General features: G+C 35.9%; 3 protein-coding genes across 3 annotated transcripts; 1 reads left to right on the forward strand and 2 right to left on the reverse strand.

The window, feature by feature from the left end:
- Positions 1-4,181: 4,181 nt before the first annotated feature.
- LOC112057788 (zinc finger protein 260-like) lies at positions 4,182-12,979 on the reverse strand. Its single transcript, XM_024098334.2, has 8 exons — positions 12,615-12,979; positions 12,185-12,359; positions 11,618-11,710; positions 10,771-10,905; positions 9,925-10,323; positions 5,992-6,089; positions 5,858-5,919; positions 4,182-5,400 (listed from the first exon to the last, which is right to left on the reverse strand). Exons 1-8 carry the CDS (start codon positions 12,704-12,706, stop codon positions 4,559-4,561), a joined length of 1,896 nt encoding a protein of 631 aa, XP_023954102.1. The 5' UTR covers positions 12,707-12,979; the 3' UTR covers positions 4,182-4,558.
- A 974-nt stretch (positions 12,980-13,953) lies between these two features.
- LOC112057789 (protein wings apart-like) lies at positions 13,954-41,507 on the forward strand. Its single transcript, XM_024098335.2, has 14 exons — positions 13,954-14,560; positions 15,051-16,951; positions 17,863-18,051; positions 18,487-18,591; positions 19,593-19,736; positions 22,628-22,749; positions 23,356-23,482; positions 24,468-24,683; positions 25,870-26,065; positions 27,291-27,412; positions 27,769-27,932; positions 28,577-28,680; positions 30,390-30,574; positions 31,833-41,507. Exons 1-14 carry the CDS (start codon positions 14,401-14,403, stop codon positions 32,091-32,093), a joined length of 3,996 nt encoding a protein of 1,331 aa, XP_023954103.2. The 5' UTR covers positions 13,954-14,400; the 3' UTR covers positions 32,094-41,507.
- Positions 41,508-46,830: 5,323 nt separating this feature from the next.
- LOC112049966 (IQ and ubiquitin-like domain-containing protein) lies at positions 46,831-50,207 on the reverse strand. The gene is made up of 5 exons (XM_024088041.2): positions 49,289-50,207; positions 49,009-49,121; positions 48,702-48,910; positions 48,194-48,323; positions 46,831-48,106 (listed from the first exon to the last, which is right to left on the reverse strand). Exons 1-5 carry the CDS (start codon positions 50,205-50,207, stop codon positions 46,976-46,978), a joined length of 2,502 nt encoding a protein of 833 aa, XP_023943809.1. The 3' UTR covers positions 46,831-46,975.
- Between the last annotated feature and the right edge of the window lie 21,882 nt (positions 50,208-72,089).

Raw genomic sequence — 72,089 nt, forward strand, 5'->3', positions numbered from 1 at the left:
AGAGCGGTCGAACTCATCACCGAGGGTTGGTGGTTCGGTCCCCGCCCCGTTGGTCTATTGTCGTACCCACTCCTAATAGTCTTTCCCGACTAGTTGAAGGGGAATGGGAATATTGATCATATTTAAAAGATATGACAAATATTCTTTTAAAAAATACCCAGCGGTCTCGTTGCCTTCATGCGGATCATGAGATCTTGTGTTCCACTTGTGGGTCAGGTTGTGAAAAATTCAGTAGGTTTTCTGTCTATCGACGAACTAGCCGGCACTCTGCAATTTTACCCGCATAGTTCCCGTTCCTGTGGGATTACGATGATAAAATATGCCTATTGCCTATGATACTCACAAATAATGCGGCTTTCTAGTGGTAAAAAATCCCAAATCGGTTCTGTAGATCCAGATTTTCCCTTGCAACATCACAAACCATCTATATATCTCTGAATAATATTACTAGCGGACGCGCGCGACTTCGTCCACGTGGAATCCAGTTTTTCATTCTGCGGAAACCATGGATTTTTGAAGAAATTGTAGCCTTTGTGTTAATCCAGAGTAAAATCTATTTCCATTGCAAATTTCAGCCAAATCGCTTCAGTAGCCGCAGCGCAGAGGAACAAACATATAGGTACACACTTACGCACTTATAATGCCTTTATAATATTAATGTCAGGTGATAAAGTATAATGTTGACGGCCTCCGTGGCGCAGTGGTATGCGCGGTGGATTTACAAGACGGAGGTCCTGTGTTCGATCTCCGACTGGGTCCATTGTAGTTTTCTTAATTGGTTCAGGTCTGGCTGGTGGGAGGCTTCGGCCGTGGCTAGTTACCACAAAGACGTACCGCCAAGCGATTTAGCGTTCCGGTACGATGTCGTGTAGAAACCGAAAGAGGTGTGGACTTTCCTCCTCCTAACAAGTTAGTCCGCTTCCATCTGAGATTGCATCATCACTTACCATCAGGTGATTTGTATTGTACTTAGTCAAGGGCTAACTTGTAAAGAATAAAAAAAAAGTGTAGAACAATTCATAGTAGCAGTAGCACTTTGATATTGAGAAGTTAGTGGAGCTAGGCCCGTAGTAAAAGCAATGTATTATAGGTACCATAGATCTGAAGTCCTTGTTATTTACGCCTGCCTTTCGATTCCCTACTTCCCAAATATGTAGGTATACAATACAATACTATGTGACATAAAATTTATGGTTCCACGTCTATAGGCAAGCATTATGCACGGCATGCAATTTTCTTACCGATCTTTATTCGGTTTTTATTGCCGTCTACTTGAGTAATGAAAAACTATTAAAGTGGCCGTGTGGGGATAAACCGTCGGTCGTTGCGACCTTACATTTTTATTATAGCCCGACGAATAGCGCGCCGCAATTTTTATGCCCCCGCCAATTCCATGATATGTGACGAGGGAACCAACTTATTCGAATGTATTCTTGTGTACCTACATATAGTTGATAAGTAAGAATTTAAAGCAGATGTTTAGGTAGGTATACATAATATATAACCTACATAAGTGGCTTTATCATAACAATTTACTCTCATCATTAGTAATAATAATTGCCTAATAGTCTATTTTCAAGATACAAAAAATATATCTATTTCAATTAATTTATATCGTCGGGGCTAAAAAGACCCATTATATACGATTTATTTTAATGCACGAGCTGTAAGGCCAGAGCATTAAGTAGAATGTTAGAACGGGTTTAGCCCCGCGTGTTATATTCAACTTTTCACTACGATTGCGAGTGCGAGAAACTGAAATAATACAGTACAGTCCTACCTATTCAATGTTTTATTTTAATAATACGTTTGGAACCCTAAAATAATATAAAATTAAATGTACAAATGCTACAATTTTGGATGTTAAAAAGATCTTATCTTCTATATACTAAAGGACCTGTTTATATCGGTTACCCATCTTTGCCTTAGTTCATGATTTTTGAGAATCTGAAAAATAATAAAATACAAATTATTTATAACAACTTTAACAATGTATTTTTAACCCTGTTGCTAATCAAAGTTTTTTTTTTCAGATTTATTTTATAGTTTTTGAGATATCCACGGACCAACTTACGAACACTTATGTCCATTGACACATGTTTAGAAGCTAAGATGTATTTGAGTAACTTGATTGGATCCATTGGTTTTAAAATAGTATTAGGTACATGTAAAATTAACGAAATCTTATCCCGACCATCGACTTCCCATCAAAACTTTGAAATTCAAAATCACTACTATAGGTTTAACAAACTTCAACATCGTTAGAATTATCTCAAACCAACATAATTCCCGGAAAATCCATATTAAATTTTAAGAATTGTACATTCAATAATTGTATTTTCAAATAAAAGTTCTGAATTGTACTAGGTACTTGGTTTAATTCCCGTGCATTATTTGAGAAAAGTACTATACAAGCCTTGGCCGCTGGACTTACGTATGACTTACAATTGACAGAATAGATGTCATCATGCAAAATATGTCTAACGTCTTTACGCAATGACTAAAATACCTAGGTATATCTATCTTGCTTAAGGTAGCTTTCTTTATGTTAAAAAGGTTAAGAAATTATTTTTCACTACTCTTGCTCAAAAACACTGTCATATTACCACTCCACAGCGGGGCTAAACAAGCATATTAGCCTCTAGGGGCTAAAGTAATTTTGTTTTTTTAATTCTTGTCTATTACGAGTACTAGCCAAGTACTAGCCTACTATAAAACGGAGGAGGTTTTATTCGAAAGTAGAATCATTATAGGTAAGGCGCCGATCGTTTTGAAAAATAAATAAAAAACTTTAAATTGGAATGAAATGCACCGTTCTTGTCAGTGGAATGCGTTTATTTTTTTATTTAATTTTATTGAGTTGCGAATAGAGCGAGATTTGAAGACATGGGACATCCTTTACGGTGTGATACCTTTGCCTTTTTCTCATATGAAAAAAATAAAATTAAAAAGCGAGAATTTAAAAAAAATTGGCGTGAATAGGTAATACACACTTGATTTTTTTCAGAAATTCATTGTAAATTTGTGACGGTAACTTACATATTTCTCAACAATAATTGTTATTGTTGTCTTCATCTAGTGATATTATTGTTGTCTTCATCTAGTAATATGGTAATCTTAATTTGGAGATGGATAAAATTTTCAATCTGTTACCATCAAAGTCGAGACGCATTTACTTAAATACTTACTTACGATACCTACGAATACCTACGAAAAATTTAATAAGTGGAGAAAACAATAACGAATGGATTTACTTACGAAAGGAGTTATTTAAACTATTATCTCTCACGTCTACCTCACATTCATTATTCATCTTCACAGTAGTCGGAAATTATGTTACCGGGTAAAAACATCTCCCTTAATATCCAAAATTGCAGACTTTGTACATTTAATTTTCAATTAAAATAAATCATTGAACATTGTACCTACTAAACTATTTTATTTTCTCGCAATCGTAGTGAAAAGCAGAGTGTAACACGTGGGACTAAACCCATTATAAACTCGGTTTCTATTTAGGCGGCCCTCGACTTACGTCTCGGGCCCTAAAAATACCTCGTATATAGCTATATATATAGCTACCTCGTATTTTAGCCCCTTGTATAACAATCTACTATTGTTTAGGTATTCTTTCAAAAAATAAATCGTATACCTAATCTGACGTAAAATGCCAGAGGTCCACTACTAATACTATTGTCAAAGATTTACCCCATACCCACAGATTAATCAATAATATACAGATGGAGCGTACGGAATACGACGGCGTCGCATACGTACTAAATTCAAAATTCAAAAACGACATACATTCTCGAGTCAGTAGGTACGACACGAAGCGTCGCATCAGTAATTTTCCGTATTATTAAAAAACTGTTTACAAAAACTAAAGAAATAAGATTATACGTAATTGTTGTTAAGTGTTATATTTTGAAATACAAATTATGAAAAAAGTTAATATAAGCAATTGTCAAGGAGACGCGTGACATTTGTTTTTTTTTAATGGCTTACACCGGCTTCAGTGCGTATGCTTGTGAAGACTCATTCTGGTTACTCTGAATCCATACCTTATTGATTTACCTCTATGATTTTACATACTTACTGTTTACCTGCTAGTTTTAATTGTTCTGTGTGTATTACCATGATCATTTTAATTACGAATTAGGATACACAAATAAAAAACATAAAAATGGGATATATAGTTATTTATTTTTTCTTCGTTTAACTTAATAGAAATGCATCGTTTTGAATAGTTATCTTAGTGCCACTTATTTTATTTGTCGACTTACACGAATTGAAAGAAAAAAAATCTGCACGGAAACGTAGCCGGGGTCAAGACGTACTTATCTTCTTCTTAAAAAACAAAGTCGACGGGAAAAATCATCGTAAAAATACACCATGATAAAAGCATGAGAATAAAAGAAATTGCATTCGTTTAAATCACATAATTATGCACATCACAAAAAAAATTGTTACTCTTGCGTTGTGATGGGACGAAAGAGTGGGAAAAGACAAAGTTATCTCGTTAGGTATCTTAGAACGTAACGAGTAACGAACACACACAGAATTACACATGTGTTGTTGTTGACCCCGCCAGTGTGTGGGTGTGTGTTACAGTGTCGCCAGCGTGCTTGCGCATGTGCAGCTGGAGAGAACGCTTCACTTTGCATTTGTATTCACATTTGTTGCAAGAATAAGGCTTGTCACTGTTGTGAGTTTGCATATGTCTCACTAGGCTACAGTTTGATGCACATTTAAACTCACATAGCGTACAAAAATAAGGCTTCTCACCAGTGTGAGTTCGCATATGATCCGCAAAGTGGTGTTTTTGAGAACTTTTATAATCGCATAAGTTACAAGAATAAGGCTTCTCACCTGTGTGATTTCGCAAATGATTCACTAAATGCTCTTTTCGAGCACATTTGTACTCGCACAAGTTACAAGAATAAGGCTTCTCACCAGTGTGGGATCGCATATGTTTCACTAAGCCACTTTTTCTAGCACTTTTGTATTCGCAAAGATTACAAGAATGAGGCTTCTCGCCAGTGTGAGTTCGCATATGATACACTAAATCAATTTTTTGAACACATTTGCAATCACATATGTTACAAGAATAAGGCTTCTCACCAGTGTGAGATCGCATATGTTTCATTAAGTGCTCTTTTTGGGAACATTTGTACTTGCACACGTCACAAGAATAAGGCTTCTCACCAGTGTGAGATCGCATATGACGCACTAAGTGCTCTTTTTGAGCACCTTCGTACTTGCACAAGTTACAAGAATAAGGCTTTTTTTTCTCACCAGTGTGAGGATTAATGTCTGTCTTCGCTTTGTTGCTGTCATTTATGGTACGTTTTCTTACACCTTTATTAAATGTATCGCCTTCTTTAGGTGCAGCCAAAGGAATACCTGTAATGAGAAGATATTTTCATTATCTTCTTGAAGTTCAATAATAGCAGTCATAAATGCTCATGGACGGCGTGTGCAGCTACTATTCGTACGAGATCCGGTATAAGAAATATATACCCTCATCTGGTTATCATTTATTTGGAATAATAAATAAATGATTGCATCAGATCCCAACAACAGAGACTACAAAAGTGGAGTGTACAACTATACAACGCAACATGGCGACTACTCGTTTACATTAATTTATTCTAGAATATTTACAAAGGTTTGATTAAAATGTATAAAACAATTAAAATTTTTGTTAATTGTCTAGCTAGTACCATACCATAGAATATTATAAAGTACAAGATAGTACACAGTGAATAACGACCTAAGGATACAAATTTTATAGAAGGGTTCAGTTCCTATTATTAAATACATAATTTAAAATGATACTATTAAGTCGCTAGTCACTTACTGTAAGGTTGAGCCAAGTGTGTTGAGGAGTGACAGTCATCAGCCAGGCTCTGATCTGCAGAACTGTAAAGTGCACAAGTGTGAGAATGTATACAGATAGTAGAGTAGTGTTCAACACTACTAGAGTGTACTGACTTGTGCTCAATGAGGTGCGCCGAGTGCCAGCTAGAGCTCACAGCTGTACGAGGCTCACACACTTGTGACGTCACACATTCACTGTCAGCATCGCTGTTCTGTCAGACACAAAGACGAGAAATTGAGTCCCCACAACACGATAACATATTACCTGTACATTGAACAATGAACATATACACCGCGAAGTTTCCTTTGTCTTAAAACGGAATACCACATTATGTACCCAATGTATCATCATCATCATCATCATCATATCAGCCGATGGACGTCCACTGCAGGACATAGGCCTTTTGTAGGGACTTCCAAACATCACGATACTGAGCCGCCTGCATCCAGCGAATCCCTGCGACTCGCTTGATGTCGTCAGTCCACCTGGTGGGGGGTCGGCCAACACTGCGCTTACTAGTGCGGGGTCGCCATTCCAGCACTTTGGGACCCCAACGTCCATCGGCTCTTCGAACTATGTGCCCCGCCCATTGCCACTTCAGCTTCGCAACTCGTTGAGCTATGTCGGTGACTTTGGTTCTTCTGCGGATCTCCTCATTTCTGATTCGATCACGCAGAGATACTCCTAACATAGCTCGTTCCATCGCCCGCTGTGTGACTCTAAGCCTTCTTATGAGGCCCATAGTTAGCGACCAAGTCTCGGAACCATAGGTCATCACTGGCAACACGCACTGTTCGAAGACTTTTGTCTTCAGGCACTGAGGAATTTCGGACGAAAAGATGTCGCGAAGCTTCCCGAATGCAGCCCAGCCGAGTTGGATTCGACGGTTCACCTCTTTCTCGAAATTGGACCTACCTAACTGGATCATATGTCCTAGGTATATGTATTCGTCTACAATTTCGAGTGCAGCGTTCTCAACTATAACTGGGTGGAGCGATACATGAGCATTACACATTATTTTTGTTTTGCCCATGTTCATTTTCAGGCCCACCTGTTGAGAGACGCTGCTGAGGTCATTGAGCATGGTACTAAGGTCATCCAGAGTCTGTGCCATGATGACTACATCATCCGCGAACCGCAGTTGAGTGATGTACTCGCCATTGATGTTGATGCCAAGTCCGCTCCAGTCCAGAAGCTTAAAGACGTCTTCCAGTGCGGCGGTAAATAGCTTCGGAGAGATCACATCTCCCTGACGCACTCCTCGCTGCAACTGGATTGGCCTCGTAGTCTGATCCTGAATACGGACTGACATAGTGGCGTTTTCGTACAAGCACTTCAACGCTTGGATATACCTGTAATCAATTCGGCATCTCTGCAATGACCTTAGCACAGCCCAGGTTTCCACCGAATCGAAGGCTTTCTCATAGTCCACAAACGCTAAGCAAAGTGGCTGGTTATACTCGTGAGTCTTCTGTATAACCTGCCGCAGCGTATGGATGTGGTCTATGGTACTAAAGCCTTTTCGGAAACCGGCTTGTTCGGGAGGCTGGAAGTCGTCAAACCTATTAGCGAGACGATTCGTAATGACTCTCGAGAACAATTTGTAAACATGGCTTAGCAGCGAGATGGGTCTGTAATTCTTCAACAAGGTGTTGTCACCTTTTTTGAAGAACAGAACCACCACGCTCCTATGCCACGCCTCAGGCGTCGTGCCCTCGTGAATGACAGAATTGAACAATCGCTGAAGGACTTTAAGTATCGGTTTTCCACCCGCTTTCAGGAGTTCTGCTGTGATTCCGTCCTCACCTGGCGCCTTATTGTTCTTCAGGTGTTTGAGAGCCACACTAATCTCGTATAGGCTGACGTCCGGGATATCTTCGGTATAGTGTCGGGTCAACTTGGCTCTGGGGTCTTTAGCCAAATTGGCAACAGGCTGCTGAGTAGTCGTGTATAGCTGTCCATAGAACTTCTCGACCTCACTTAGTAACTCGGGCTTGGAAGAAATTAGATTACCGTGTTCGGTCTTCAAACGCGTCAGCTGCCTCTGTCCAATAGACAGATCTCTGGCGAAAACTTTCGAGCCTCGATTATTTTCAATCGCATTTTTGATACGCTCGGTATTGAAATTTCGCAAGTCGCTGGTTTGCGACTTAGAGATCTGTCTACTGATTTGTCGGTATTTTGACGCATCTGCTGAAGACTGTAATCTCATTTCTTGCCTCTCTTCCATGAGTTTAAGTGTTTGGTCCGAGAACTTTTTGGTTCTTTTCGCACGGTGGGTCTTATAGAACTTAGACCCAACGGAATGGACAGTTTCCACGAACCTGTTGTTCAGATCGTCCACAGTTTCGCAATTTGCTAGGCAATCAAAGCGGTTCTGCAGTTCTAGTTGAAAGGACTCGGGGTTTTGAATATGGGCACGAGTAGGTCGGAGCGTAGACTTCACCAGTCGATACCGTTCCAGCTGAATGTTGATATTCAACGTGCCTCTAACCATTCGGTGATCGCTACCGGTTTTCACCCTATGGATCACAGAAACATCGTTGAATATTTGCCGTCTGGTAGACAAGATGAAGTCGATCTCGTTTTTCGTGGAACCATCGGGGCTCATCCAGGTCCATTTCCTGTGTGGTGGCTTCTTGAAGAAGGAGTTCATCATAAAGAGGCCCTCCTTCTCCATGAAGTCAGCCAACATTTGGCCCCTATCGTTCCGTTGCCCATATCCAAATCGTCCCACTTTCAACTCTGAACCGCTACGTTCGCCCAGCTTTGCGTTAAAATCCCCCATCACAACATTGTAATAAGAGTTTGAGGCATGTATGGCTTTAGAAATATCCTCATACAATACCTCTACCTCCTCGTCGGGATGTGTCGAGGTCGGTGCGTAAACCTGTATAACCTTCAACGAATACCGTTTGGTAATTCGGAGGACCAGGAACGCTACCCTGCTCGACACACTCTCGACTTTTACAACATTGTTCACGAGGGACTTGTGAACGATAAATCCGACACCACCCTGGGACTGTTGGTCGCCCTCCCAGTAGTAGAGCATGTTGCCGGATTCAAGGATTATCGAGCCCTCCCCCTCTCTTCGGACTTCAGACAATCCTATGATATCCCAGTGCAACTTGCTCATAACTTCTTCCAGCTCGATGACCTTTTCGTCGGACCTCAAAGTGCGTGCGTTGTATGTTGCCAGGTCTAGTCGTCGGGGTTGGCAGCGGAATCTCTGCCGGAGATTCTTAACACCCCTTGCCCCGCCGTTACCATAACCGCTGCCAGAGCCAGGAATAGCGGGGCTGCCGGGGACTAGGGGCTGTGTTTTGTTTTTGCCGTCCATACAAAGTTTTGCCCAGTACTGACCACGCTGGGCATGCGGGTTGGTCAGCGCAGTGCTAGATTACTCGCGCCGGTGTCGCTGCTGCCCGACACCGGCCTGAGGCATTTCGTAATCTAGCCTGTGGGAATGGATATACCGCCATTCGTCGGTCGCCAGAGCCTCGTCGGTCCATCTGGGGTGTAAGGGGGAGGCTAGTACCAGTCAGTCTCCCCAACTGCCAACCTCACCTGCTTGTGGTGCACCCAATGTATATTACCTATTAAATAATCGTTTTTTGTAACTTTGTTACAATCGTAACTCCTTCAATTTTTTTTTAATAGCACTATTATAAAAAAAAAACAAATTACAATTTCAGGAGTTACGATTGTCACACACACTTTAAAAAATTGATTATTTTAAAACATCCTGTATTTTCAAACACCTACCTATTCGCCGCGATGCCGCTATGCGGCTCGTCGGTCCCTTCGAAGTCATTCACTTTAGCCTAAACTAGGTCATTGTTCAATGACTTCATACTTAGAAAACAAATTTAAACAGGATGTTTAAATTATTCCATAAATTTAATATAGTTTTTCGCTAGTGTGTGAATTAGCTTAAGGTCATTTTTAATTTTGTTAAGGGTTTTCTTGTACTGGACTAATAAATGTCGGCGCGGCTTACAGGCGGTGAAACTAGCACGGTGTATAAACAATAATGGAAATCTCACCTGAAGATGCATATGCATATGAGCAATGTAATCTTCTTCACAGAGAAAATCCTCTACACAAATTGTACATTCATAAGGAATGTTTTCACACTTCAACAAAGTTGGTACTTCAACAAACACTGTGCCTTTGTCAGATACTTGTCCGTGAGGTACTACAACTTCATCATATTCCTTTTTCACTTCCATGTTTGTATCTACCAACATAGAGTCAAGACTTTCAATTTTCACAACAACTGTGTCATCACCACTGTGTCCAGTGTCTACTGATTCTGTCTGTTTGTCTTCTTGCTCTTCTACAATGTGTATGTCACAGTGGTCTGGTCCGAGGGATGTAATCACGAATTTGCTTTTTAAAAGTACTTTGTCTCGCTTTATTATTTCTATATGTTGGTTTGTTATCTGAAACATGTGTCACATTATATGCATATTGAGTACTCAGATATTCCATGGAAGAACTACAAGAATTAAAAAAAGAGGTTAAAAGCAATATTTTAAAATAATCACACTAATATTACAAAGGCGAAAGTTTGTGTGTGTGTGTGTGTGTGTAAATGCGTAAGTAGATTTGTTCCTCTTCTAGGCTACGGCTACTGAAGCAATTTGGCTGAAATTTGGAATGGAAATTGATTTTACGCTGAATTAAGACAAAGGATTATATAGGATAACTATACAATTCCTATAAGACAAGGCAAGAAGAAAGAAATTTTTTAAAAAAGTGTATACTAGCCTATTATATCATCTACTAACCTAAGACTCAACTGCTCATGGTTACTTTTTTGACTGGTTGCATGACACAACATGGATAACAAGACTAAACATGCATAATAATATGTATCAAGCACTCACAACTTCATGTTTCTCAACCAAGTCCTTCATCAGTGAGCGGGTTCTCAAGCTGTCGTCTCTAAATCTGATGATGTTTATCAGTCTGTAAGCACATTGTACACAAAGTGTTTGTTGCAGGTTCCCTTGATCACACAACTGAAACAACTGCACTGTTCAAACATTACTCTGAAGCATCTGACAGTATAATAAGGCTGTTGACTCATATCAAAATTAATATATAAACAATAGTCATTTCATGTAGTACCTATTTGGAAAAAGGGCCCAAAATAAACCACAAATATCTCTGTAATCAATGGATTCACCAAGCAGGTGACCAGTCCATCATATGGCAGAGAGAAAAACCCCGAGCAGAATCCTGGACTTATGACCAATGGATGTAGTGTTAAGGAATTTTTAACATAAAAATTGTGTATTTAATGTATTTTCCAGCCACCAAAAACACTGTCATCCATTTTGTGATGTCATAGTATTATAATAAACAAACATTTGACAAAATATGACAATTTTTTACTTAAGATTTAGGTGGTCAAACTCAATTTACCTTTTGGTGTGAATATAAATAAATTAATTTAATGTGAAATGTAGTAAACAAAAGTTAATTAACTTAATGTCACAGATAATATATTTAGGACAGAGTTTTGCACTGTATGTCACAAGTTAATTTTAAAAATAAAATTTGGGAAAAATTAAGCCTCAAAAATATGATATATTTTCAACAATATGATAAAAGGATAATGAAATTTTTTTTACAAAAAGTGTGAAATAGCCTATTATACTGCCAGGCAGTCAAGAAATAAATGTGTATTATATCTCATACAATTAGTTTAAATCAAAGTGAACAACTTACAGGAAGACCAACAAACTCTTGGTATGCCTCATCCAAGTTGTATTTACTCATTAGCAACTGCTTGCTGCCACTGTCCAGGCACATTGTGCATACCTGCAAATACAGTAGATAGCTGTTAGTTTGAGTCACATACAGACATACACATATACATGTACAGAGACATTATAGTCCAGTGGATATGACATTTGCCTTTGATTTGGAGGATGTAGCTCTAGAATCCAGTTCAGGGCATGCACCTCCAACTTTTCAATTTGTGCATGTTTTTCAAATTGTGTCTACAACTGTGAAGGAAAAACATTGTGAGGAAACCTGCATTCTTGAGAATTTTCATAATTTTCTGGGTGTGTGAAGTCTGTCAATCCACATTTGCCCAGCATGATGGACTAAGGCCTAACCCCTCTAATTCTGAGAGGTGGCTCATGCTTAACAGTGAGCGGAACATAGGTTGCTAATGACAGATATACTATTAGTTAGGTTCTCAATATTTCATGGCCTGTAAACAGAATTTGAACTTATGATCTGAAGCCCACACATAGGCTACCAATGATTTTTTTTTGTAAACATTACCAGCACTGTTGAAGGAATGGCGCCGGGAACAATCTGCCTTGAGCCACTTTCGGTCTCGCTGAAGTCATCACTTAGAAAATGCTGAGAGCAGATCACAGCAGAGTCTGGCAGGTGAGTGTCTTGTTTGCCGAGGGCTCTGAGCCAAGCTGCACGTAGACATGTTTCACTAGGAAAACTGGAAATAAACATTTACTTATACAAACTGCTCAAATTGCTGCAGACAATTAGTTTCTACTCTAACATCGCTTCTCTGAACAAGTTAATGTTTGTTAATGACCTGACGGTCGGCTAGTGACAATTCAGTGTAAGATTAAAGTGTGCCAATTTGTAATGGGTGAATGGCTGACTGGTGATACAGCTTCGCTGGAAGGGCGAGGTATGTAACAAGTGTGATGAGACGCACACTACAAGGCAACTCAAATACACTCACCCGTGAAAAGTAATCCCCTCGTCCTTACCCATGCCCTCTGCTGTGCGAACATTGCCTGCAGCGTTCCTGCAGAAAGGCACACAGCACAGCATGTCCAATATTTATGTTCTTTGGGATTTGCTGACTGCTCGCGCCCAAACTCAAAGATCAGTTCAGATCACGCGACAATGTATTCTATTCTACACAGATTATTAGATACTACTGTAATATGTTTTCATTAATAATTCTCTAATATATATTTTCTATCGAATAAATAATAACTATGCTATGCATCGTGTGACAGTTTCATATTATATTCCATAATACACTGTAATCTTTGTTATATTCTTATTTCATATTCAAAAAATGTCAAACAAAATCAAAACTGTAGGGCTGTTGATAAAATATCGATATTCGAATTAACGAAATAGCGATATTTTCATTTTAAAATATCGATATTTATTACTAATATTTTTATAGACGATACCTCAATAGTTCGATATTGAAACACAGATATCGAAACTCGAAATTTTTTAACAAATTTATTTTTTTTATTATTTGAACTATATAATAACATCATAAAAATTCTCTACCGTATTTTATTTATAATATATATTGTCTTTTAGTTTATTTATTTGCATATTATCGAAAATAACACTAACATCACTAAAATGAAAAGTACTTTTCTATTAAAAAAAATACTATATTCAGATAGCTAGCTATGTACCTTACCTTTAGACAAAACTTTACCCCATAAACGGCAAAAGAGATACTATGGTCCATCAATAAGGTCTGATTAGCAGTGAGCGAAGTTAAAAAGAGAGGTTATGAAAAATTACTGTCTTGTTGTAGTGCAGCGGAAAAGTGGGTTTTATTATATTAATTTACTTATTTGAAATCTAGTTACATAGAAAAATTGTGAATTTTAATAAATACTAAATTGTTTCAATTTTTTTTAGAATTCAATATGTTCAACAAGTTTGTTCAATAATAAACTGAACTGAAATAAACTTTTTAAAACTTAGCCGAAAAATCTAAAAAATATCGATAAATCGAAATATCGATATATCAAAGTGCGAAAAGTATGACACAAAAGCGAAGTTTCTTTACCTTGTATAGTAATTTACTCTTTGGAGTCCATTAGCGATCTATGAATAATAATTTATATAGTTGTAATAATGTAGTTTATTTAAGTTTAAATTGAAGCTAAAACAGAGAGGTGAGAAGGAAGAAAGAAGAAAAAAGAAAATATCTTTAGTTAAGAAAAAAGAAAATTACATCTACATCTCTAGCAAGAGTTGTCTATGAAATTCGCCGCGCTCTCTATTGGCTGTAATTTGCTTCCTTGTTTTGCTTTTGCTTTTTCCAATATGGCGCTGCTGGTGTTATGAGATGACAACATCGCACTTTGTGACTGTGTCCTATTTGTCATTATTAATGTTTGAGTCAACATTAATTAACTACCTCAAAAGTTCAAAGAAAATCTGTAATCGTAATGTAAGTTGTTATAACGTCGGACTCGAGTTATCGGAGGATTGTTATCATACAAATACATTCGAATGCGTCCGTAAAGAAAGTACATAGCTCCTGTAAAAATGGCGGGTGTGTTATCTTTATGGGTTGTGTTTTCATTGCTATTGGAGAAAGTCTAATGAGTGTGAGAGAAGTGTTGATACGTTTTTAAGTTGAAAATAACTTGAAATTGGTGATCCAAGAAGCCATGTGTAACTTGCATCTTTGACATTTCGAGAATTGATTGATTTGGTAAGACGGCGCAGGTGTCATCAAATTTGATGAAATTATCAGCATGTCGCGCTGGGGCAGAGGCCGAAGCGGCAGCGTGGCTGTGCCGCTGGACAGTGCTCTATTTAGAGAAAACAGTAATTGCCCTTCGGCTGCCCGATCGGCGGGAACGGTGGGCAAGTGGGGAATTACAAGCTTCACTTCTATTCGGAGCGCTCCTTACGGTGAGTACCTTACATTCTTGTTTGGCCTTGAAGTTTAGTGTATAAACATAACTTTGTATACAAATAAATACTACAATAATCGTATTATTATAGCATAACATAGTAACGAAACTAGTTCCAATGTCCTAATTTCAATAACCTTTCCTACAATACCACTTATAAACGACAGGCGGACGTCTGTTACTTCGTACGTGTGAAATGCAGTTTTTCACAAATCCCGCGGGAACCATGGAATATCCGGGTTAAATAGTAGGCTTTATGTTGCTCAATGACCTCTATCTTCCAGTGAAAGTTCCAATAAGTGAAAGGTCCAGCTGTCCCCAAGATTAGCCTGGTCAGACAGATGGAAATGTTAAAGAAGTTTCTGTTTTGGTATTGTGATAATAACAATAAGCATTTGAACAAGACAGTTTTTTTTTTAATCACAGACAGACACTTATTTACATATATTGATTTACACACTCTCATCAATTCTCTATCTTTATTCCAGCATATCCTAACAATGTGCATAAAAAACCTGTCCAAGACCAGAACAGTCCTTTAACAGTGCCAGCAGTTGAAACTGAGCAACCACCTCCAAAGCCTAAGAAGTTTTTTAAATCACGAAATGCAGAACTTTACCCACCAGTGCCACAAATTACATATGCTCCCCCTGTACCGGCTGCACCACTTTCGCCTGAGCACCCAGGCTCTGCTAGAGAAAAGAAAACTACTAAAAGAAGTAGGTACAATAGAGACTCTTCATCACCAGAATTACCAAGACGTAACTCTGAAAAGAGTAAAAATAAAAGGAATTTTGCTACCAAAGCATCAAAGAAGGAGGAATCAACTGCTGAAAATTCACAACCTCCGAACAAGCGATATTTGGTTAGAAATCGGGACAAGGTAATAAATTATGCAGAAGATGGAAGCAATAGTCCAATTCCTGAATTTGTACGTTATGAGTCAATGCATCCAAAGGCACTATCTCCTAAGGCCAGTCCTTTGGTTATGAGTCCCTCAAAAAGCCCAGCAGAAACTGAGGTGATGAGTCCGTCTACGTCTACTAGTAAAGATGCTAATGATGACCGCAAACCACCACCTATAGTGCTCAGAATTTCTAAAGGTACATCAAGAATAGTTAGTACAGATTCTAACGAAGGATTTACATCGCCTGGTTCAGATAGACACTCTTCCCTGGACACACACTCTGATATGGGGTCTGATCACAAAAAAAGTCCTACAGTGGAAACTATATGTTCTCCCAAACATGAGGGGCTCAAAATTACTATTAAATGTGCAGGTCTCAGTCAAGAAATTAAAAAAGAGAAGAAAAAAGAAAAGAAAGAACACAAGGCACATAAAAAGCATCACAAACATTCAGAAGATGAATCTGTTAAAAAGTCTACTTCCCCATTACCTGACTCTGATAATTACGATTTATACAAAACTCTAGCGTCACCTACACATGAAAAAGAAAAAGAATCAAAGAAAAATAAACAATTGGATCACACAGAGGCTCGACTGGCTAAATTGGAATTAGATAAGCAGACTAAAAAGCCACAACCGGAACCAAAACCACCAGAAGTTATAGGTGGTAGATCAAGAAGAAATAGACCAAATATAAATTATAGTGAAAATGACGATTATTTAGACAGTGTAGCATCTCGAATAACAAGTAAGCAAGTAATAAAAACTGTTAGTGATTTAAAGAAAGAAAATAAAAAAGGCAAAAGAAGAAATGAAACAGTTGCTGACAATACTGCAGCTGCAACTGTAACCTCGTCTAAAACTCAACAAGTGACTGAAAATGAGTCTGAATCTCAACTGGCTACAGAAGAACTTATCGACATACTATCAGGGAATAGTAATAATGAAAAGGTTACACATAAGAAACCACATAAGAAGCAAAAGCATAAAGGAAAATACAGTAAACATTCAAGTCCTAGTTCATCAGGAGCTGACAATGAGACATTAGCAAGTATAAAAGAACAACTTGCTAGTAATACTGAACAACATGATGAAGATATTGATCATAATTCTGATACAGAAGAAGTAGAACCAAATGAAGCAAATGCTGATGATGCTCCCCAGGACTTGCACATGGGTAGTACAAAGTCACCTAATGAGGCAAGTGAGGCTCAAATTCAAACACAATCTTCAGACTCAGCATATAACAGTTGTCCACATGAGTTTTCAGAGGAAGAATCACAGAAATGTCATCAGGATGATGTATTCAAGTCACCTCAGAGAATGGACGAAGAACATATGGAGGATAAGCCAAGTGTTAAGTTAGTTATCACAAAGAAAAAAGGTTCCATATTCAAAAGTAAATCACTGGTTAACGATAACCCTTCACCTCTACCAGCTAGAAAAAGAAGACATCTTTATAAACATGAATGGGCAAATGATGTAAGTAGTTAGGTATAAGTGTTATTATATACAATTCTTTACCCAAGTAGGATTTCTTGACAAGTTTTTTTTAAATTAAATTGGCATAATTATGATGTGCAGCAACAGATAATGAGATAATTTTGTCATATTGCAATGTCATGTCTCTCTTGTGTAGCAATGGGATGTAATAGGAACGATTTTTTTGTACGGCTAATCTGTGATTAATAAAAAACAAACACTAATCACACCCTTGTTGTGGGACATTGACATGTGGATGTTGATACTCATTAGGATTTGGAGTGGAGTGTTTACTTTTCAGACTCCTTAGTCATTGAACAAGAGTCGGTTTGCAAAGATATTAGTTTGAATTGGAGTAACTTCATCCAAGAAACCACTTTGATCAGCTAGTAGCTGTTTTTCTGAATCATTTATTTCTCTTGAAAATTTTAAATTAAGTTATTGCAGGTGAATGCAGATTCTCATGTATCGTCATCAACCCATATTCGGCTCACTGCTGAGCTCGAGTCTCCTCTCAGAAAGTTCTCATGTATACTAAACAGTAAATACCTTATTTTAATAATGAGATGAAAATTTAAAACTCATTACTGAAGTAAAATTTATTTAGCTCTCCCTTTCAACAAATTTTCGTTTCACTCAATTACTTTTTTTGCAGGGTTAAGGAAAGGAATTCCTTAACCTTACATCTATTGGTCACAAGTCCAGGGCTCTGTTCGGAGGTTTTCTCTCTGCCTTTGCCACACAATGGACCCTGGTACCTGCACAATTCCATGAATATATTTGTGAATATATTTGTCAATGCATTCACTAATTTACTCCCCAAGTCCAAGCAAAGTATAGAAACTTTAAATTACTTCAGCAAAGTCATTCCTGTTTATATCTTTAAACATAAATTAATTTCCATTATTCAGAAAGGAAATGAAACTCCAAGGCCTGAGCAGGCTGGAACACCAGATGTCAGCAATCCAGCTGTGGAGGTACCTGAAGAACTTACAAGAGTCACAAGATATAGAGCAGCCCATCCTATATTGGATGGTCCAACCATGGATGAACCTGTTAAACCTTATACAAGTGTTAGATGTGCTAAGGAAGCTAAAGAGGTAATAGCAATAATAATAGTGTAGTTGACTCACATCAAATTGAATATAAACAATATTAATTTCATATAGTCCAAAATATATCAACATTAATCAATATAAGTCAAGGATTTCTTATAAAACTCAATTTAAAAATTATGTATTTTTCAAACTTTTCAAACATCAAAAAAAATAATAAAGCCTATTATTACATTTTTGGTCTTCCTCCGGGAGGAAGACCAAAACAGAGATGGGCGGACGAAGTAAGACAGGTGGCAGGAGGCAACTGGGCAAAATCTGCAAGGGATAGGGAGTTGTGGAAAAGTTTGGAGGAGGCCTTTGTCCTAGGGGACAAACAGAATTTATATACAAACTCTGAATAAAGGCTTTTATTATTATTATTATTTATTACATTATTTGCTTTGGTTTAAATTATTAAAATAAAATGATTACTTTCAGTACTACACTGTTGTGCGGAATGTTAAAAAAGCACATCAAATACAAGAGATTGGAGAATTCCAAGAATTCAATGATGATGTTGAATATCTCCTAGATGCATTGCAGGTATGAATTATCATTATACTGTTACATTACTTCTGTTTCCTTTTAATATTACATCTTGACTTAACACTGTCTGCAGGTTCCATAAATATTATGTTAATTGTCTATCTTCTATCTATCTTATAAAATTGTTGAGATCATAACAATGCATATACCAACAGCACCATTCAGAAGTTATTTTGTATAGGTTACAGGTAGTCATAATAATGTTTACACCAAGTTGATTAATACCTATAAAAATACAGCTTTTGTTTTAAAAAAAGGTTTAGTTTATTCTGACAAATTATCATAACTTATGATTTTGGCAAAATAGTGTTCAAGTATGTCATAATAAGTCAGACCAAATTTTACCCAATTGGATCAGCCTTTGAACTATAATCTTATTAAATGACTGCATTATTAATGATTCAGCTGGCCTATTCGCTATTTTGGTCTTTATTATCAACCTTTTAAAATAAACATCAAATCAATTGTGAAATGTCATCTACCTACTTTATGATATCCACCAGTAGGCACCAGATGACATTTGTTACATAGAATCTCAATTTCGTATATGTAAAATAGCATACCATCAAAGATAGTGAATTGGCTTGCTATTTCTGTGAATGACATGATGTAATTTCCTTTTTTTATAATAGCAATAGTAATATTTTATGTTACTATTTAGCTTGTTATTCCTCTATAAAATAATCAAGTATATTTGTAACTGGACATTCTGTCTGTCCAGTTACAAATATACTTGATTATTTAGTAAACGATTTTTTTTTTAAGAAATTAAATATCACGTGTCTCAAACGGTGAAGGAAAACATCGCGAGGAAACCTGCATACCAGAGAATTTTCTTAATTCTCTGCGTGTGTGAAGTCTGACAATCCGCATTGGGCCAGAGTGGTGGACGATTGTCCTAACCCCTCTCATTCTGAGAGGAGACTCGAGCTCAGCAGTGAGCCGAATATGGGTTGATAACGAAAGAACGATTTAGTAAAATCATTTGTGTTTTTTAGGACAACAATCCAATGTCTACGCGATGCTTGTCCGCTATAACGCTAGCTAGTAAATGTACGGCGCCCGCGTTTCGTATGCATTTACGTGCGCACGGCACCGTACAGAAGTTCTTTAGCGCCTTACACGATGCCACCAATGATCAGGTAATTATTATTTGTATTATCAAAATGCTATATCTTTAAATTATGACCAATATTCCGATTCCCCTTCAATATAGTTGGGAAAGACTGTATTAGGAGTGGGTACGACTATAGACCAAGGGCAGGGATCAAACCACCATACCTCGGTGATAGGTCCAACTGCTTTTTCCATTGAACTATTGAGGCTATTTATATTTATTGAGCATCTATATAGAATTATTGATTGATCTATTTATATTATTGATTTTAAAATATCATCATTATCATTATCAGCCAATGGACTGCTCTCTGCTGGATATAGGACTTCCAAATACCATGGTCTCAAACCCTGTCTATGTTTTTGGTAGACCTACAGTTTTTTTCTCATGTTTCCTGTAACTTGACAATCTTTGTCATCACAATGAGATATGTTCAGTTGTGTATAGGAGGTATTCTAGAGATTAAAATACATATTATTCTAACTGTGTCCGACACAAAAATCACTTACCTGTAGTAATATTGTAGAGATAAAAAGTAGTCTAGTTGCCATTTCAGGCAAAGAAATATCTCTGTGTCAAATTGTTTTGATATTGGTTTAACCATTCTGCTATTATTGAGTGTCAAACATACAAAAGATTAATATTTATTTTATTTATTATTATACAATATACATATTGAAATTAAGCCTAACCAACAAATTTAACACAAACCACAGTTGGTTTTACTATTATAGTTAATTATACAATATTAGAAGGTATATAGCCTAAATAGCTCAACGGTAAGAGCAGTTAGACTCATAACCGAGGGGTGGTGGTTCAGTCCCCGTCCCGTTGGTCTATTGTCCTACCCACTCCTAGCAGTCTTTCCCGACTAGTTGGAGGGTAATAGGAATATTGGTCATAATTAAAAAAAATATGGCAAATAGTTTTTATTTAAAAAAAAAAAAACAAAAACAGAAAAAAATATCTTTAGTGGGTAGTAAAACAAACCAAACAAACAATGTGTGAGTGTACAGCTGCTGCAACGCTACACAGGCTGTCCCAAAAAGTTTACACAAACAAGCACTGGAGAAAATTCCAGAAAAATATTGGTTTTGCCTGACTAGTAGCCTGTAAAGATACCCTGTGTCCTTTTCTGTACCCTTAATAAAAATAATACATTTTTTTCAATGCTTGGTTAAATAGTTAAGGTGTGAAAGTCTACTTAATCTGTGCAAAAAATTTTTGCTTTTATAATAACAGTTAAGATGATTCTACTTTGCATAAAGTACATTTGCTATAACTATGTAAATGTGAATGACCTGCACCATTACACCATAGATATTATCTCCCCTATCTATACTATGGAGCTACTGAGGTTTTATATTTATACCATTTGTAGGTATATCATGTTTATGGTAGTCTTGACAAATAATAACTGCTGTACTAGTGAATGTTAAAATTGTCATAAAATGATAAATTTCATTTAACTACTCAACATCTATTTATCAATGTTGTGACTATTATTTATCAATGTCACAAACATTATAGATAATAGGGATGATGACAGTTTTTTAAATTGTATATAAATTAAGAGTATACTAATAGTAAAGCAATTTTGTAAAAGGAACAGGGTATCTGAGATCATTACTTTCGGAGCTACAGGGATTTAAAGAGTCAGATTTGCGGCGCTGCCGCGGATCCCTGAAAAACGCCCCATACAAAATGGCTCGAAAAAATGACGTCATAGGCAATGTAATGATCGTTAGATTTGTATGCGCGTTCAAACAAAATTACTAATATCTTTGTTATTTGTGCGTTTATCTTTATAGTTCATGTATTAAAAAATGTCACATTTAATGTAAGGAAGCTAAAACTGTATAAATTTTCTTCTAATTACGATAAAAATAATTTAATAGTTTTTGAAATTTTATAATCTCATTTATTTTGCAAATATCCAGACAATCTTTGCTTTTTATGTATAAATTAGTTAACATTGACCCTATTTACCCGAATGTATCATAAAAATCAATATATTCAAACCTAGTCATCATCCCCATTGAATGGACATATTACATTAATCTTACAATAATCATAGATGATGATTACCTGTAGACCAAGAATAATATTACTCTGAGCTACATTAATCTTTTGTTGTATTACAACCAACAATACATTCCCATCCATACTAATATTATAAAAGTAAGTCTGTCTGTTGTAACCATGAATTTTCCAGGAATAAAAGCATATGTTATGCTCCAAGGTGCATTTTATCTCTATACTGAAATTAATCAATGTCAAGTACAGTTAAAACTAACACAGATAGACAAGCAAACATACTTTTGCATTTATAATAATAGTATACATGACTAGCCTAAGTCCCGCGTGGTTCCCGTTCCCGTGAGAATGCAGGGATAAAATAGCCCATGACACTCACAAATAATGTGCCTTTCTAGTAGTAAAAGAATTTTCAATATTGGTTCAGTAGATCTATAGATTGTCCCCTACAATACTAAAAACTTTGCCTCTTTAAAAAAAATAGTATAGATGAGCAGATTGTGATTTGACCTTTGTGGTGCAGTGGTATGCGCGATGGATTTACTAGACAGAGGTCCTGGGTTCAATCCCCGGCTGGGCCGATTGAGGTTCTCTTCATTGGCCCAGGTCTGGCTGATGGCTTCGGTCGTGGCTAGTAGTAGTACCGAAAAAGATGTACCGCCAAGTGATTTAGCGTTCCGGTACGATGTCGTGTAGAAACCGAAAGGAGTGTGGATTTCTTACTCCAAACAAGTTAGCCTGCCTCTATCTTAGATTGCATCCTGAATTGCCATCAGGTGAGATTGTAGTCAAGGGCTAACTTGTATAGAATAAAAAAAAAGATTTGTTGATTGAGATTTGAGATATAGTTATGAATGTATCCATATTGTTTTATTTCAGAGCTTAGGTCTGTGCACGGCAACAGTGATGTTTGTACTGTCTCAAGATCGTCTAAATATGGATCTGGATAGGGAATCGCTGGAGCTAATGTTGAATCTACTTGAGTCTGATGTATCACACAAGTGAGTTATCTTTGATTTTCTCATTATTGTTACTCTGTAATGGAATCCTATTAGATTCCATTAAGCAAAATGTTTTTTTTTTTTTGGAAGATTTAAAAATCTAATATGAATATTTATGGCAACATATTTTTTACATGAATGTAATACAAAAAGTGGTCTAATTTAATTTAGATGAGTTCATGCAGTATTTCTAAATTAAGGTTAACCACGTTTAATATGTAAAAATGCATTTAAAATTTGATTTGTAAGAAAAGCTGTCCTAATAGTAAATATATGTATGAATTATCAAGAATGTAAATCAAATCTACACATGTGCACTTTCTCATGTATGACCAAGAGCAATGACCTCTGTGATAGGTTAATGACCCTGTTAATGAAATCTGGAAGTGATACTTCTCTCAACTGGGATACTGATTGATCATCTTTATATAGATCTTTGTTTAATAAATGCATATCTTATTTATATTTATTAAATGAGTAAATACAAAAATGAATTTTATCAATAAATGTATTTCATTATTTTTCAATTTTTTTTTTTAATTTTACTACTTTTGTTTTTTAGTATAACAGTATATAATTAAATTAATTAAAATAATTTTATTATAGAAATGCCCTTGATGACTGTGGGTTAACCTCCGCTCAACTTGCAAAAACGCAGGAGAGAGTGCGGGAGCTATGTGCTGAAATCAAAAGTCAAGGCAAAGCTAACCATCTAGATTTAGAGAATATCACAGTAAGTATTCTATAAATTAATTATATGCTCATTTTGCTTTAACCTATGATGGCCTCCGAGGCGCAGTGGTGGTGGTGGTATGTGCGGTGGATATACAAAACTGAGGTCCTGGGTTCGACCCCGGTTTGGCTGATTGAGATTTTCTTAATTGGTCCAGGTCTGGCTAATGGCAGGCTTCGGCCGTGGCTAGTTATCACCCTACCGACGAAAAGTCGTACCGCCAAGCGATTTAGCGTGTAGAAACCGAAAAGTTGTGAAGATTTTTATCCTCCTCCTAACAAGTTAGCCCGCTTCCATCTTAGACTGCATCATCACTTACCATCAGGTGAGATTGTAATCCTGACCTGAGCGAAGTCCCAGACTTGTGATGAATGGATGTAGGGGTGAGGATATTCCTACAGCCCTACTTGACAAGTACTGTTTACCAACAAACAAATTAGAAATGAAGGTAGAAAATTCATATCATTTCATAACTTATTTATTTTAAATTATGTACGTTGTGCTAAGCTTATTAATGGAATTTATTATTTTCAATAATTCGAGAACATGTTAATTAGTTAATTATTAGGTGTGAAATGACTAGCGATTTATTATTTGTGATTATTTGCTTTTCTTGGCTCAAGTTATTCACTGCGCCCAGCCAAACCCAGAGGCAGTTCTAGAAAGCCATTCTAATATAGCACTAATCATCATCATCATCATCATCATCATCATCATCATATCAGCCGATGGATGTCCTCTGCAGGACATAGCCTTCTGTAGGGACTCCCAAACATCACAATACTCAGCCACCTGCATCCAGCGAATCCCTGCGACTCGCTTAATGTCGTCAGTCCACCTGGTGGGGGGTTGACTAACCCTTTAGGACCCCAATGTCCATCGGCTCTTCGAAGTATGTGCCCCGCCCATAGTACTAAGCCATGTTATAAAGCCAAACACGTTTTCTCCGACTACATTCTCCCAAAATTATAATTTTTTGTTCTAGGTGGGTCATTTGGCTATGGAAACACTACTGTCGTTGACGTCGAAGCGTGCAGGGGAATGGTTCAAAGAGGAGCTCCGGAACTTGGGCGGAGTGGACCACATCGTGCGCACGATACAGGACTGCGCGGGGAGGCTGGAGTCACCCGCGAGCAGTTGGACCAGTGCAGAGGTTGATGTGCTTAGAAAGGCTGACCGGTGTATGCGTGTTCTGGAAAACGTGAGTATATCTATACTAATATCAGCCAAAAATTTGTTAGTTTGTTTGCTTGAACGCGCTTGACCAATGAGACTCGCCATTTTTTTTTGTTGGCCGGCACTATAAAAAGTGCTCAAAAATGTATGAAACGAGAATGATCTCTTTTGTTAGAACATTTTTATGGCACTAGCGAACGGCCGGGAGGCCGGTTTTTCACAAATCCTGCGGGAACTGTAGCGGAATTTTGATTTAGTACTTTATATGGGAACAAGTCTGTCATACGTCATACATGATACTTTTGCAAAATTGTAACCGTTTACGCAGCGCACGCAGTGTAAGCTCTCAATAGGAATAAAATCCCCGATTTCGAAACAGTCTGCATTGGTGCTCCGCTCCTATTTGTCTTAGCGTGATATTGTATAGCCTTCCTCGATAAATGGGCTATTTAACACTGAAAGAATTTTTCAAATCGGACCAGTAGTTCCTGAGATTAGCACGTTAAACCAAACAAACAAACAAACTCTTCAGGTTACTACAGCGTCAATGGAATCGATTAGATTTGGTAGATTAGATGATAGAAAGAATTAATGGTTATATACTTTTTTCGCTTTAAGCGGTGGGGAAAAAAACTACAGACTTTTAAGACAATTTTTATTACTTTGGTTTCTGAAATCATCAGAAAACATGAGCGATTATTCAGATGATTATTTCATTAGAAGATGTAGTGATAGTCTGTGTTATTTTTGATGTATGCAATGTAACGTATGTCAATTAAGTCAGTACACAATTGGATTAATTATAAGAAGTCAAAGTCTCTCAACGGGCGATGGAGCGTGTTATGCTTGGGGTTTCTCTGCGTGATCGAATCAGAAATGTCACTGACATAGCTCAGCGAATCGCGAAGCTGAAGTGGCAGTGGGCAGGCCACATAGTTCGAAGAGCCGATGGACGTTGGGGTCCCAAGGTGCTGGAATGGCGACCCCGCACAGGAAAGCGCAGTGTTGGTCGACCCCCCACTAGGTGGACCGAAGACATCAAGCGGGTTGCAGGGAGCCGCTGGATGCTGGCGGCTCGAGACCGTTTTGTTTGGAAGTCCATACAAGAGGCCTATGTCCAGCAGTCGACGTCCATCGGCTGATAATGATGATGATGACAGTTGGATTGGAGTTTAATTTACAACAGTGGTGATCTCATGGATGTTTTATAGGTGACGCAACAAAACGAAGCGAACCAGCAGCACCTAGTGACGGGGTCGCTGGGCGCGGCGCGCACGCTGGTGGCGCTGCTGCGGCGCTGCGTGGGCGAGGCGCGCACGGAGTTGGCGCTGCGGACGGCGCTGCTGGACGCCGCGCTGCCCGCCGTCAAAGTGCTCGTCAATCTGTCGCACTCGTTTGGCATTGCCTGTAAGTTATTATTACTTGTTTTTTAACCGCACCGCCACCGCCTTCATACTGATCAGCAGGAATAACATAATAATATTATGATGTTATTTATCACTTTTTGGTTTAGTGGGTACGTTTTTAGGTTTTGATGTCGATTATATTTTTTTTTTATCAAATTTTTAAAATTTTTACGCTTATATGACGTGGACAAATGGTACACTTATAGCAGTCATTCGCAAACTTAATGTATTGGTAGATCTACATAATCAAGACATTTTGACGAAAGAAAAAGTAATGTTTGTTTAATGTTTTATTAAGATTTGGTTAGGTTTAAAACATTTATTATTTTACAAAGATGCATTTATGTGTACAATATGTAATGTTTGTGTGTACAATAATACATTAAAAACTTGCTACGTACAAATATACAATAAAAACTCTATTGTGAACATACAAGTTGAATATAATACACAATAGTTCTACTTGCGGGTAATCACCAAAAAATATTAACAGAGACCGGTCGACTTTTGATGGTCGTAATCTCTGTACCAAATTTCATCCAACTTGGTTCAGTAGTTCTTCTTCTTTCTTGTCTAAGGCACTACGATTTTGCCCATAGTTATCGTTCCTTGTATAATATGAGTATGAATAACAGCGACCGGTCGACATTTGATTATCATAATCTCTGTACCAAATTTCATGCAACTCGGTTTAGTAGTTCTTCTTTCTTGTCTATGGCACTACAATTTCACCTGTAGTTACCATTCCTTGTATAATAATTATGAGTATGAATAACAGCGACCGGTCGACATTTGATGATCATAATCTCTGTTCCAAATTTCATCAAACTCGTATCAGTAGTTCTCCTTTCTTGTCTATGGCACTACAATTTCACCTGTAGTTACTGTTCCTTCTATAATAATTATGAGTATGAATAACAGCGACCGGTCGACATTTGATGATCATAATCTCTGTTCCAAATTTCATCAAACTCGTATCAGTAGTTCTCCTTTCTTGTCTATGGCACTACAATTTCACCTGTAGTTACCGTTCCTTCTATAATAATTATGAGTATGAATAACAGCGACCGGTCGACATTTGATGATCATAATCTCTGTTCCAAATTTCATCCAACTCGGTTCAGTAGTTTTTCTTTCTTGTCTATGACACTACAATTTCACCCGTAGTTACCGTTCCTTGTATAATAATTATGAGTATGAATAATAAAATGTGTTTTTGATTTCAGCATCAGCAATCGGTGCCACAGTGGTGGGAGAACAGCCTTCAGTGATGGAGATTTGTTTGATAATGCTAAACAACCAAGGGAACTTCATACCTGATACCAAAAACTTCGACTTCTGTGTTTGTGTACGTATTTTAGGGGTTTATTTATTTATTTTTTTATTAGCTACTTACATTGAGGGGCTAAAAAATAAAAAAATAATTAAAATTAACGAACCTGCTTTAATGCGGGTTTGCGCGCGATAATGTTAAATTCTTTAACGATCAGATGTTAATAATAGTGACCGAAACTGTCAGCTTAACCATCAACTTTCTAACTCTGGCCTGAGAATTTGTTCTCAAAATAGTGCAAATTATTGAGAAAAACCTCAGTTCTTTCACAGGCCAACCTGGGACTAGATCCCAGGACCTCATGATTTAAATAGACCACTGAACCAATAAGGCATAGGCATATAATAATTTTTTTATAAACCTTGTTCTAGGTGCTGATGCTGCTAATAAACCTAGTACAAAACAACGACGTGAACACATCTCGGCTACTAAGCGTGCGTATACGCGTGGACAACGAGCATGACGTCATATCTCGCAGCGTGTCTGCGCTCGACCTCATCGTCGACCTGTTCTACAAGCGGGAAGAGTTGGCCAGGTAACCTTTATTGATTACTATCACGCTTCACCATATAATATAAAGCAGATATCATATAAGGAGATATAAGGCAGCCTTTGACACCCACAAATATTGTGGTTTTCTTTTGGTTGAAAAAATTTATAATCGGTTAAGTAGGTCCAGGAGATTATCTCCTACTAATAAACCTAGTACAAAGCTCGAAAACTTTTTCTGTTCATAATATTAGTATAGATTTATTATTTCTTACTAGTTGACCATACAGACGTTGTCATGCCATATACCATCCGCAATACTAACTGTCATTCGTATAGAAAATGTAGCCAGAGTATCGTTTAAATCTAATTAAAAAAAATAAAAAAGTTCTTAATTTCCTGGTATTCATTCTCTGGGTGAAAGGTTTCTTATTCCTCCATTATCCTGGAAATTATGTCTGAAAAATTACATAAGAATCAATCACTAAATATTGATTCTGTTTTATATTGCTTTATTATCTATATAGTATTGTTTAAATCTAATTTAAAAAAATAAAAAAGTTCTTAATTTTTTGGTATTCATTCTCTGGGTGAAAGGTTTCTTATTCCTCCATATACCTGGAAATAACGTCTGAAAAATTACATATGATACAGCAAATCACTAAATATTGATTCTGTTTAATATTACAGGAGAGCAGAAGAAAACACAGATGCCTTATTAGATGGTGAAAAAGATGACGGTGCGCAGAACAGCAAAAAACAGCAGGATGATATTGACGAAACAGTAGCTAAATGTAAGTAAATTAGAGTCTAAGATTTTACTAGCGGACACCCGTGTGACTGTTTTTTTTTTTTAATTTGTCCCCAACTTTGGGACAGGCAAAGATCGTTGACCATACAGCCTGTTCAGACGTCAATGAAGTTCTTTCTTGAGTTTGTATTTTATTAGGCAAAGCCTTGTCTATCGTGTGTTATCTTATAGATTTTCTTCTATAAATATTAATCTTTGAAGATTCATCTGATTTTATTAATAAGTATAAACTTTCCGATTTCCGATTAGCCCAATCTTTTTTACTTTAGGAGTAAATTGGTGAGCGCGTTACGAATATTTATAATCGAGCGATGCGTGCTGCCCTCTACAAGCATAGTGAAACATTATTTGTTATTTTAAACTACCAATAGATGGCGTTCTTATAGGACATAGAAAGAATCCCTTTTTGTAGATGGCGCTTTGTTTCTTATTTTGACCGATTAAAAAAAATGGATGTGGTTGTGTGAATTTCGGTTATTACCACCTAATAGTAACGATTACGCAGTTAAATATATTTACACACTGCCAGCCTGCATTATTGGACTGTTGAAATCTATTAATAACCTCTCTAAGGAGGGAGGCCTTGCACTGTAGTGGGTTGTAATCTATACTAATATTATAAAGCTGAAGAGTTTGTTTGTTTGTTTGATTGAACGCGCTAATCTCAGGAACTACTGGTCCGATTTGAAAAATTCTTTCAGTGTTTGATAACCCAATTATCGAGGAAGGCTATAGGCTATATATTGTCCCCGTTTTCCTACGGGAACGGGAACCACGCGGGTGAAACCGCGCGGCGTCAGCTAGTGAACTGATAATGATAAACTAAAAGCAAATCCTTTTTCCATACCCAAAGGACCCTATTACTAAAACCGCTGACAGCTGTTAGATAGTTGAAATCACAGATGGTGAAAAAATAATGCTTTCTATACAAATGACATGATTTTCTTACCATTGTTATAGTGGTACAGAAACTTTCTTGCGCGAGTTCGATTCGCATTTAGCCGGTTTTTTAACCGACTTCAAAAAAAAGGAGGAGGTTCTCAATTCGTTCGTTACCTCATGACTTCGTCATTTATTATAACCAATTTTGAAAATTATTTTTTGTTTGAAAGAGTATACTTTCAGATACGTCTTTGAATTCGGTTCTATATTTATGTTAAAAAGATTATTTTACACATAGATTTCATATATACTAATATTATAAAGCTAAAGAGTTTGTTTGATTAAACGCGCTAATATCAGGAACTACTGGTCAGATTTGAAAAATTCTTTCAGCGTTAGATAACCCATTTATCGAGGAAGGCTATAGGCTATATATTATCCCCGTATACCTACGGGAAAACGGGTGAAACCACGCGGCGTCAGCTAGTATTACAAGATGATTATTGTTACCGTTTGATTAAAAAAATAAATAAATACTTAATAAATAATTTGCATGCTAAATTGGCAAGATACATTTACCATCTTCATCTACCGACCACCTGTATATATAATGCATGTATCTGCAAATAAATAAATTGATTGATTGATTGATTGATTGATTGATTGATTGATTGATTGATTGATTGATTGATTGATTGATTGATTGATTGATTGATTGATTGATTGATTGATTGATTGATTGATTGATTGATTGATTGATTGATTGATTGATTGATTGATTGATTGATTGATTGATTGATTGATTGTCAGTGCTGGCTCGAGCGGGCACGCACATGGAGCACACGATGGTGGGCGCGTACATCGCGCTGCTTGTGGGCAACATGGCGGTGGTGTCGCCCGCCCACGCCGCCGCCGTGCGCCTGCGCGTGCCCACGTACGCGCCCATGCTGCCCACGCTCAAGAAGTACTTCACATTCCTCTCGCTGACTGCCAGTGTGAGTATACTTTGATCATAACAGTAACCACGGCCTCCGTGGCGCAGTGGCATGCGCGTTGGATTTACAAGATGGAGGTCCCGGGTTCGATCCCCGGCTGGGCTGATTGAGATTTTCCTAATTTGTCCAGGTCTGGCTGGTGGGAGGCTTCGGCCATGGCTAGTTACCACCCTACCGGCTAAGACGTACCGCCAAGCGATTTAGCGTTGTACGATGCCGTGTAGAAACCGAAAGGGGTGTGGATTTTCATCCTCCTCCTAACAAGTTAGCCCGCTTCCATCTTAGACTGCATCAACACTTACCATCTGGTGAGATTGTAGTCAAGGGCTAACTTGTAAAGAATAAAAAAAAAAAAAGCAGACTTTCGAAACATAGCGGAATGGTGTTTCTCATGCTGCCAATGCGCCCACGTTTTGTCCACTTATAACAACAACAATTACAACTGCTTCATTTGTAAGCTGTGATAACCAGTGGAGTGGCCTTCGATTCGGAGAGCGTAGGTTCGCATCGGGTCCAGGAACCTCCAAATTGTCAGTTAAATAAATTGAATATCACGTGTCTTTTCGAAATTCTCTAGTGAAGTCTGCCAATCTCAACTGATTGAACAATTTTCGCGCAAAGGGCATTTTTCCATGGCCATTTTTTTTTTATTCTTTACAAGTTAGCCCTTAACTACAATCTCGCCTGATGGTAAGTGATGATGCAGTCTAAGATGGAAGCGGTTTTTCGGTTTCTACACGGCATCGTACCGGAACGCTAAATCGCTTGGCGGTACGTCTTAGCCGGTAGGGTAGTAACTAGCCACGGCCGAAGCCTCCCACCAGCCAGACCTGGACAAATTAAGAAAATCTCAATCTGCCCAGCCGGGGATCGAACCCGGGACCTCCGTATTGTAAATCCACCGCACATGCCACTGCGCCACGGAGGCCGTCAGGCCATAGTTATTGCATCTTTTGTTTTAAGTTTATTGATTTGTGAATTTATCTATAAGACAAATATTCAATATATTACTCTTTCCACAAATAAAACTGCAATTAAAATGAAAGTTATACAAAAGCAACTCATATTACTTACAACTAACTCGTTGCTAAAATCACAATAAAAACTGTTAAGGTATCATAATCTCACTGGGATATGTTTTTGCACTGCAGCCAAATAGCTCGAATTCAAAGCGGTTTAGAAATTTGGCGCATACTATACTAATTATTTCGAATTGAATGTTTATTTCGAATCTCAATGATACAATTGTATGTTACAGGGTGAATCAGCAATAGTGGCGCACGTGAAGTCAACGCAGCGGATAATACAGTTCATGGAAACCAGCGACAAGGAGAACAGTCAGCCCGAGCCGCCGCCCCCAGCCGCTCCCTACACCGCAGCTTGCCCTGGATACTACCAGGGCTCCCCCTCGGACGTCCCCCAGGACATGTCCCTGAGCAACCTGAACTACTCCATGAGTTACAGCTCATCCAGCTCGGATAGGATGTCCTCGTCGATGGAGATTGATGGTTACCACTGAAATTTGCACACCTTTTTAGTTTTTTAATGTGACACTGTCTTTATCTGTTGAGGTGGCTAATGGCGTGAATATTCGCTCGAGTTGAATATTCGTTGTGAGATAATAATATCTAAATATTCACGGCTACTATCAGAGTTTCCCCTCGGACATCCCCCAGGACATGTCCCTGAGCAACCTGAACTACTCCATGAGTTGCAGCAAATCCAGCTCGGACAGGATGTCCTTGTCGATGGAGATTGATGGTTACCACTGAAATTTGCACACCTTTTTAGTTTTTTAATGTGACACTGTCTTTATCTGTTGAGGTGGCTAATGGCGTGAATATTCGCTCGAGTTGAATATTCGTTGTGAGTTAATAATATCTGGGGCTTACCCGTGAATGGACTTTACTGCCGGACATATGCCTCCCATAAAGCTATCCAAACACTACAGGCTATAGCCACCAGCATTCCTTGCAACCTGTTTGATCAGATCAGATCATCGGTTCACATAGTGTCCGACCAACACTGGCTTTAATTTCTGGATAAAAAGTAGCCTATGTGTTAATCCACGATATCATTTATCTCTATTCCAAAATGTCAGGCAAATCGGTCCTTTTGGTTTTATTGGCTGCGGTAAAAACGTCACAGCAATTATTGCACTAGCGATTTACTTACAATCCATTAAAAAGTCGCTCGGATAGCTGTATGAATGCCGATTATTCCATTAGCAACAAGCTCATAGCCACATTGATTGAATATTCATTACAATTGCCACCTCGAATGTATGCAGCTTTGGCGAAATTGATGTACACAACATAATATTACTTAATAGGATATATACTATTATTTATTTCTAATCTTATTTTACATTTAGACGCTTGTCGAGTTATCTAAACATAATTATTTTACGGATGGACCTTGGAGTGAACGAATGATATGAAGCTAGAAACTCGTATGAAATTTTATCTTTGCATTTTAGAAATCCTCGAAAGATAAATTAAAGAACACTGAATTTTATAAAACTTTGACAGTGAAAATTCATTATTGCTTTCAATTAAAATGCAACTAATAAGTTGAAATGAAATGGATGCAACTTTAAAGTAAAAAACAATACCGTAATTAAATTCAGAGAAGTAATAGAAGAATTTATTTAAGAAAATTATAAACTTCTACTATTTTTTTTTTCTAATCTTATTTTACATTTAGACGCTTGTCGAGTTATCTAAACATAATTATTTTAGGGATGGACCTTGGAGTGAACGAATGATATGAAGCTAGAAATTCGTATGAAATTTTACTTTGGCTTTTTAGAAGTCCTCGAAAGATAACTTAAAGATCACTGAATTTTACAAAACTTTGACAGTGAAAATTCATTATTGCTTTCAATTAAAATGCAACTAATAAGTTGAAATGAAATGGGTGCAACTTTAAAGTAAAAAACAATACCGTAATTAAATTCAGAGAAGTAATAGAAGAATTTATTTAAGAAAATTATAAACTTCTACTATTTTTTTTTTCTAATCTTATTTTACATTTAGACGCTTGTCGAGTTATCTAAACATAATTATTTTAGGGATGGACCTTGGAGTGAACGAATGATATGAAGCTAGAAACTCGTTTGAAATTTTATCTTTGCATTTTAGAAATCCTCGAAAGATAATTTAAAGAACACTGAATTTTACAAAACTTTGACAGTGAAAATTCATTATTGCTTTCAATTAAAATGCAACTAATAAGTTGAAATGAAATGGATTCAATTTTAAAGTAAAAAACAATACCGTAATCAAATTCAGAGGAGTAATAGAAAGCATTTACTTGAGAAAATTATAAACTTATTTGGAAAGCCTTCAAAAGCTTTACATTTTAATGTAGATTTTAGCAATATATCTGACATATCATTCTTTCACATACACACAAACTACTTCTATCAGTCTCATTATTTCTTTGTCGACGAAAATCAAGTAAGATTTATCATATTTGATATGTGATACAGTAAAAATGTATGAAATGTGATCAATATTGGAATAGGATTTGACTTTCTTATTAACTGACAATTTTCTTAGGAAAGTTTGGATTATTGAATATTATTCACCCACTGGTTGGGATTCATTGATAAAAGTTGACCTTATCATTTGTATGAATGTATGTTTCCATTTTTTTCCAAGATATTCGTTTATTCATATAAGCGACATGCGTTAGAAGTATTTATTACATATACTTTATATATTTTTTATTGATTACACAAAATTTTGTGAATAAAAAAAAGTGGAGGAGAAAAGGGTACTGAAGTTTTCTGTCTTTGCATATTTATGTTTAGATACATTTAATATATTTCATTGATTTTATTTATTATTTAAAATGATTTTTTTTTTTTATTTTTTGTTTATTTTGATATACTTACTAAAGTATCCGAAAGGTTGTTTAAACATATTTCATAAATTTGTGTGTGCCTTGATATGGAATCTGATAATTTAGTATAGTTTATCTACTTTCGGATGTCTGTTTTATTTGAATGTAGACAGACATACAGACATACAAGCATGGGACAGTAGACAATTTACAGACAGTGCATTAATGTGTAAACTGAACGAACATGATTTACCCAAACGAACCTTAAGCTTGTACATACAAAAGCGCTTGCTCTCCTTACCACTACAATTACACCATCCATTTGACCTCAAGGTCATTTGACCTCAAGGCCATTTGACCTCAAGGTCATTTGACCTCATGGTCATTTGATCTCAAGGTCATTTGACGCCCTCCGTGGCGCGGTGGTTATTCTTGGTGGATATACAAATTCGATCCCCTGGCTGGGCCGATTGAGGTTTTCTTAATTGGTTGAGGTTTTGCTGGTGTAAGGCTTCGGCCGTGGCTAGTTACTACCCTATTGATAAAGATCACTACATTGTTGTAATGGTAATGATGACCTTGGGTTCAAATAGACTTTCCACAAAGACGCTGTACATTTATTACGTATTTGCTCTCTTGTTCGCACAGACACGATCATACTCTGTGTGTGTGAGACAGCTATATTTTATTACCCCAGTCATACAAGGATTTAACCTCTGAATAAGAGATAATAAGCTATAAACTCGTATATGTCACCGTAAAATTGTAAATACCGTTAGATTATAATTTTTAATCTATCTCGCGACGTTTTGAACTGTCGAAAGATTGTAAACCGCAACATACTGCTTACAATTTAAAGTGTTATTCGGTAGATTGTAAGGAAGAACTTACAAATTAAAAAAAAAAACCTAAGCTAAACTAAACTAACTTATCCATTAATTTCTGAGCCACTCAATTCCGATTTTTATGATTCACAATACTTCGACAGTTCACAATCTCGCGAGATAGTTTAGAACCCAAAAAATGTCGCGTCTGCGTCTGCAATCTTAAGGTATTCAAAGTCAAAGATCACAAAAATCAATTTATCAACATTATTTCTATTTTATAGCTCCAATGATGTTAACTTTTAATATAAAAAATTGTAGAACACAAAATTTTCGATAAATTGTGTCTAATATAATATATTTTTTCTCACAATCGTTTTGTGGTGAACCAACCAAATGGAGGTTTATACAAGCTTAGTATCTCTCATTCCGATTTTGACCTCTTTATTTTCGTAATTTGTCTGGCCTTCTTGACTTTCCGCATCTGTGATAATCATCGCATGTGTCGGCCTAGCTCATTCTTGTAGTGACGTTCGATCCGTCCACACCTTTTGTTGGATAATCCTTCATGAATTATTTTAGGATAGGCGGGAAGAAGGAGTGGGAAAAGGAGAGAAGAGAAAGAGAGTGAACTAAAAATAAATTTAAAAATTTTAAAATACGTCTTTAACCCTACATCCATCGGCCACAAGTCCGGTACTTCGCTCAAGGTTCTCTGCCACTCGAGGGTTTATCGGTTACTTTCTTGTTTTGAATTGTGAGACCTAATAGGCTTTCGCTCAATAATTGTGTTTTGCTCTTTAAGCATGCCTACTAGTAAAATGTTTGTATGAGTGTTTATTTTTTTCAAAACAGCCAACAAGCTCACTTTTATTTATGATTATTGTAATCGTTTATGAAGAGCAAAACTTAATTTTAGGTGATACGATGTTCAGTCATTTAGTAAAATTATAATAAATTACGTAATAAATGTACATTGTGTTACATGTCATATCAGATAGAAGATTTCAATTATTGTAAAAATAATATATTTTAAATATATATCAAATTAAATTCTCCTAAATATTGTATGATTTATAAATGCTGTGTGATTATTATATTTATGTCGTGTACATCGCTCGTTTATGGTGATAATTTGTATTGTGCAGAATTGTAGAAGTGATCTTCAAATGTTTATATTAGATTAAAACTCCACTCCCATTGACGCAGAGTTGCTCTATGTTTTATATGTTAGTATATTGAAGTCTATCTTGATTTATTATAGTAACCCAACAAATTTATACCTTAATATATCAAGATAGGGTTTAAAATGCTATCACATTTTAAAACTTCTAACGACACGTCGTTTCGACTCTGTGTTAGTGTGACTGAAACCTAAAGGTGCCTTTCTATGGAAAGAGATGAACTGGAAGCGGGACGTCCAATCAGATTATTGGGAAATGACGTGATCGTAATCGTTTTCTATTGGTCGGTCCTTGCGTGCCTACACTCGTCTGTCAAAACGCACCTTAAGACCACGGCTTTCGACTGTCAACTTTGGACTAATAATATTTTTTAAAATATCGACTATCATTATAATAGTTCAGTGTGTAATAAAATGTAAATATTGATTCCGTGCGAATTGAGTCATGTTAGTAATATAACGGTATGCCATTTGTAAATTATATACATTAATATTCCTGTAGGGTAATGTATGCACTCGGTTAGTACCGCCTTTCTGTAACAATACTTCCTTCTTTGAAAAAAAAAATAATAATAATTTAATTGTAAATATAGTCGACAAGAGGTAGTTAGATTCATTCGCGGATATGGGTTATGAAATCTTAATTAAATTGAGATATTCCGAGTTTAAGCCACTTACCTGGCAATATGAAAGTGCAAAAATATAGTATATTAAGTGTATTATAGATATGTATTCTTTTATGTGAATATTGTGTCTGCACTTTTTGTATTATAGACTTTTGAAGAGGATTACAAATTTATCGTGTATCGTTCCGATGAGGCACAATTCTTTTATTGTAAATAAATTATTAGATAGTTATAATAATAATAATATATTGGTCTCTGTTGACTAAACATAATGATATGGTGGCGAAGTTATTTGTATGCGATTTTGAGATTTTAAAGATCGTTGCTTGTTCGAAGGGACTCGATCAAATTCGTGCATAATGTACAAACACTATGTTAGTTCGCAATAATTGAGAGATAATTTATGCTTACATTACATTAATAAATAGGACAATTATCATGTTGGACTTTTAATCGATAGCTGATAGCTTAAGCGTTCGTATAATTCTTTATTTCCCGTAAATAGCAGACCTAATGAATAGCTGCGCGAGCATGGTGAGCATTCTTCCCACTGATGATAGTAACAACAGTATGCCAGATAGTCACAATTGGAACACTGAACTCGTCCATTTTTAAGTCTATTGGAAATAAATAAAAGAAAAGATTTTTATCTGTGGAAAAAATGCTAAATCGAGCTCACGCGCTTCTATTTATTTTTAATTCTTTCTATGATTTCTAAACGGAAGTTCACGTAAGTACAACTAGTGGGGACAAAACTAAAACAAATTCGCGATTACATTTGACAGAAAAACATATTTTTGCGTCAAAAGATTTACGATTCAAGTTATACCGCACGCCCGACGCACCTATACGCAATGTCTATTACTGGCGACTTAGGTGCAATATAATTAAAGCGTTTGTCAGACAGCATGGTGCGGATGACAAGTTCGTTTCTCTATTGAAAGTTGGCCGCGCAACTGTCACCGTACCCATGTTATCTGAAAAACACTCGTTGCTTCGTCGTGACAATAATTCAAAGAAATCATAGTGCGCAGTCTAGGGAGTGGTTTAAAATCCGTAATGCAAATCAAATTCGGAAAATTGCTTTTGGTGCGGTATAACGCAAAGTTTTTTTGATGTATGGTCTATAACACATAATTTTGTTGTAACATCACTTTTTTCCAAGGTTGCGTAATAGCTATGTTTGTCGTCTCCACGTAGGAGACTTCGTGTTAAGTGGTTAAGTCACTTATACTGTATTGATCTGTGCCTTGAATGTGCGATTTTTAGTAATGAAGAAATTTATTGAAACCATGGTGGTTTAAGTGGAACTTCGGTAACCGATTTGTTTAATATATTCCGTAAAATCAGTTGCTTTTTCGGGTGTAGCATCTTAAAAATCAATTTTATAGCACCATCATGAATTAATTGATAGTTCATTCTAAAAAATCGGCTCAGAATTTAGACGGTGAGGAAAAACATAGGTACAAATAGAACTAATTTTTCAAACCGGTTCAGGCGTTTTCGAGTAATCGGTGAACATACATAAAAAAAGAAGAAAAAAAGATTCCGACGATTTGATAACCTCCTTTTATTAAAGTCGGTTATAAAAAACGTCTAACATCGATTTCACTTTAAACGCGTAGAGGATAAAATGTACACATATTCATTTTTTTTGTATGTTTGTATCATTTAGTTCAACATATTTAGATTAAAAAACAGGTAAAGATTGTTTAAAAGACCCCCCAGGGATACGTTATTGGGTAAATTGAAGTTGTCTATACCAAGTGCATTTGTCAAAAAGGCGCAAATAGGTAGGTACTAATATCGTGAACTGAAGTTTATGATATCGAAATATATAGCCTTTAATGGTTTTTAAAACGTAGTAAATTGACTAGAATAGGTATTACGATAAACACCAAAGAGAAGTATGCAAACAGTGCAAACAGTATTGAGCAGTGCAGTTTCAAAACAAAGCGTGAGATTTTCACACCAAAACAAAACCGTTATTAAATTATGGATAATGGGTTCGGTCTCCAGCTAACGATAATTGAAGGGCATATAATAAACATAATTTTATAATTAATAATACGCTTGTTTAAGGGCTCTCCACTTTAAAAGGGAGTATCATAATAATTATTGTTTTTGTTGAAATTATGTTTATTATTACATGCCCTTAAAATATCACTAGCTCCAAACCGTAGATAATAACTAAGATATCTATCAAACTAGCAATATTTGATTTGAGACAATCCAAATCCAAAGTGTAGAAGGGGAAGGGGGAGGGAGAAAGCGATGCCCCGCGCGCTAGACTTCATACCAGCGCAGTCCTTCCCTCTGCCTCGCGCGCACGATTTCACACCCTTGCAGTCTTTCCCCCCTCATATCATGGGAGTGTCATCAACGAATTTCCCAAGCTATAAATACATTCGATGCAGTCAAGTAATATCTACAATGATGCATACTGCAAACGTACGTATCCTTCCAGTCCTTTGCTGGGTTTTAAAACGGTGCAGCAAATAAAAGAATGGTCTTCCTACCCGAGACGTTTATTGTATACATAAGAACAAATTGTTGGTCACGTAAAATAAATTTCAACTATGATTGTAGTATAAAATTGTTTGTTTTTATGACGCTAGATTTGAAAGGTAGATAATGAATTTTTTAATATTATATTATCCAATGAAGTCTTTTAAATCGAAAGTGAAGCTTCATTGATACAATTGCTGTTTTAATAGGTTTTCTCTTTCAAGTTGTGCTTGTCATTATATATTTTTTTAAACTTAATGTGCCTATGAGATTCCGTGATCACCATACTAAATGCAATGGTTAAATTTTTGTCTGTGTGTAATATATAAATAGCTTCAATTGCTCTACTGTTGTAAAGGGTCGCGCTAAAATGTAAAGAGTTTTGTTTAAAACAATACATACTTTTTGTTATAGAAATCAATTAACCATGGTATTGTACGACGGTTAAATTAAAGTCAGACTATTTACAATGTTTCCGACTCATCAGTCCATGCAAAGATTTGCGTATTATAGACGGTAAACCTGCTACATACAGACAAATTTCCGCTTTTTCACAAGATACTTATGGTGAAAATGGGGTCTTTGACTAATATGTCTATAATAATTTAATTAAACATACAGCTAATCGGCCACAAACTATTAATTTCTAGGCAATCTACTTAATTTGTGATTCTTTTGTGTTTAATTAATATGTAATTATAATTAATTATAACGGGTACATACAATGATGACTGTATTTTGTAATTATCGGTTTTGTTATTACTTTGCAAAATAAAAAATATACTTCACCCATGTCCATTTTTTAAATTTTACTTTTAATAAAATTATTTGTTTTTTTTTTCGAACATATGTAGTGGTAAATTGATTTATTTGCCTATAATGTATGCCTATTGTATAAAATAAAGAATTGTCGTGGTATGTACCTACTCTCTAAATAATTAATTATAATTATGTATTTAATTACGAAAATGTAAGTTAAAAATTATTATTCGTGTTACACCGCAAAAGGTCCTGTGTTTTAAGAATTTATAATGATATTGAATTGAGTTTATAAATTTATTTATTGCTTTTGTATTTGTTCTGAGATTCAAATATATTTTCTATTCATTTTCCTTTTTGACATGATTTTATGGATTTATTTTAAATATCGACAACCGAAATGACAAAAGGCATTGGCAGGATGTTGGAAGTCTAAGTTCTTCATTCTAGTTTGTCTGAGTCTAAAACTAAAGTAATACCTAGGTAATAAATAAAATGTCTTTATAAAACAGGAGCTTTTACGGGTTTTCAAAATAATTTTAATAGACGTGTCTTATTAGAAATTATTCGGCAGTAGATGAAACGATTTTTTGTGACAGCTTTACTTAATTTTTAAGATTTTTTTGACCGTAGTTAATTACCGTAGCAGTTAGCAGTGACTTGTACCAATTTATTTTTTGTATAAATTTAGATTTTACTGAAGATTATGTTTATAGACTGGGTTGTTTTGTGTTTTTGTACAGTTATATATTGAATATTATTGTCTAAATTATATTTACGTAATTTATTGTAGGTGTACGATCTAAGGTTAGCTTCATGCATTTCGTTATAATATTTCACTTTAAATTACTTGTGTTTTAATATCTTTATTATAATTATGTTGTTTTAGATAAGCAGGAGAGTTGGATATCTGGAGAAATTATTTGTAAATCTAATGTGTAATTATGTTATAAAGTATTACAAGTAATTATATTAAAAGAAGGACGATTTAAATATTGTATCTCTTAACTGTCCTTTTACCCCGTGACTGAATTAATAATAAAAATATTTTATCTATATTAACATCTATATTTTGTGAAAAATATTAAATAGCATAATAATGTGGCAATAACTTATGTATCTTTCATACACAACAATTCTAAAATGATAGATTTAATAAATATTTAAAAAGCGTAAACCTTAAACATTGTTTTTCTCAAAGCTAAATTATTTCAGAAAACTATTACGTACTTTTTTTCGCGGGTAGGCATACAAAAAGTAAACACATGTTTAATTTGTTCTCTCATATTTTTAATTAAATTATTGGTAAAATCAGTATAATTTTGTGAAGTGATGTGTTAGAAGTTCTTTTACCTACCAGGTAGTGATTCCTATTAAATCTCCACAGTGATTTAGGCGCTATATTTTCCAAAGTGATACTGTCATTAATTTCACACTTCAATCTAACACTATAACTCAATGGAATCTATTCAGCAAACCGTTACACAACTAAGTGCACATTTTAATGAGCGAATGGATGAATTCCAAAAACAATTGCAGCATTCTATACCAGCTACCAGTCCTACTTCTAATATTGCAGCTCAATTTCAGTCTTTTAGAAGTTTTGTATTGACAGCGCTCGAAGGCCTTCAACTGCAAATGCAGCTCCTTCATAGATCCTTGGATGATTTGGAAATGAGAAGCCGGCGCAAAATTCTGTTGGTCCATGGCATATCCGAGGCGAAAGACGAGAAGTTGGACTCTGTCACTGTTAAGACGCTTTCTGATCATTTAAAGATGCCAATCAATCAAGAGTGTGTAAGTCGCTGCCATCGTTTGGGCCGTCCTAAGGATGGCAAACCCAGAGCCATTCTAATCAAGTTTCATGATCTGTCACTCAGGAACAATCTGTGGTATGCCAAAACCGCTTTAAGGAACTCAGGCATTACGTTGTCTGAGTTCCTCACTAAGGAGCGACACGATCTTTTCATGGCAGCTCGTCAGCGGCTCGGAGTCAACAAATGCTGGACAAGGGATGGGAATGTCTTCGCAATGCACCATGATGGGTCCCGGCGCCATCTGCGTTCGATTGCAGATCTGGATGTTATTGCAGCTCCAATGGTGACAGTCCCAGCGCCAATAACTTCTGCTGCTGTTCCCTCTGTTGCTTCAGGAAGTTCTAAATTTCCACTGGCCCCGCGAGCCAAGAGGGCACATAAGAAATAGATCTCTTTTTGCCTATGATAAAGGCTATGTTGCTGTTTTGTTTATTGCAAACTTGTATTAACTTTTCTTTTCTGTTACTTTTGTTGTGAGGCATTAATATTATGTTTGTTCTTTATTAAGTAGTTAGTCTATGCATATATCACTCTTTTAAAAAGGGTAATGATATAATTTTTAATTTTGAAGGTTCTTTAAATAATGTTTACAAATTACAGGATGTAACTGACGTCTGACAATGACAACCGAAATCGTACGTCAGTATTGTCTATGTCAACCACAGAGTAGTATACATGATGTCAACTTGTCATTTGTCAACGTAGTGTCAAAGCACCACAGGCTAACTAAAAATGTTTACTAAAAATGTTTAAATTGATACAAGCATCTTGTGTTTCTGAGGAATTTCAAGATTCGTTTATAATAATATAAAAATTAATATTTGGAATATCTTTACCATTCGTGCTCAAATTTCTGTTATTAATATTGCTATTTATTTTTGACTTAATTCTCTTTTTTTTATTATTGTTGCTGATTCTGTGTGTTAGCATTATTAATTAGTTTTCCTTATGTTTATCTGGAAGGTAAGGGTTCGATTGGCGATCAAACGTCACAAGGCTTATTTACTTTTATATTTTATATTATTTTATTATTATTATTATAATTTTTTTTTTATTATCTAAAATATATATTTATTTTTAATTTATTTATATAGTATATTATAGTACTATACTTTACATGTCTAGTCAAAATGAAAACCTTGACGATTCATTTTTTTCACTTTCATCCATCGAGGGAATCAATAGTGATTCCAGTTTTCACAGCCTTCCTTCTTTATCTGATGATCTTACTTCTCACTTCTCTGATGTTCCTAAAAATTTTAATGTTGTTCATATCAACGCCCAGAGTATTCCTGCACATTATCCAGATTTGCTCTCATCTTTTGATAATAAGTTCATACACGCCATTCTGATTTCAGAATCATGGTTAAAACCGTGTCTGTCCTCTACAACCTATGCAATCCCGGGATTTCAACTAATACGTAATGATCGCATTCACCGGACTGGGGGTGGTGTTGCCATATATTTACGCTCTCACATACCCTTTAATATCATAAATTTATCTGACGCCCAGGCCGCGCCGGGAGCGGAACATTTATTTATCGAAGTATTATTTTCTAACACTAAAGTTTTACTTGGCGTGTATTATAATCCCAATCTCACTATTGACTACTTCCCTGCTTTTGAAACTCTTTTAGACAGATTTATTCCATTGTATTCGCATAATATTATTATGGGGGATTTCAATACCTGCCTGCTAAAAGCAGATTTCCGCTCTCTGCGTCTAAAAACAATAGTGAGAGCAGCCAACTTACAAATACTTCCTCTTCTAGCTACTCATTCTTTTCCTAATTCGTGCCCATCTCTTCTGGATATTATCTTAGTTTCTTCCCCTGATCATGTCGCCAAACATGGCCAATGTCCCGCTGATGCCTTTTCGTATCATGACTTGATTTTTCTCTCATACAAAATTCGTCCACCTAAAACTAAATCGAGAATCCTTCTGCTGCGTAATTTTGGTAGTATGGACATAAATCGCTTGAGGGAAGACGCTGCTGGGATTGACTGGACCAATGTTCTTACTGGAGCTAACATTGACAGTAGGGTTGAGAGCTTTAATTCTCTCCTTACTCAACTATATGAAGTACATGCTCCAATACGTCCTGTTCGGCTTAAGCACCTCCCTGCTCCCTGGCTTACTGAGGAAATTAAAATTTTACAGGGTAAAAAAAACTCGGCTAAAGCCAAGTATAGATCCAACAATTGTGATGCCAATAAGGAAAAATATCATATTATTCGGAATCGCTGCAACAGGTTGTGTAGAGACATGCAACGACGCCATATCCACAAATCCATACTCGAAGAAGAAGATTCAGGTCGAGTGTGGACATTTCTTAAGTCTCTAGGAGTTGGGAAAGCGCGTCAAAATAATAGCTCCTTCAACATAAATTTAAATCAGCTTAATAGCCACTTTTCCTCTACTTGCGTCATTGATGACGCCACTAAACTTACTACTAAAAATAATTTACTAGCTTTACCCACTTCTGATGATCCTGCTTTTATTTTCTGTCAAGTCACTGATAGTGATGTTGAGAGAAGTATTCGTGAGGTCAACTCTGATGCTATTGGTACTGACTGCATTAGTCGGAAGATGATTATTCCTCTCATTAACCTACTAGCTCCAATAATTAAATCCTTATTCAATTTCTCCATGTCTTCCGGGAGTTTTCCTTCCTCTTGGAAGGATGCTCAAGTCATTCCACTACCCAAAAAATTAAATCCTTCCTGCTTTTCTGACTATAGGCCTATTTCCATCCTCCCATTCCTTTCGAAAGTTTTTGAGCGTTTAGTCCATCGTCAATTAAGCCTTTTCCTAACCCGACAGAATCTTTTAAATCCTTTTCAATCTGGTTTCCGCACTGGTCATAGTACGACTACTGCATTAGTAAAAATTACCGAAGATATTCGTTTTAATATGGACAATCAGTGTGTCACAGTGTTGGCCTTACTAGATTTCAGCAATGCATTTAATAATGTCGATTTCGAACTTCTACTAGCCAAACTAGCTTCTCTCAACATATCTCCTAATGTGATTGACTGGTTTCATAGTTACTTGTTCGGACGTCGGCAGCGTGTGCGAGTCAATGACTCTGTGTCTGATTGGTGCACAATTTCTGCCGGCGTACCGCAAGGTGGCGTGTTGTCTCCTCTTCTTTTTTCTCTTTTTATAAGTTCTATTACTCTTCAACTTACCTCGCTCTATCACCTGTATGCAGATGATCTCCAAATATATGCTCAGTCCAAACTGGCTGATTTACCCAATGCAATAGATGCCATAAATAAAGATTTAGATTGTATAGTGCAATGGAGTAAGGCTTATGGCCTTAAAGTCAATCCGTCTAAAACCCAAGTTATTATTATAGGCAGTCACAGTTTGGTTGCACGTATTGACTGGGATAATATTCCATACGTAATCTTTGATGGAACGCGTGTGCCATTTAGTGACACGGTTAAAAATCTCGGAGTTACTTTTGACAAGTATTTCACTTGGGCCCCTCAGGTAAGCAGAGTAAGTGGGAAGGTGTTTGCATCCGTGGGGTCACTTCGTAGGTTACGAAACTTCCTTCCTTTATCTACTAAAATTGCGCTTGCACAATCTCTCCTGTTACCAATTCTCGATTACGCGGACACTTGTTATCTAAATTTGAGTGAAGAATTACTGGATAAACTTGAGCGCATTCAGAATGTTTGTATAAGATTCATATTTGGACTTCGCAAATATGACCATGTTTCCGAATTTCGCGAAAAACTCAAGTGGCCCTCGATCCGCCTTCGCAGGAATACTCACATTCTGTCTTTTTTGTATAATGTCCTGTTTAATCCTACGACTCCGATTTATTTAAAAGAGCGTTTTAGCTTTCTAAGTGATACTCACTGTCGCTCCCTTCGCTCTGAAGACAACCTAATCTTAAAAATTCCTTCTCATAATACTTCCTTCTATTCTAAATCCTTTTCTGTTAAAGCTGCTCGGCTCTGGAATTCATTGCCCTTAGACACTCGGCGTGCCCAATCTCTAACCTCTTTCAAACGGCTGGTAAACATGCACTTTTTTCCTCCCTGATCTTTTAATTTAACTTATTAATCCAAATTACGCTTGTATGTGTATGTTTATTTATTATTATTTTTGAATTATTTTGTTTATTTATTTTTCTTTTGTCTTCCCTTAGATGCCGTCTTGTTTTTATGTTTTGCAGGTTTTCATGTATGTATGTATGTATGTGTGTATGTATGTATGTATGTATGTATGTATGTATGTATATATGTATTTCTTTGTATATATGTATGATGTAGTTAAGTATAGTCTATGTATTATTATTATGTATTATTGCTTAATATTTATGTATTTAAATTACTTAACTTTTCTTATTTTTTGTGTGCGTATACCCGTATCGGTGCTTACGTTTTTTTTTTTTTTTTTCTCTTCCACAGTGGTTGTCTGGAAGAGATCGCTCTTTAGCGATAAGACCGCCATTTGTACATTAGTTTCTAAGTGTTATTATAAGTTATTGTTTATTTTTGTTTTTAATGTACAATAAAGTATATTTCTTCTTCTATTACGTAATACATGTAGATTTGATTTTACATTTTTAATTAATCTAGTTTAATTATATATATTGCTTTATAGTCAATCAATATATGGCAATATTTTATTATCTACTTGATTTTTTGTAATTTTTTCATTATCATTATCTCAACAATCCGCAAAATATATTATTGCCACAATAATGCAGCACGTTACTTTCAATATAATATAACGAACCTATTACAGAGTAAATGCTAGAATCATATGATTTGTTTATATTATCATTTTCGATAGTTAAATCATCTAAGTTTCTTCATATTCTATCTACAGCATCTACACGAGCAATAGCAGGTGCGCGAACACTCGGCCAGGCTCCGCTTTCTGTTAGACGTTTGTTAACAGTTACAAGTTGTTCGAAATTAGCTTTGGCCAGCTTATGTTTATTTTGTACTTTCTGGACAAGTTCCTCGTCGTAAACACTTTCAGGGTGTTCTAACTTCAAGTGTGCTTTCATTTCTTGAACTGTTACTAAGAAACAGTTCCATGGGGACCAATCTTCATTTACGTGCCATCTACACAATCTCAGTTCAGTCATATCACTACATTCGCTAATAGCTGAATGAGAATGCCATAACTTTTCTGCGATAAAAAATATATCTTTCTCTTGAAGTACAAAAGCCAAGGATCCCCAACATTTTCTTCTTCGTTCGTCACGTTGAACGGCCCTTAGAATAAACTTATATGGTGTCATGTCGATCCATAAACGTTCCGATACATCTTTCCAGGAGCAGGATGTGCACACTAGGAATCCGCTCATTTTAGCGTTTAGTGGAAATTCTGTATTAAGTTTCACTTGATGACACATTTCACAGAAATATAGTCTGCAGTTCTCCATTTTTCGATAATCTCTAATATCTTTGCACTTCGTTACGTCAGAGTTTAAACCTGATGTTTTAATTAGCTGAAAGACACTGGCAGCTATTCGTAGCCTTAAAAATTCAAGTTGGTAATCGTTACATCTTCGAACAAGAAGATCACATTCTCTGTCTAGCAGCGTTATAATTTCTTCAGCTAAAGGGTGTCGAAATTCTTGTACAGCAAATTTCATGTTAACTAAAAGCTCTATTCTTTCTTTAACGTCCACATCGTTTCTAATGAATGAATTATACAACTCCTTAAGTTTTCTTGCCTTTTGAATTTCGACGGTATCCATTGTTATCAATTTGCCATCACGCCCATACCATGCAACAGGTTTAGATATCTCTTCAAGAAATTTCTTTTCTTTTGTCTTGCGACTGTCTTCTCGTACTTTCACTCTGTAAGATTCTATGCAACGTAGAAGTTCAACTTCTTTGTCTAATAAAAGAGTAAACTCTGCAATCTTAGGACCTTTTGAGTGCAGTTGTGATATTCTTGCTATTTCTGCATGTTTCCAGCGATCTACCTGTAATTGAGAACAAGAAACCAAACGTTTAAAATATAAAAAAGGACATATTATAGGTACAATAAACAGCCTATTGTATTATTTTACCATTGCGTATAGTTGGTCAAAATCTTCGCGAGTTTTTGGGAATGTTTTAGTGACTAGATCCTTTCGTAATCTTCTCTCCATTGCTTCGCGTTCCAATCTTTTCTCTTCTTCCATTCTTTTAATTCTTTCCCTGGAAATAAATTAATTCGTATGTCGATTCATTATTATAAAAAAAAAAAACAAGATATAATACAATCATGGAATGCTCAGTTGCAAGCGAGTTTTACTACAAAGTCCCCTTAAAGAGCTTTATGCGCTTTAGTGACTGTATCACAATAATAATTATTATTTGTGTAAATTAGAAAGTATAGGTACGTACAACATAATCATTTCCATTAGTTTTTTACATAATAGAATCAAATCAAACCTAGTTAACAAGTTTTTTTTAACAATTATTATGGCTGGAAATTTCTAGAATTAGGTGCTGAAGACGTCTCCTCTTTCTGTAGAAACTTGGTTGCAGGAAGCAACAACAATGTCTCGGTTAGTATTTCAAAGTGATACTTACATGCACTCATTTAGCCATTTTTTGACTTTCTGTCTAAACTGATGATGTCTGAAGGCCCTCTGTATTATAGACGCATAATGGTTATGATTCAGCCTTGCTATCATTTGTTCGTATGTTTCATATGGTTGCGGTACAATAATTCTGTCTGATACGTTTGGAATATAGGCGTGAACACAATTCATTTGCGTGGCTCTGCTATAATTAGTGTCCTAAAATAAAGGATATTTTATTAAAATGATATTTTAAACTTGTAATATTTTGTTCCTCTATAGATAGACTATGTTATAATTTGTTACTTTGTACTTACGTAAATTTTTTCTCGCGTTTCAGCTGTTTGAGTATCTCGACAGGTTTTATTTTCTGGTAAAACCTTTTCAGGCTTCTGCGGTGTTTGTGTGTAAGCATGGTGGTAAATTACACCTGAAATAAATAAGTTAATATTAGTCTCTCTGGGTATAAACAAGTACTAGGTTAACCTATTTCTTATTGTTTTTATGTTCTTCAAATGTGATATATACCTAGGTGTGTAGAGGAAAGGTTTATTGCTAAAAAGAAAAGGTAAGGATATCGTTTTCCGTTTTACTAACCTGTGTATACATTTCTATAACCACCAAGAAAAGGTTTCTTCATGGGTTTTGAAAATATTTCAACGTTAATATATTTAATAGTACTCCCTAAAGGGACCGCCACTGTCATCACATCACTAAATGGCATTTCCTTATATAGTCTCTCCAAATTAAGGTTATCATTATTTTTAGTCAGAAGTTCCACCTCAACGATCCCATACTTATCGTAATCAAGATCTAATAACGCCATACGGTCGTTTAAAGGACGTTCTTGTCTCAAGAGTACTAAGTTTTCGGGGTCAATCGAGAACACACCCGCTAAATTCTTCTTAACTTCATGTACTTTTAAAATGGAATGGTATGAACGAGTGAAAACTCGATTCTGATTTCTTATTCTAAATTTGATCGCAATAAATGGCATAGTTTTCTTTTTTGGCATCATTGTGTGTATTAGTTCATGAACATAAGATTCCTTGGGAATAGATGACAGAGAAAACTGTTCAGAATTTTTTGTAAATACGTCGATCGAAAGATTTCCGAGAGCATCGGTTTTCAGTTCCGAAACGAGGCTCGTTTCTTTCAACACGTTTCTGTTTTTTGCCAATACAAGGTTATTATTGGAAACTGAAAGCAATTTGGCTAGTTTCCGTTTAACTTGCTTAATTGGGGTATTAGACGGGAAGACTTTGTTGAACACATCGTTAGGGGATAAAGGTGATTTGAAATTAACGAGGATATGGCTGACTGGGCATTTGTACTGTTCGAGATCTCTAGCACACGGCGCTGTTTGGAGCCGAGAGCTGGCATCCTCATCCACTGTCGAGCGGTTATAGGGCGGAGCCGTCAGCAATTTCTCACGACCTAGTTCACATTGGCACGCAACTGCACCCGTTATGCACTCAAGGTTTGGAGAGATACCTATGGTATTTTCTGAATCCATGTTTAACGTTAATAAATATTGCTAATAAGGCACTAAATAATCTGATTTTAAAAACAAACACCGTGTAAACTACAAAAACTTCGTGAACATTATGACAGTAATGGCAAGTTTGTTAGGCTATGATACGGTTGCCATCCAGTGTCTCTTCGTCATTGACGGTTGCTAAGGAAACAATTATGTGGTGTAAAATGGATGTAAAACATAAAGCTGAAGTCACATTAGGGCGACACTGCAGCAGAGCGGCGAAGCGCTACAGAATATTCGCTCAGCAGGCGCAATTTTATATATCGCGCCGCAATTTCATTTTCAGGTAAGTAGGTATAGGGAGGTAGGTACAAAATAATTAATTTTATAGGTTACCTATCTTAAGACTAGGTACTACTGTAGGTACGTCGATAGGTATTCTTTCTACGATCGATTCTAGCTGGTGGCCGTGGTGGGAGGCTTCGGCCGTGGCTAGTTACCACCCTACCGACAAAGACGTACCGCCAAGCGATTTAGTGTTCCGGTACGATGTGTAGAACCCGAAAAGGGGTGTGGATTTTCAAGTTTACAAGTTAGCCCGCTTCCATCTTAGACTGCATCATCACTTACCATCAGGTGAGATTGTAGTCAAGGGCTAACTTGTAAAGAATAAAAAAACACGCTTCATAAATGAAAATCAAAGACCTACGAAGGTCTTGGGGATAGAACCCAGGACCTTGGTAGGTTGTCAAAAGGTTTTCGAATATAGTGTTGGTAACCCTAGTATCTATACCTATAATCTTAGAATAGTCCGAACCTATTCGTAGTGCTAGTAGGTAGCGAGTTAATAGTTAATAAAAATTGAGAAAACAATAAAATTACAGCGCAATAAAAGAGCGAATGTGCGGAGCATAGCTGGGCGTCATATTAAATTCCTCCGAAAACATAAAAATGATTTTCGATCGTAAAACTATAATTTACAGACGTAAAATTCGCTGAGTTTTCGTTACGTGCATTGAGGAACTACTAAACTATCGCTGATTTCGGCAATGTCTGTTTACTTACCCACTGCAGTCTATAGAAATGTGCTTAATTGCAACTTAGGTATAGGTAACCAGGTATCAATTCAAAGGTGGAGATAATTAAATCGAACATCGTCTAGCTCCCTTCGCTTTATGTAAGCAGTGAATTCTCAGACCAATCACCTTTGGACTTGTACCGCACTCAAATTGACCAGCAAAAACGGTTGTTTTTTGAGGAAACGAGGTAAACTCACACATCGAAAATAATTAACACCAATAAGTATATACTGTGTCCTTACACTATACACAACTATAGGTTTAAATCTTAATAGGTACACACACGTGTAATTTTAACACTATGAAACATCGACTCTATAGATGTAGTTTGTATTACTCTAATAGATTCAGTACATTAGATCGTGATCATTAACTTTTTACAGAGAGGTAACATTAGCGAGGCTGGTCCTATGGTACATAATTGGTCTGAGAGTGTATTTTAGCCAAGTAACGCTATGCTATACGCCTGAGGTAGGAAGTAAGCTATACTTTGATATTAAGATTTCTATGACATTACACCATCATCTATGTATTTTGATTATAAACAACCCAATGGCGTACTTACCTATGCCTACTTGTTAATGGAGCATTCTTGAATGTCTGGCTCAAATTCACTAATAACTTATTCTCAAGCTTAGGTAATTCTTAGCTTAGGGGCTTAGTTATAAGCCAAGCTGTACAATGTATATACCTATACATATATATTTGAAGACTGTGTATAATACCAACGGATGAAGTTGTGCGTAGACGTGTCAGTAGGTCAGCCAGAGGTCAACATAAAAAACACTCGTTCTTAGAGGCTGGAATAAGTAAAAAAATGTAAACCAATTTATTTTTCTTCTCTATTACAACGTGCATAGAAGTACCTAATGAATACAACAGCTTATATTAGACTAGGCAGAGTGTTGTAATTCATAGATACTTCCAAAAATACATTATACCTATACACTGATGACTCATTACGGACCTGAGGGCTTATTCTGTAACGATGTTTTGTATAACTCTCAAGTGCGAGTTTCGAATTCACATTTATGTATCTCTGTCTAACACAATACTATAGAAAGAGAAAGATAGAGATGATTTTGAAACTCGCACTTGCGAGCAATACATCGTTACAGAATAGCCCTGCTTTATTGGAGAAGGTATTTTCCAATACAGTTATTTGTATTTATGTAATACTTATAGTAATGCCCAGTGGAGTGAACTTCTGCCTCCGATTCCGGAGGTTGTGGGTTCGAATCTGGTCCAGGGCGTGCACCTCCAACTTCTCATCTGCCTTCGATTCAGAGAAGGAAAAACATCATGAGGAAACCTGCATACCAGAGAATTTTCTTAACTCTCTGCGTGTGCCAAGTCTACCAATCCATTGGGGCAGTGTAGGTGGACTATTGGCCTAACCCCTCTCATTCTGAGAGGAGACTCGAGCTTAGCAGTGAGCCGAATATAGGTTGATAATAATGATGATGATGAATGAACTTACTTAGGTACCCGACTTAAATACCTTATGCACGCCACTGAAACTTGGAATCATATTTGTTCCACTAACTCGAGTTGGAAAGATTATAGCAACCTATCAAATTAGTCGCACAAAGTCGTTAGTATGTACATGTTTGGTTCAGCATCTCTGTACTAATGACGTAGATTTTCGTAAGTGATATTGATGGTAGAGTTCCGTATACTTTACGCTAATCTGTGGAACGCAAATAGATGGGATTTTAAATTAAATTACCTACCAAATATTCCTCATAGTAAATATTCGTTTTATATCTCATCAACAATTTTAACACTACAGGACCAAGATTCTCTCCATACAGGAACATGATTAGTCTGTTAGTAGCAATTAAAAAAAATACCAATGAAATTGATAATCTCCTCCTTTTTGAAGTCGGTTAAAAACTGTTACCAAAAATTTCAACATTTTCTAGTGTTAAAAAATTGGTACATTTAGGCTACCCTTGGTTATACTTAAAGAAATATACATTTGATTAATGTTTAACATATAGCTAATGCTAAAGCTGTAAAAACTCAAAGTGTTCTTCAAATGGAAATGAGAAGAAGCCCAAACAAACTTAACAATAATTAGCAATAATAATTAAATTATGACATAATCAAATCCTGACATTGTAAAAGTGCTTAAACCTAATTGAAATAAATGAATTTAGAATTTTTGTTTGTTTTTGTAGGGTTGTAGTAGTGTTATAGACAGACAGAATGTTTGAATGAAGTCCGTCTTGTTTTCTATGATATTGGTAACACAAATACGCGCAATATATTTATTATGATGTCAAACATAATATCGACATACTTTAAAAAACCCAACTAATTAGTCAAGATTTAGTTATTAGCTGCGTGTCTAGAGAGAGTGTGTCTACCACAAAACATGCAAAACGATAAAGCTAATGTTCCCAAAATAATGTATCATCACCATTAACCCATATTCGACTCACTATTGAGCACGAGTTTCTTCTCAGTATGAGAGGAGTTCGGCCTTAGTCCACCACGCTGGTCCAATGCGGATTGACATTCTTAAGACTACAACACACGTAAAGAATTAAGAAAATTCTCAGGTATGCAGGTTTCCTCACGATTTTTATATTCGCCGTTTGGTATTGAATTTCATAAAATGCACAAAACTGAAGGATACGTATCTACCCCCTCTGAATCGAAGGCAGAGGTCATATCCACTGCGATATCAAAAAATGTATTGGACGACGAAAATGTACGAATAAATTATAGTTAGTAGATACTTACCTACCTATTATTAGAATATTTTTGGAATGATTACGTAGTAGGTATACATGTATATTACACATAATTTCGACTTAAGCTTTTGTACTAAATGGAACACACGCAGGTACATTCGGCGTGCGAAAGCAATTTTCTAACAATAGAACAATCTTAAAAAAATAGTAAGAATAAAACGCGGGTCGTGCAACAAATTAGCTGCCAATTGCATCGAACACACCATTATAAGTTGAACCATTGTTTTACCTACTGTTTTTAGAATTTTCAAAGTTGGATTGGCTCTGTTGTCGCAACTCGAGAACGGTCCTATGGACCTAGTTGAATGGCATGTTTATACCGACTTTTCCGGTAGCTGAAAATAAAGCAAACGACAACTATTTTAGAATGAATATTTATTTATATGAGACCTCGACACACTTATAACACGCAATTTGAGAAGTGCAAGCCTTCAGTCATATTTTCAAAAAGTACCTAATGCAATTTTTCTTACTACCTGCTTTTTATGGTCTAATAATATAAAAAGAGTAGGAAGTTTTTTCACAGAAATCCTAAAAATATAGTCGAAAATGTTACCTTCTTTAAACTTATTAAAACATGTACTATAAGTTAAAATCTAACATAAATTTTAACGATTGATTATTTTATTAAAATTAATGAAGGCATTCATGAAATAATAATTCAAAAACCGTCGTCGTAAATACTTTAAAATCTGCTAATTGAATTTTTTTACTCTAGATTTCTTGACGCGCTTTCATTTCTGTACGTCACTTAGGCAGTAGTATTTATAACTATGTTTCCACCTTTACAGTTGGCTCTCAAATAGATTTATAATGATACCAGTACTAAAGTCAAGTAGTACCGTATTATTGCATTTGAACGGAGAGTATATGTGCGTTGTGTAAACACGTGTTTTAATCAAGCCTGTTGCTTCACTTCCGTTTGCTGCGGCCACTGCGAGCTTTGCAAAGAAAACTTTGCATGTGTTTTATTACGACGGATGCGGAATTGCCGCAGGGCTTAATTTTGAAATCGACCCGCGTAACTTGTTTTATTCGCTTGGCCATGTTTAATGTTGGATGACTAAAAGGGCAATGCACAGCGCATTCAGCGTTTGCCGTCTAAGGAATTAACATTATTAATTAGTTTGAGAATTTAGTGTATGTTCATAAAAACGTAACGTAACTCGTACGAAGCGATTTGCTTCTTCATTTCTTATACGCATGGCTGGTGATGGAATTCTCTGCCAATGTCATTATTTCCTAATTCTTACAACCGGGGCATCTTTAAGATGAGAGTGAATCTTCTAGACAAGCACGTTCCTCTTTTAGGCCAAACTTGTTAGGAGGAGGACGAAAATCCACACCCCTTTACGTCGTACGTTTTTTGGCGGTACGTCTTTGTCGGTAGGGCAAACTAGCCACGGCCGAAGCGTCCCAACCGCCAGACCTGGACCAATTAAGAAAACCTCAATCAGCCCAGCTGGGGATCGAACCCAGGATCTCCGTCTTGTAAATCCACCGCGCATACCACTGCGCCACGGAGGCCGACAAACTAACAACACATATTCGGCTCACTGTCACGCGTCTCCTCTCAGAATGAGAGAGAGTCCTCTCAGAGAAGTAAGGCTAATAATCCACCACGCTAGCCCAATGCGGATTGGCAGACATCACACACGTAGAAAATTAACAATATCATCAGATATGTACGTTCTCACAATGTTTTCTTGTACCATTTGAGACACGTGTATCATAATTTAAAAGTTGGAGGTGAATGCACCGGTTCGAACCTACGCCTGCCGAATCAAAGACAGATATGACCTCTGGGCTATCATGGCTCTTCCTTTTAATATTAGTGTGATTTTGATATAGATGTTTGTTTGCCGTAGATATTTGTTTGCCGTATTGGGCAGTCTGAAATCTTAATTATTTTAAGCTTTATAATATTTTTTTAAACATGATTTAAAAAGTTAGTATATACGAATAGGTAACACTAACAAGCTTCAACCACATTTCTTCATAAAAGTTATAATATTTCCACATGGAAGCGGTAGTGGTAAGAGAGAGGTTTATTCGATTATGGCGCTGTATTCGGAAATTATCAAACAATTTCGCACCGACAGCTCAGCGAACCGTAAGAAGCTACACATAATAGTTTTTGTGCTGCAACTCACTTGTTTGGGTGGAAAGTTCTCTTACGAACTTTTAGTCCGTAGTTTTCTTTGTCTAAACGCTCATAAAGCTGCTCCCATCATCTTTAATATCAAAAACATATTCCAGATTTTTTTTTAAATTCTGAAATCTATACTAATATTATAAAAATGAGGTTGTATGTTGTATGTTGTAAGGGAGTAACGAATGAATCGATTATGAAAATTCTTTTACCAATAGAAAGGCATGTTATTTGTGAGTCATGTTCACGGAAACGGAAGATTGAAACGAAGGAAGAGTCAAACCACTGCGCGTCTACTAGTTACACTAATTTTATAAAGGCGAAAGTTTGTGTGTATGTTTGTTCCTCCTTTACGCAGCAGCTACTAAAGCGTTTTGGGTGATATTTGGAATGGAAATAGATTTTACTTTACAACTTTTTATCCAGGAAAAAATCAAGTTTCCCGTAGAAAACATACAGTGACGGAAGTGATAAACAGAATTCCACGCAGACAAAGACTCGGGCATTCGCTAGTCCGTTATAAATGTTAAAGAAATAACGCAAACGTTTCGAAGACAGATCTTTTAAAAGTTTTCCTTTAAGCAAATATCTAATTCTAGATAATGAGAACTAAGCTCGGGATAACAAGAACTTACAATATTATATTTCTCGACCAGAAGAAACAGAAGGCTTTATAAAAAAGTAATTAACAACTCCTTTGAGCATCAGATTGCTACAACAATATCAGATTTATATTTTTTACTATAGAAATTAGGTAAATAGGTAGCTTTGAGGTAACGTTCGTGTATTTCCACCTTTCTCATTATTTATTTATTGCACAAAACAATTGTCAGTTGTTATATAAGTAGAAAAATTGCCACCCTCATAAACTTTGGCTGAAAAAATCTTTGACTAATAAAAGTGAAAAATTTAAATTGGTAATTAATCATATTCTTGATTGTTTTTAGGCAACCTATTGGCAATATTTATTTTAATATAGAAAAAATTTTCATCCAGTAGAAAGCACATCACCATCACTTCAGCAGATGGTGAAGGTTATGTTTTATTTACGGGATATAGATGGTGATAGCCCAGTGGATATGACCCCTGCCACCGATTTCGGACGGCGTAGGTTCGTATTCGTATCTGGTCCGGGGCATGCACTTCCAACTTTTCAGTTGTGTGCATTTTAAGAAATTAAAATATCTCGTGCCTCAAACGGTGACAGAAAACATCGTGAGGAAACCTGCATACCAGAGAGTTTTCTTAATTCGCTGCGTGTGTGAAGTCTGCCAATCCGCATTGGGCCAGCGTGGTGGACTATTGGCCTAACCCCTCTCATTCTGAGAGGAAACTTGAGCTCAGCAGTGAGAATATATGGGTTGATTATGATGATGATAGATGGTTCATATAAAATGATATCTAATTTGTCATGAAATCATGGTTGAATATTAAAAAGTGGTATTTGGAAAGTCCGGCATCGAAATATCAATTTGCGTCCCGGAGCACGAGTGTCAATAATCACATCTACATACACAGAGGTGGTATTAAAAATTGAACGGACGGTTATTTGCATCGTTTATCGTTTGAACCGGCTAAAAGCCTGCGCCCTGCGGCTGCATTTATATTTCATTTGGTCGTAGCTAATAACGTAAAACTGCTATCAACGCTCTTTTAACATTTTAGGTTTTTCAGTTTTAAACCATCACAAAATGTGAATACTCGCATGGTAAAGATTTCATGGTTTGTAATTTTGCTTTTCTTTTGAGTTTTGAGTAAAAACTTTACTAACAAATTATCTATATTAAAATATTATCTAACATATTAACAACTAGCGGACGTCCGCGACTTCGTCCGCGTGAAATTCTGTTTTTCACAAATCCCGCGGGAACCATGGATTTTTCCGAGATAATAAGTAGCCCATATATTAATCCGCCTACTATACTACTACTGGTCCGATTTGAAAAATTCGTTCAGTGTTAGATAGCCCATTTATCGAGAAAGGCTATAGGCTATATCCCCGTATTCCCCCATATTATCCCCGTTTTCTTACGGGAACGGGAACCACGCGGGTAAAACCGCGCGGTGTCAGCTAGTCTTTTTATAAATGGATCTTTGTATGATTATGCTGATGATAATCTTCGATCCTTAGTCATATTATATCGACGAATTCTCGTCAAATGAGCGGTTTATCTTCAGTATTAATGAGACATTTATCTTAGTATAAAAATTTTGTATATACTTACTCAGTACATTTCATTAAAAAAAATCTCTTATGCTCATACTTTAAAACATAGTCTTGAAAAATTTCTTAAAAATACACTTCCGTTATCTCAAAGTTTCATGTACCACCTACCTACAATACATTGTTACTTATTGCAGGTATTGCAAACAAGTTTTAGCTTTATTACTAATATGTACCCAGCTAATCGAAAATGGGGGAAAAATATTAATCGTACGAGTGCCAGTAACATAAATTACTTTTCAACGCTAACATACTCGTAATAGAGTTTCGATAAACGTAACCAGCACTCGCCTGTCGATAGCTGGAATAGGATTGTCATTTTATAATTAGCCTTACGAAAGGCTGCTCTACTCGTGGGACGAAATTGGAATGTTAGGGTTTGATCACATGAGTTGAATTACCACAACAGAAACGCAAAGACTTCGCCTCAGAGACGACCATGAAGTAGAGGCGGTTGTTCTACTCATGGGATGAAATTGGAATATTATGGTATGTATTATCGCATAGTAAACGCAAATTTCTCATTCACGAATACGTGATACGCGATGCGGGTGCTCATCTCAAGATACCAAATTGGAATGTTAGGACAGGACCGCATGTATTGTGTCGCCGAATAAGAAACGCAAAGATTTCAGCTTAATGACAAACACGTGTTATGAGAGGCGATTGCTTTTCTCAAGGGACAAACTTGGAATATTAGGACAGGACTACATTTATTGTATCGCCGCACCGAAAAAGCAATGACTTCGCCTCATTGAACACATGGACGGTAATGCATTACATAGTAGTAGATGTGCGAAGTCCATACCTCCCGTTGTTGAGCTTTTGAGCGCCGAAGCAACCGGCGGTCAGGGCTCCAGAATAAGGCACCTCCTCAACCTCATACACTGTTTCAAGGATTACTGTCTTTGTTATTCCACCCTGGATCGAACCGTTAAATCTGAAAGATTCTTATGGTGTTGGTCGAAGCTTTTCTGTATAGACCATTGACTGAAACGACTATCGGAACAATAATAGTTGACTCAACAACAAAAAAGCTTTTTAGCATCTATACAATTGATACACTCATAAAATGTGAGAGCCGTGATAGCCCAGTAGATATGACCTCTGCCTCTGATTCCGGCGGGTGTGGGTTCGAATCCGGTCCGGGGCATGCACCTCCAACTTTTCAGTTGTGTGCATTTTAAGAAATTAAATATCACGTGTCTCTATCGGAGAAGGAAAAAATCGTGAGGAAACCTGCATACCAGAGAATTATCTTAATTCTCTGTATCTGTGAAGTCTGCCAATTCGCATTGGGCCAGCGTGGTGGACTTTTGGCGTAACACCTCTCATTCTGAGAGGAGACTCGAGCTCAGCAGTGAGTCGAATATGGGTTGACGACCACAATTAATACCGGCCGTATAAAAACACGTATAGGATTACTTTATGTTAACTATAAGCGACTCTACGTAATATACTTATTACTTACCAAGTTGTCGATAGCACAGTTTTTATTTTTCAATTTTCTCTTGCCATTTACTGCTAGGCTCGCTTACCACAGCAAATTACGCATCGTTTAAGCGGTTTAAAAAATGTTACACATTATTTCTCGTAAGTACCACTTACATTAATTAAAAATTGTATTCAATATTAATGGTTTATAAATTATTATTAGTAAATTAATGTTATTCAGAATGAATTTTTTGCTAGGTACCTACTCACTGATTCGTTTTTTGCAACGTATCAATAAAATTTTCATAAATCCTGATAGAACAAAAATCGAACAGAAAAATAGAAAGACAGAGACATACAGATAGACAAAAATTTTAAAGAAGCTTGATTATGTCTTAGTGTCGTGTAAAAAGTAAAAATAATTTTGAAACAGACACATAACATAAATATAATATACACTTTTATTTATATAGGTACTGGTACGTACATATATTGATGTTATTGGTGATGATAATTCTGTAAATTTTTATCGCTATAAATTTTTAAAAATTATTAAAAATAAATGCATTTATAAATAACTACGCAACTACAAAAAATGAACCTTAAAGGATCATAATTCAACAATTAATACCAAACTGATTCCCAGTCAATGACGTCAATGTGTGGGAGTGGATTGTATGAAAGTCGACCCACGTGTACCATTCACCTATAAAAAGAGTTGGTATTTAAATAGCTTGTCTGAAAGCCTGCGATAGATAGATCTACCTGATTTAATGAAGGTAAGTTTGTCAGCTTTAAAGTTAAGAGTATACTGACAAACTAACATAACGTACCTACTAACCGTACCTATATGAAGGTAAGGTTTAAGGTTTATGAGGATATTTATTCTCATAAAATGGCTTAACCGCTAACATGAGAACATAATTTTTAACTTAAATTAACTTATATTACTTCGTCATCATGTTTTTCGCTATTACTCATTGAGTGAGTTTACATTTTTAATTGGTGTCGGTATTTTATTGTAAAATTTGGGTCCTTCAGTTGGGGTCTTTTTACCATAAGTTGTTCTCATTACAGGTAAAGTAAGGAAACTGGCTCGACGGGTTTTATTTTTCCTTTAGGTGAAAATTACCTATATTTGTGTGGATCGTCTTGTTTAAGGATACGGTTAGGTATTATATTTGATATCTATTCATGTTTTTTTTACGAACGAATTTGTCGTGATAGGTAGGTACCTACCGCTATTGAGATAGCACTTCAAAGTTTAGAGATTGTGCCTGAGACAGAAATTAACTTATAAAAGGAGTTCGACGCCCGTCATACTCAGATTCCTAGAGCGGAATCACAAAGAGCAAAATATTAACACGAGCTACTCCTAGTTACTTATTTGAAAAGCTATTGCAAAGTTTCGTACAATTTCGTATGTCGGCAATTTCTGAAGCAACTTTATCATTTTCTGAGATTCAGTTGGAGCGTGTTGCAAGGATGTCCTCTTTTTTCACTTGTTTTCAGTCTGAATAATTTATGCGTTGTTCTCACAAAATACTAATTTATGTCTTCGAGTTTAGATTTACGTTTTGTTGCATACTTGTAGACACGTCTGTGTTATAACGGATTTAAGTGTTTTTGTGATGAGCCATGATTTATAATAAAACTAATGATTGCCCGCAACTTCGCTCGCATGTATAAGTTTTATCGAGAATATAATTTTTTACGGAATCCATTCATACTCCTATGTTATTTTGAACGCCATGATCTTTTTAACTTAATAAGATAAACATGTTAGTCATACTTACTCTGAGTTATCTAATCGAATGTGTGTCATTTCTAGATACCACTTATAGTCCAATGAACGAGGTACAATTATTATCTACACAATATTAATTATAATGCAGAATCAACATTGAAATAATAGGATTTTTAATTAGATACCTACATAGTTGATCCAAATCATTATAATTTTCTATTGTATTTTTACTGCTTCAAATGAAAATGAAACTAGTGAAAACCACTATTTTCATTTCAAGAATTGTTTTGATATTCATAATGAAAAAAATATAAATTTGTATTCGCGTGTTAACAAAGTATAAATAACTTTTCAAGTGAACGTATACAATTCTATATTGTAGAGGTAAGATCAGCTTTTGTCTTGAGTTTCGGTACAATGAAATTTTGCTTCCTAATTTGGTTTGCTCTTCGGATTAAGCTAGTCTGTAACCTGTACAGTCTTTAGGATTCTTATTAGCTCGCTAGAGTCTTGATATCTGTGTATCGTCGCAGAGATAAGCGCAAACAATTTTCTTTATCTAGATAATCAGTTGGCGTTTGTTTTGCTTACTAATACCGTGATCGAATTCTTTTTATGAAAAGTGATGTCAAAGTAAGCTGTGATTTTTTATAAATATTCTTATTTACCACAAATTTTTATCCTTGACCCTTGACGTACAAAAAGGGTGCTCAGATTTACTTTATGAAAAAGTTAAGCAGTACGTCTTTATTTGTGTACCTTTGTTATTTTCATAATAACAGATGGTGTCTACTTAAATACAATGTTTAGTAACACCTACTTTAGAATATTTATTTGTTCAATCATCCTACTGGTTATGATGGTATGTATGTTTGTTACTCTTTCATGCCGAGACTACTGAACCGGATTAGCTGAAATTTGGAACGGAGAGAGATTATAACCAGATTTAACACATAGGCTACTTTTTAACCCGGTAAAATTAAATTATGTATAGGTACAAATCTATTTATTTTTCGCGGGTGAGATAACACCGTGGGGCGCAGCTAGTTCTCGTATATGTTCTTACAACACGTGGTAGTTTTATTACATAAGGTTTCGTACGGAGCCTGTTTATTTTAAAGCTATAACTCACTCCACGTACACTTCTCGTTGCATCAACTTGTCTGTTGATCGGTCAAGTATAATATTGTTTATGAAAACACTTTACTGGAAAAATGAGTGCTTATGTAGATATTATATTTTGATACAATTTCGCATAAAGAGACTACGATCAAAGGATTGCTTTCAAAGTGGTTTACCTGGCAAGCATATTTAAGTTTTCATGAAGTGAGGAAATGGAAAATAAATTGGATTTGTATGAGTATCTTAAAGCTACATGAGGCAATATTTACTTTGTTTCCCGCAAGGATTAGCAGAGCTGTTATTATTCAGGCGCGACGCGCTGGCAACCAACTTTGTGCTCTCGAAGTGGGGAAAAGATTTAATACAGTATTCATTGAGTCAATTATATAGTGTTAAACTATTTTATAATAGTTTTCAAAAATTAATTTAAATCATTATTATCAAAATTCAGTGGACATGCCTACATTATGCGTACAATCTTTTAGTATCTCTCTTAAAAGTTTGTTTTTCTTGTTGATGGTGTTTTAATTTTCTAATCTGGGCAAAAAAAGTCAAAATTAATTTATTTCAATTAGGCTTAGTTTACAAGCACTTTCTCAACCTCAGGTTATACTGTACTAGTAGTACCTGTTTGATAATGAATAATTGGTCAAAAACTTAAAACGAAAAAATTAAAGTTACGATGGTTCCAAAGGCGCTTTAATCCAAGAAGAGCCCACGACAAACTCAGCCAGGGTTTATTTTTTTGTTTATCACCACTTTTAACCGACTTCCAAAAAGGAGGAGGTTCAACGTTCGGCTGTATGTATGTTTCTTTACAAATATATCTAGAACTAAGTACACAATTGTAAAGTACAATTTATAGGAAACGAGTTAGTATAAAAGGATGAATAACAATATAGAAACATTATGCTTTTGTGTACAAAACGAACAAAATAATGGCTGAAAAATATACTCGTATAATTGCTATTAAAAGAATGGGCATTGTAGGGCGGCGTACTGATTAAGCACTCATTTAACTGTTATTAATTAAATCATTATATAATATGACGCTTTATTGAAAGCTAGTAAAGTAGTTGGTGCGTAACTTCGGGTGGAGTTGGCGTAATGCGGGTAACCATAATTCTTTACAATTTACAACCAACTACGCTTTTTATATGCAACAGCCTATAATGTAGATATTTGTACAATTACTTAACTTTAAAATCGATTTTGAATACATATAGATGCATACGTTTAAATAAAACGTCTTTGGTTTGATTTTGAAGTTGTTAGAATGCACGCAAGAGTATTTGTTATGCAATCTAGATAGATCAGTAGCCACTAAAATAGTAAAAAAACCACTAAAATTGTATTACAGAAAAATAGAAGAAAACTACTAATTTGGCTAGGTAGAGATACCCAACCAAAAGTAGGTAAGGCTCGGTAAATACTAAGCTCACGGTGAAAATGGAAAACTAAATCTCCAAGTATTTGCGAGAATATGTAGTGTGGAGGTATCTATGCATAATCTATATGAGTTGGGCTAAAGAATAGATCGTGCCAAGTAAAAAGAACGCTAAAAGCCTGTAACCATTTCACAGGCTTTTGGCCTGTAAAGGTAATATTAAAATGAAAATTAAATTTTAATAAGGATGTAGTAGTAATATGGAGGATATGGTATAGGTTGGCGCCGTTCGGATGATAATGTCATACTCTATAATAGAACATTATGATATAAATGCGGTAAGTTGAAAATTACAGCCTAGGTGATTTTGCAAGCTCGAGCCGAAGGTGAGAGCTATGAGTAAGGAAGCAGAGGCTATAATTATCAAAGCGCACGTATGTCATACGACGTTTTATAACACATTTGCAAGGAAACAGGCTTTGAACACACTTTCTGAAAATGAATTTGCATCTTTGCCTGTTTTCCATAATATGATGACATTTTGATACGCTTGACAGAGCGAACTTCAGACTGATTTTCTGGTTTTTCGACCACAGACCATTTTAAAAATGATGTCAAAATGATCTTCACACCTTGCCGACGATAGAGGATTCTTAATTAAATTCAACAATAAATTAGATTAAATTAATTAATTATAGCAATAGTTTAAGTTATCACTTCTGTCGAGCGTCTCGAGACTCACACGTTCTTTTTTATTAAAAAAAAGCTTAGTATACAAAGATTATGTCTACTATATAAAATCACCAAAAAATACTTACTGTACTGTTCCTATAGAGGGTTCTATTTGCCTGACACGACTTATATTTACTTACTATTTAAAAAGCAGACAGCTTCTGATACAAAGAGGGGAAACACATTAACATAGCAAATTCACCCAACACGTTTCGATGAGAAGTTTCAAACATTTTCACCGAAAGTTTTCTATATGCGAAACGCTATTGAAAGCTCCTCACGGAGATTAACACGTGCTGTGCTAATACGCGCTTCGTAGGCCAAGAGACAGATCAAATATTTTTGCGTCTTCTAATTTACTGAATAATCAAGACAAATAAATTTATATATCGAGATAAGACTCCGCCATTTTGATACTTCGGGGTTTTTTAGGTTGATTTGAGTCTCCATCAATTGTGTATCACATTATGTAGCAAGGTCACGTTATAAACATTAACCAAACTTAGGTAGCTAATGTTGATGTTAGGTAAGCGATTGACCACTTGGGGACACTGTCTACACTAAATAATCCTATTCAATACGGATCAATTAGGTGTAATAATCTCAGTAGGTATATGAATTTATAATTTCTTTTATTTTATATTCATTCATGTAGTAATTAAATTGCTTTCTACACTTCTGGACTGAACTTGTTTTGTTTATTTTCAGTTTTTATTTAAATTTATTTATTACACAGTTGACTTTTTTCTTTTTTTATGTTTATTGTTTAGTAAACATGTAGTGATATGTTGACCATTGCCTCTCTATTGTTCTCTATTCACTAAGTAATACTACTACTTTACGATGCTTTGTTATACTTTCATTTTCAATACACAGACTTTTGTCTTTACTTAAAATAACACCCAATAGTCATAGCACATATTTTATTTATAATTTTACACACGAGTCACTTACTTTCGTAATTGTTACAACCGTCTCTAGAACTAGTAGGATTATTCGCGCGTCGAGTGCGAAGTTATGAGTTGTCTTATTATAATGTACGGAGTCGGTGAAAAATTCCGTCCGTAGATAGCACGGCGAATACGCTGTTTAAAAACTAAATGGCACTTTTTAACAGGAAATATTATGAATTTTTATGCATAGTACAAACTTTGTCGTCCTGCACTGAACTGTTGTCGTCCTGCACTGAACTGTACAACTCGAAATTCTGCTATTGTTAAGTACTTATTTATCAATTTTCAAACGAACAGAAACCTACAACAGCTTTAATAAAGTTTTGTGCAGGGTGTCTGATATTTTTTTAGTTGTTCACGTTATGGGTACTCGTATTTTCCTATCTAGTAAGTTGATAAAGTCTATTATGTTGACATTCACTTCATCAAGATCATTATTAAACGGTAATTATTAAATGGTAAGCGCATTCTGAGGGATACTAAAATAAATCCAAACTGTCGTCGGTAAGGTGATACATTGATATGGAAACTGGCTACATTTTATATAAATTTACCGTGATCATATGGTAGACAGTACCTAAAAACTAATTCATAACTCAAAAACATTTGCGAAGGAAACGGATTGTGTGAGCGATGTGATTTTTTATTAGATTTTTCTTTCCATTAAGGATAAGTTGTCTAAAGAAGATCTCTTTGTTAACTCAGTGTTGCTACATTTTTATTTTATGAAACATGACACGTAATTTACGTTTATGAAACATGATAAAATAAAATAAAATAAGTAACTATTGTAAAAATAATGTTTATTTAATATTTTATTAAATCGATTTTGATTTCATATTTAGAACATAGGTTGGAAAGTCTATATGTTCGCTTCAGTTAACCCTAAACTAGCTTTTATTTGCCAGTTTAAAGCTGTCGCACTGTTTCTAAATCGATTGATTGACAGAAAGCGATTTCAAACAAACATTGGTAAATTGCAAACATGACAGTGAAGAGTTGAGTCATCCTAACAGCTAACTAGATCTTTGAACGCAGTTTGGACTTCGGTTTGATCGTATTTGCTAGGTGTTCACTCGTTAGACTTTGTATTGCGGGTACCGGGTAGCTTCTTTGTGTTCGGGATTGCCAACTTGCTAACTAGCTAGCTGCCAGTAACTGCCACTTAAACATGATGCCGATTGCAATTCGATCTAATTAAAGCAGTGTCAATATCAATTCGAAAATAACAAATGTCTGTCTTTAATGATTAAAAATTTATAAAGAAATATGAATGCATCATAATATAAAAGACCGCAAAATCTTAGGAACGTTGAACAAAGGTACTTGATGTAAATGCAGTTTTTGTGCTCTTGGTGGTAAATTATTTTGTTGTAGTTTTCTGTGATATGGATAGTTTTGTTGAGGTACAGACGAAGGTAACCATTGATTTCTGAAAGGTTCCTGAGCACGCGGTTTTACTATTTGACTATTTCTAAAAAACGGTATATTATCCTTGTCTATATTACGTTGCAGGGTAGACTTATATTGAGGCTCAAAGTTGTTTAATTCAGCATTTTTTTCTTTCTTAAGTACTTTTTTTATTTTCTTTATTTGTTTAACCATTTTTTCAAAGTTTTCATTTAACGTTTTTATACTACAGTCAGTAGTATTAGATAAATTGTTAGTTGAGCTGGGAGTTCCACTGACGTTATTGTAATGATTTTCTAAACGTTCTTTAATTCCGAGACTTTTATACTTGGATTGATCAAATCTATTTGGTGCATTTTCTTTGACCTCAGGTTCTATGTTTCCTGAACGTCGTGTAGCCATAGATGTCATTTCATATTCAGGAGACATAAAGGCTTTGAATTCTAGTTGAACTTTTTGGGAATCATTAGAATTTGTGAAGTTTTTTACAGGTTGAGCGCTTTGTAAATTTGTATTTCCCAAGTTATCTACCCCTTGTTGTAAGCTGGGAATAGTACTAGTTAGTAAACTAGGTGATTTACTTTCATTTTTATCACTGTCTTCTGATAGGGTTTTAGCCAACTTTTCAAAATCACCATTTTCAAATGTTGATGTTTCCATATGGTCATTTTGAGTATTTGATTTTCTTCTTGCAGCTTCGATTTGCTTTAAAACTTTTTCTAATATATCAGTTATATCTTCCGATAGAGGTTCTGAAGGATCCACTGATTTCACCAGATTAATTACACAAAGGGCAAATATATCTGAAATAAAACTGTTATTCTAAAATAGGTTTTGGTTTATAAACCTCTTTGGTGGATCTCACAACCTTTCGGCGTTGTTGGTAGTGCTGTGGATATCAACAGAGAGGTCTTGGGTTCGATTCCGATTTGATTCGAAGCTCAGGTCAGTTTAGGTTTTTATATTTCTTAAATTGACTCAGGCCTGGTCTGTTGGTAGGCATCGGCCGTGGCTAGTTACCACCCTACAAAGACGTATGGCCAAGCGATTTGCGTTCCGGTACGAATTACGATGCCGCGTAGAAACTGTCAGAGGTATGGGTAGAATAAACTTGTACCTCTTCCAAGTAATCCCGCTTACACCTTAGATTACATCGTCACTTAACATCAGGTGAGATATCATTCAAGGGCTTACTTGCTATTAAATAAAAAAAAACCTCACATAAAACAAACGCCATCACAACTAAAGTCGAGCACAATATTTCAATAAGGCATTCAAACTGTACAGTTAATTGAACACATGCGTGTTTATCAATGTTTGCTTTATATTAAGAATGTCTTAATCACCCTCGCAGCCTATCGGTAATTTAATTAAGTCGTAAATGACCATAATTACGTCTTCATTACCTCGGACTTCATTACAACAGACCGTGTCTAATATCGGATTTTAATACGTCCAATGATTTTAGATGAAGCGTTAATATCGCCTATTATTTCTTTATCTAAAACTTTACAGTAAGTGGGTTGGTTGGTTTGTTACGAATAGGTTATGAAACTACTGGATCAATTTACACCAATATATATATATATATATATATATGAGCTTTCCATTAGTGAAAGAACTTTATAAAAGTTCTTTCACTAATGGAAAGCTCATATCTAACACTCACACATTATCAGCGAGTAACATATTCTATAATTATATCCCCATATTCGGCGTACTTCCATTTCCGAGACAATTGGAAGTACGCCGCTGACACCGAGGAGATCTGCTATAGTCTGGCAAGTTCGTTGACAAAACTCCCATGATATGCGGGCGACAAGGGGAAAGACTGCGCGGGTGTGAAATCATGCATGCGGGGAAGTGACGTGCATCAGTCGTGAGTTTTTCATTCATCGCTTCACCGCCCCCCGGCCCGCGCGCAGCATCGGAGTGTAACGAACGAAGTCGCCAAGTAAGTTGTATAGTTAGTTACTAGTTGTATAGTTAGTAAATAATAAACAAAAAACTATCAACAAAAAGTTAATGAAAGGAGAGCTAATTAAACAGTTCCGTTCCTGTTAATATCGAACTCTATTATTGGGTATGCCTCATAAAAAGAGCTCAATAAAACATAAAGCTTTGGTCCGTGGCGCTTGGCCTCAGTTCGTCTCCAATAAAATACAAATAGAGTCGATTGAAATGCAGGACGACCTCGGTTGTTTACTTGATGCCGCTTCGATGCCGTCGCCGGCCGCGGCACCGATAACCAAGATTGCTTTTTTCAGTTTCCAATCACTTGTAATGTTTATGCGATAATTAAAAAATCAAAATCAAAAATAATTTATTTCAAGTAGGCTCAGTTTACAAGCGCTTTTGACACGTCAGTTGACTATTTGTAAAGATTTTACCACCGGTTCGGAAGGCAGGTTCCTCTGAAAAGAAACCGGCAAGAAACTCAACAGTTGCTCTTTTTAAAAAATCATATAGTAAATAAGTCATACAGTAAGTAGTAAATTAAATGTGTCCAATGTACCTATCAAATTGGTACAACCTAATTAGTAAAAAGCGGTGTATTTAATATAGTTGTACATACTTACTATTTTTGATTATTACCAATAAATTATTAACATTAAACCTATTTTTTTATTTTATTCTCGAGTGAATGAACAAGATATAATAGATAACAAGTTTAATTAACAAATCAAGAAATGGGAAATATAATTAGATTGACCAGTATGTAACATACTCGTATCTTTCATGCATAAAATGCGGAAATTATTTTGATATAACTTTTCAACAATAATTTTTATATCTACGAGTTCATCAGTTTTAGAATAATATCTTATTTACCTTGGTAAGTATCTTTTACTTTTTTTTTCTTTTCTGAACACAATGATCACCGCAAAGGCCTAGCAATTTGCACAAGAGTACCTAATCGTTCTCCTTCTACAAGGCACTACAGATTTTTCACCCTCCTACCCCCATTTTTAATCACGATTTTTGTATGAAACAAAATATGGTAGAACAACGTTTTCCGGATCAGCTAATAAAATATATTAAAGCCAAATCTGTAACGAATTTAAGTCGTGAAGGTTAGGTACATAAAAGCTAAATCCATTCAGTAGACATTCGACTGTCAAGTGGTAAGCGTCCACATACCCGCAGCGGACGCGTCGCACTAAACCGATTTTTAATTTTTCGGTAGATAAAATCTGTTCTGTTCTATGCGATCCGTACGATGCGGACTACTGTCGATGTGGATATATGGATTGTAGACGCCTACGTGAAGTCGTCAGTTTTGTAAAACTCATTTGCAATGGCTTTGGAACGAGTATAATGACAATCTGCCCGTTGGTTCAATGCGTCACAGTATATTAGGATCGGTTATGTCGAGCTATTTGTCCACACGCAGCTGTTGGAATAATTGAGGTGTACATTTTCACTTTGTTCTGTTTCCATTCGATTAAAATCGTTGTACCTCACCTGTATACAACCTATTCGGCGTTTACTAAACGATTTGAACAGTTCGTCGGTTAGCGCAGCCGAGCGCGCTTTTTTGCGTTGGCTTATGTGAAATGAATCGTTTCTTCTGTGTTTTTTTTTTATTAATGGTGGAAATTTTAAAAATAAAACGTATAAACGACGATAAGCATTAATTTGATTGAAACATTATTGTCCTACAAACCTACTTTTTAATGTTACCTTTAAGCGTAGTAGGTATATGTATTATAACTTTGTTCTCAAAACTTCATCTTTTCTATATGCCTATAGACTGACTGCCTCATTAGTCTATTTATGTGGCTTTATATCACGAGAGTTTGGAAATATTAAGAGTTTTATCCAAGAAATTGTCAGTACTTAGCGTCCCCGAGTTGGGGACATGTAATGAAACACTTTCGTGTTTCTTAGTATGCTAAGCCCTAAATCTGGGTATTATCATTAACACCCAGCGCCTGTGCACGCCACTATAAGGTTCAAGCTACTATAGGTACAAAATAAAAAACAAAAATTCTCCAATACAGGTTCATAATGAGTCAATCACGGTAGGCAGTGCACGCCACTATCGTAACATAGTCAAAATATTTTTGTTCTAAGCCCGTCAACCAACAGTAGAGTAGAGAACTGAGTCCAAGTTCCAAATTTCCTCTGCTATAAGGCGGGAAGCTTGAAGACGATGACGTCTTCATATCATTGTCACACCCCTCATAATCACTGATGGGGACGAGTCTCCACTTAGAATGACAGTAAGGCCACCACGCTAACCCAATGGGGATTGGCAGACACGGAGAGAACTAAGAAATTTCCCAGGTGTGCAGGTTTCTTTACTATGTTTTTCCTTCCCCATTTGAGACACGTGATATTTAATTTCTTAAAATGTACATAACAGAAAAGTTGGAGGTGCATGCCCCAGACCGGATTCGAACCTATACGCCCTCCGAATCGAAGCCAGAAGTCATATCCACAGGGCTGAACTTGTTGATCAAAAAATGAAATGATAATGATGCAGCGATGATTCAAAGGATAGATCAGAAATTTGATTGATGATTTTACGAGTACGTGCTCTTTCAGGTACGGAGACACGGCGTAGCAACCAGTTCCCAACTGACCAACCAAAAAGTCAACTTCAATACAGGTAATGAAAACTAGGTACTTCAGTATGCAGTATAACGGCTGTAGTTAGCGGTGACAGTTAAAATAATTTTGAAACGTAAGTTTATAACTGTTAGTTACAGCGTAGTTTGAATTATATTGGCTACTGGGTCTCGCAAGTCATCTGAGTACATTTTATGAGCATCTAATAAAATTTTTATCGTGTAACAGTAAAGAAGCAATCAGTCTGTTGGATATTGGCCTGCAGGGTCCGTAAACACGCGCGTTTTATGTTTGCACTAACCGCTTTTCATAGATTTGTGAAAATTTTCTTCATGGAACTA

Source organism: Bicyclus anynana, chromosome 10 (assembly GCF_947172395.1).
Source record: "Bicyclus anynana chromosome 10, ilBicAnyn1.1, whole genome shotgun sequence".
Taxonomy (NCBI): domain Eukaryota; kingdom Metazoa; phylum Arthropoda; class Insecta; order Lepidoptera; family Nymphalidae; genus Bicyclus; species Bicyclus anynana.

Coding starts and splice junctions, on each gene's coding strand:
- LOC112049966 (XM_024088041.2), bottom strand. CDS start 50,207: ATGGATTCAGAAAATACCATAGGTATCTCTCCAAACCTTGAGTGCATA. Junction 49,122..49,288: donor TTATAGAAATGTATACACAG/GTTAGTAAAACG, acceptor TATTTATTTCAG/GTGTAATTTACCACCATGCT. Junction 48,324..48,701: donor AAATGGCTAAATGAGTGCAT/GTAAGTATCACT, acceptor ATTTATTTCCAG/GGAAAGAATTAAAAGAATGG.
- LOC112057789 (XM_024098335.2), top strand. CDS start 14,401: ATGTCGCGCTGGGGCAGAGGCCGAAGCGGCAGCGTGGCTGTGCCGCTG. Junction 23,483..24,467: donor TAGATTTAGAGAATATCACA/GTAAGTATTCTA, acceptor TTTTTGTTCTAG/GTGGGTCATTTGGCTATGGA. Junction 27,933..28,576: donor AAGCGGGAAGAGTTGGCCAG/GTAACCTTTATT, acceptor TTAATATTACAG/GAGAGCAGAAGAAAACACAG.
- LOC112057788 (XM_024098334.2), bottom strand. CDS start 12,706: ATGCTGTGCTGTGTGCCTTTCTGCAGGAACGCTGCAGGCAATGTTCGC. Junction 10,324..10,770: donor TGGTTGAGAAACATGAAGTT/GTGAGTGCTTGA, acceptor CACATGTTTCAG/ATAACAAACCAACATATAGA. Junction 5,401..5,857: donor ACACTTGGCTCAACCTTACA/GTAAGTGACTAG, acceptor TTCTCATTACAG/GTATTCCTTTGGCTGCACCT.